At 35.8% G+C, this 72089-nt stretch overlaps 2 protein-coding genes across 2 annotated transcripts in view; one reads left to right on the top strand and one right to left on the bottom strand.

Moving 5' to 3' along the window:
• The window catches only part of IRAK4 (interleukin 1 receptor associated kinase 4), a 24652-nt gene extending 5137 nt beyond the window's left edge, over positions 1 to 19515 (bottom strand). The window contains exons 1-8 of the mRNA XM_021704823.1: positions 19470 to 19515; positions 11490 to 11659; positions 9039 to 9184; positions 8077 to 8259; positions 7218 to 7378; positions 6229 to 6293; positions 3221 to 3335; positions 2682 to 2791 (exon numbers count right to left, since the gene is read on the bottom strand). Coding sequence (XP_021560498.1) covers positions 2682 to 2791; positions 3221 to 3335; positions 6229 to 6293; positions 7218 to 7378; positions 8077 to 8259; positions 9039 to 9184; positions 11490 to 11650 — 941 coding nt within the window. The 5' untranslated portion in view covers positions 11651 to 11659; positions 19470 to 19515. The remainder of the gene's footprint in view (positions 1 to 2681; positions 2792 to 3220; positions 3336 to 6228; positions 6294 to 7217; positions 7379 to 8076; positions 8260 to 9038; positions 9185 to 11489; positions 11660 to 19469) is intronic.
• Positions 19516 to 22962: 3447 nt separating this feature from the next.
• PUS7L (pseudouridine synthase 7 like) lies at positions 22963 to 48968 on the top strand. Its single transcript, XM_021704861.1, is given in 9 exon segments — positions 22963 to 23863; positions 34216 to 34262; positions 34264 to 34376; positions 34844 to 35036; positions 38198 to 38296; positions 42070 to 42151; positions 43488 to 43768; positions 47526 to 47579; positions 48642 to 48968. Coding segments are annotated over 9 exon segments (2097 nt in total).
• Positions 48969 to 72089: the final 23121 nt, after the last annotated feature.

A 72089-nucleotide genomic window follows, 5' to 3' on the forward strand; every position in this document is an offset into this window, starting at 1 on the left:
AATTATCTCACTGCTCTATTTTATCATGTCCCTTTTCCCCTAGGCATAAAAACATGCTTTAGTCTCTGCCATCTTAAAAAAAGTTTCCTGAATGACACATCATTTCCAGCAATCACCCTTCACTATCTAAATGTCATAAAAGACTTATCTACACTCACATTTCAGTTCTCTAGCTCCCAATCTCTCCTCAACTACATCCTGAATTGTGCCCAATTACTACGGGGAAGTAGGGCTTTGTAAAGACACCAATGATCTTCAGGGCACTAATCAAATGGTGATTTTCAGTCCTCATCCTGACCTCTAAAAAGCAACTGGCATTTGTGACTAGTTCCTCTTGGGAAATACTCTCTTTCCTTGTTTTCACAGATATCATACTCTCTAGGTTCTCATCTGACCTTTCTGTGCCTACTTTCTTAGATTCCTTTTTGAGATCATTCTCTTCTATTTGGCCATTAAGTCTTAAAGTTCCTCAGGACTAAATCTTGGGATCTTTTCCTAATCTCTATCTCTCCTTAAGAGAATACAATCATATAATAGGTCTTCAATTATCATCTATATGTAAGTAATACACAAGTTTATATCTTCAGCTCAGACTTTTTTCAGCTCCATATCTGTATATCACACTGCCTGTTTAACATCTCCACTTCTATATCTTTTTTTTTTTTTTAAGATTTTATTTATTTGACACAGAGAGAGAAAGCGAGAGCAGGAACACAAACAGGGGGAGCGGGAGAGGGAGAAGCAGGCTTCTCGCCGAGCAGGGAGCCTGATGCGGGGCTTGATCCCAGGACCCCGGGATCATGACCTGAGCCGAAGGCAGACGCTTAACAACTGAGCCACCCAGGCGCCCCTCCACTTCTATATCTTAAAAGAATCTTAAACACAACATGTACAAAAGAGAATTCACATCTTCAACCCTCAACCTTGTCCTCTTCCAGTGCTTTCTATGTAAGTAAATTATGCCACAATCATCCCAGAATGCAATTCAGGAAGCTAGAAATCCAGGAGTCATTCCTGACATGTCCCTCTCCCTGACCCCTCTACAGCCAAGATATCAGCAAGTCCTCCCATCTTATTTTTTTTCAAGATTTTTAAAAATTTATTTGAGAGAAAGAGTGAGAGCGAGAGAGAACATGAGTGGGCGAGGGGCAGAGGGAGAGGGAGAAGCAGGCTCCCAGCGGAGCAGGGAGCCCAATTTGGGGCTCTATCTCAGGACCCTGGGATCATGACTTGAGCCGAAGGCAGGTGCTTAACCGACTGAGACACCCAGTCCTGCCATCTTAATCTCTCAAATCTGCTCACTTCTTTTTTTTTTTTTTTTAAAGATTTTATTTATTTATTTGAGACAGAGAGAATGAGAGAGAGAGAGCACATGAGAGGGGGGAGGGTCAGAGGCAGAAGCAGGCTCCCTGCCGAGCAGGGAGCCCGATGCGGGACTCGATCCAGGGACTCCAGGATGATGACCTGAGCCGAAGGCAGTCGCTTAACCAACTGAGCCACCCAGGCGCCCCTGCTCACTTCTTTTGATATGAACTGCTACCACCAAGACTTCTGTGATAGCCTCCTAACTATCCCTTCTTAGAAACTGTTCTCTACACTCAAGTCAAAGTGATCTTCTCCAAACTTAAACGTGATGCCACATCTCTACTTATAATTTTTCAATGGTATCTGATTACATTTATGATAAAACTAAAGTCCTTACCTTAGTCTACTAGATCCTACAGGGGTTAGCTCCAGGCTGACTTCTATAATTCTCTCTTATATCAATCATTCCTTCAATTTCTACATTTCAGTTATACTGTATTCATTTCACTTCCTGTAATTCATCATGCTCTCATGTTCCCTCTCAACACTCGTCTTACAAATGTAGTCCCTTCTTTCTAGAATGTTCTTCTCCCTACCTTCTTTAGCTACCCTCTAATTATGCCCACTTATTTCCTACTCATTCTTTGGATCTCTGCTAAAATATTACTTCCTCAGAGAACTCTTATTTATACTAATACTGTACATTAAATACTATATACTACTTACTAAAGTTCTATTATTAGTGATCATTTGACTGATGTCAAACACTACAAGTGCTAGTTTTGCTAAGTATTTTCTACTGTGCCTAGCATATAGTAGGTGCTCAATTAATACTTATTATTTATGCAAGAAGAAAGAGAATTGAAATGCACCCATGGAGGATGAGAGTGTTTCAGAAAATAGTGGTGATCCAGAAAACAATTTTTTTTTTTAAGATTTTATTTATTTATTTGACAGAGAGAGACACAGCGAGAGAGGGAACACAAGCAGGGGGAATGGGAGAGGGAGAAGCAGGCTTCCCGCCGAGCAGGGAGCCAGATGCGGGGCTCGATCCCAGGACCCTGGAATCCTGACCCGAGCCGAAGGCAGACGCTTAATGACTGAGCCACCCAGGCGCCCCAAGAAAATAATTTTGACAAGGCAAAAGTAGTCAAGAAAAACAAAATGCCATGCTATTCAAAAAAAGATCATGTAGGATGAGTACTAAAAATAGGTCAGTGGGTTTGGAATAAAGGAGATTATAGACATCTTAATGAGAAAAGCTTTCATGCAGTGCTGTAAGTTAAAACATGCATATGAATATTGAATAGAAAGAGTGAGAGCAAGTCATTCTCTAAAGATGGTTTTCCAAAAACTTTTTTAAGAGTAGCATTTACCTTTTAATGTCTCTATGAATATGATGGTTTTCATGTAAAAAACTGATGCCATTAGCTGCACCTTGAGCAATCTTGCATCTCATGTGCCAAGGAAGTGGTGGAGTATCATCCTTATGAAGTAAGAAACCAACCCATTAAAAAAAAAGAGGATGAGAAAATTTATAGAAAATATATAACAGAACATTTTTCTAAGCAACTACTGAAAACGATATTATATCACCAAGAATGTAGGACTGCAATTTTTAAAAATTGTTCAAAAATAATCTCTAAATAAGATCAAGTCAGAGTCAGCATTTCTTATTTGACAACAAAAATATATAAGAGCACCTTCAAAGACTGGTCTTGACTGGTAATTTTGTATTTAAGATTATCACCTAATAGAATAGCAATCCCAGTTGTATACCTATCAACTGTATAATTTTCAAAGAGCAGGAAAAATATTAAGATTAATATGGCTTAAATAATCTTGTCACAAAGTGAATATTAGTATTCCAACACATAAATAGAAACCCCAACAATCTGATGAACAAATATCTTACCAAGCAAGACAGCCTGTCTAGCAATGAGCCATTGGGCATATAAACATATACTAAGCAGAGGTCATCTCCATCACTTGAGAAACCAAGCAGTTCTACTAAGTTCTCATGTTGACACCTACGACAAATAATTTTCCACTCAAAATTATTATGACACATACATATATTCAGCTGTAGGTTGGAGGTTATTCAATTTAGAGCTTTAACAGAAAAAAAGAACAAGAAAATAATGATACGCTATATATCATTATGATACATATGTTTATAACATATTTATTTATGTTTATTGTAACCATTTACAATTTTCTGCAAACAGTTCTTTCAGTCAATATTGATCAACATTAGAAGCAAATCCTTTTTCTATTTTATTTATTTAAGTAATCTCTACACCCAGTATGGGGCTTGAACTCACAACCCTGAGATCAAGAATCAAATGCTCTTCTAACTGAGCTAGGCGCCTCCTGTTTCTATTTTATAGTAAAAACTTAATAACTTAGAACTTTGGAACTTGTGATAGTTTGGTTAAGGACTGGGCTGATAATTACCTTTGTGTAGCACAATTTTCAACGATAGTTTTACAGGCAAGATTTTAAGAAGTCTGTTGAAACTGGTATGCCAACCCTTTCAAGAATTTTCTAACACATCCAAAGCCCTGATTTATAGACATCTGATCTCTAACCACACCTAATTTACACATAGTTGATCTTTAATGATATCTTATTATTTATAACCTAATTTGAATTTCTTTATCTACTTGAAAGGAATAAAATTAAAGAGAGCTGAACTATAACAAAATCTTAGGTATCTATGGTACAGTAGAAAGAAAACTGGGCAAAGTCCTAAGTTTAAAATTCAGCTCTGCCACCCCCTGGATATTCAACCTATAGGCCAAATTAACACTTAACAAGTTAACAACCTCAACTGAGCCTCAGCAAATTCACCAAATGTGGTTAATAACCCCTACTATGTAACATGGATGCTGTGAGAATTGAATGAGCAAATACATGAGGGCCTAGAAATATACTTAGAACATGATATGTATTCCATCCAAGTGCTTACTCACTTTGTTGATTCAAAATCATCTAAAATTCTGGGATTTCATGATTTCAAATCAGACTTTAATTTGAAAACAGTCTATCCTCATAAATATTTTAAGAAGTGCAAATTAAAACAATAAGTACTCTATTTTCCATCAAACTGGCACATTTTAAAAACAGGTAGGTAACATTTGCTGAGTTTGTACGATGTAGAAGGCACTGCGGTAAATGATTTACCTGCTTTGTTTTATTTAATCCTCACAATAACTTAATGAAGTAAACACTATGATTATCCCATTTTATAGACGAGAAAACTAACAGACAGTTAAGAAACTTGGCCAGGGTCATTCTGCTAGTAAGGTCCAGAAATTGGTACTTATTAAGAAACAGTAATAATAGTCAATGGTGGTGAGGTAGTGAAATTTAAAATTATAATACATTGCTGATAGGAGTGTAAATTACCATAATTTATTTATAAAGCCATTTGGACATGTACTTGGAAAATTTTTAAGAAGTTCATGCAATCTGAACCAGTGATTCTTCTAGGATTCTACCTGATAAAATAAGCAGAGTTGCATTTAAAGATTTATATACAAAGAGATTTAAAGGAACTTTAATTTGTAATGTTGAAAATTAGAAACAAACCTAGTAGGGTACTGGTTAAATAAAATATAATCATCATGTATGCTAAATAATTGATATACAATACTTTAAAATTAAAACTAATATACAATAACAAAATGTTTTAAAATTATTTTTAATGACATGGGAAAAATGCTACACACACATCATGAAGCAAGTACATCGAAATATTAGCCATGGCTTGCTCTGAGTGATATATTTAAGAGATGGTTTTTATTATTTTAAATATATATTCCTGTATTTCCTAGAATATCTACTTTGAGCAAGTTACTTTTAGGATTGCAGAGTGGGTATAAGGGTGGGGGGGAACAAAATCCCGAAAGAAAGAGGTTTTTGTTTTGTTTTTGTTTTTGTTTTTTTATCAGCGTGCATTATTTTTACTATGACTGAATTAATTCTAGTCTATTATTTCTTTCTTGGGGTTAAGCAATTACAATTGGTAATTTATAGCAATGGGTGTAATTGAGGTAAATTGGTACATCTCATTAGGATTCATATCAATAATGTTCTAAGGTGACAGATGGGGACTATACTTATTGTGGTGAGCACTGAGTAATGTACAGAATTGTCGAATCGGCACATTGTATACCTGAAACTAATATCACATTGTATGTCAATTACATTTTGGTACTAAAAAATAAATAAATTTTAAAAAAGGAAAACGAAAAAAGCGTAAGCTCTGGAATCAGATAGGTCTGGATATGAAAAGCAGATCTGATTTTTACCAGCTATGTGGCCTAAGGCAAGTTACATAATGTTTCCCAAATCTCTTTGAAAAAAAAAAAAAGGTAGGGGAGGTTATAAGAACTGTTATGAGGGTTAAATGAGACCAGACACCTAAAATACACTGCACTATAATTATCAGAATAGATCCTGATTCGTTTCACTTATCCTTCTTGACAACGCCCAGCAATTGTCAAGCGTACTGGGTCAATGTCTTCTAAGGATTCTGGCATATAACTTTTTTCCTGATTTAGGGTTGTTAACATATCTAAGGGCCTATTATTCTGTAATTTTTTTTGTATCCCTATAACTTATCTCTCATGAATATGGGAGCAGTAAACATGATAACGGAAGATAGCTGAAATCCTTTGGAACTTTGCTATGATAATAGCACTTCTTAGAGTGCTGTTTAAGCTCCAGGCATGTGAGTATTTGTAGTCACAGACTTGTAGAGTCAAAATTCTTTCAATTCCTCTCATCTAAACCCTTTAGTTTAATTCTACATGTTTGGAAATATCACTAGTTCATGGCACACTCTGAGTGAGAAACCAGGTCCTCTACTCCTGGGTCTGCTCTTTTCCGCTCTACCACATTGCCAAATTAACTTACTTTGCCATAACTTTTATTTCTTGATCAAACTGCTGTTTCAGTTCTTCAGTACTAATGTCAACCATCTGAAAAAATAAAATAATATATAATATAATACAATACAATAACCTCAAAGATCCTAAAGCTAGAAGGAGGTGCAAAAGATGGCCTGGCTGATCTTGCTTTCTTTGAAACAGTAAAGGTATTATTCTCTCCATTTTATAGAATAACTGAGAACTAGAAATTTTAATCATTTGTTTAAAGTCCCCTGGCTAGTTAGTGGAAGGGAAAAAAACCTTATAAACCATATAACCATATAAACCTCACTGAGTTATTGTAGGAACAAAATGAAATAATATGAGAATTTACTGCATAAGCATTCTGAAGAAAAAATTTGCTGTAACAAAAAACATAAGCAAATTTGAAGGGAAAAAGACAAACAAAATCTACAAAAGTATTTGTAACATATATGACAACAGGCGACTATTTTTATCATATAAATATGTAATACATGGATGTTTCTAGAATATAATAACAGTTATAACAAATCGAGTAAATGGTGAACACTCTAGAAGAAATGGGAATGAAGGACTTAGACAAGAATTTTTTTCAATCTTTTTTCTTATTGTATATTTTTTAAGCTTTATTTTTAAATGAGAAAAGTAACATAAGAAAGTTATTTTTACAAAATTTTCTTAGTATCTTCCCATTTTCATCTTGATTATGCATGAAGCACTACGTAGAACAGGGCTTTTCAACTTCATTTTGTAAATCTTCTGAAATTATATGTATACTCATATGTGTATGTCCATAACTACATTTTTGTAGGGATAGGATCCATAGCTTTCAACAAATTTTTAAGTGTTAAAAGCTACCAGCTTAGAAGGATGTTTAAAGAAAACATACACTGAAATAATGTATTTCCTAAAGATTAATTTAAAACTTATGATATAGCACACGAGGAAGCAATTTTTCCTTTAATTCTTTTTACTCCTAAACATATAACTTACCGCTGCAAGTTTCTTCACTGCTACAGTTTTGTTGTTCACATAGCCTTTATATACAACTCCAAATCCGCCCTCTCCCATCTTGTTGCCGCCGAGAGAAATGGGTCTTTCATCAAAGTTATTGGTGACATTCTTCAATTCATAAAATGAAAAACTGTGAAAACCTATAATGTCAATAAAATAAGGAAAAAAGTACTTTGATAAAAAATATACTTGCTTTAATAACCTTAATATTTTCTCAACTTGACTATTTCATATATACACAAATGTTTACAACTTTGGATTAGGCATGATAGGAGAGAGTACAGCTATCTTTTAAAATGAAAATTTAAGCTTCATCTTGAGAATTCTGCCTGGTGATCCTCCACCCAAAACTCTAGTCACTTATTTTCTTTAAAAAATGACCTTTTCAAGTTATGTAAATAGTTACACATTATGTCATACTTCTGTGGTTGTTTGTACATCCTATTGCTTGTACTCACTGATAACACACTGACTAATACAATGGAGATGGTGCTTAATAAGTCAGGAGAGAAAAAAAGAAAACCCACAGAAGAGCTATGGCCAGGGTGCCTGGGTGGCTCAGTCGGTTAAGTGTCTGCCTTCAGCTCAAGTCATGATCCCAGGGTCCTGGGACTGAGTCCCACATCGGGCTCCCTGCTTAGGGAGCCTACTTCTCCCTCTCTTTCTGTCCCTCCCCGGCTTGTGCGCGTGCACGCTCTCTCTCTCAAATAAGTAACATCTTTAAAAAAAAAAAAAGAGCTATGACCAGTGTTCACAAGAAAAAGGGGAGATTTATTTCAAAGCAGCAATGGTCTTAATGACAAATCCACTAGCAGAAAGCACTGCAAATGTTACTTACGTGTATCGCTATCTTCTAAACTTGTATTTTCTGGACTTGAGGAGTCAGGTGGCATATAGTTTTGTTCAAGATTCTGCACAGGTAACACAAATGTCCTGTCTTTACCATATAGAGGCATCTGTTTCTGCTGAACCGTTACAGCTTCTTTAGAAGGTAGCGTATTAACCGTTTTGGGAACAGCATCTGCCAAATGAAGTAAGATATAAGTTGTCCTGCCATAAGAAAAAGTGTTTATGAAAAAGTTAAACTAGGAACTCAGTTCATTTGACATCATCCCCGTTTCCATAGGTTTAACCTCCTTTTCTCACAGCACACACAAGAAGCGACCTAGTAAGAATTTTTAAGTAAGATGAGTAGAGAGGGTAAGGCAGTGTTTTCAAAAAGTCTATGAGCCACCTACATCAGAAGCACTGAAGTGTTTGTTTAAAAACATCGGCCTTAACCCAAGTCAAGAATTCTGATAAGGAGGTCTGGAATAGAGCCAGGAATCTGCACACAGAATAGTGAGAACTGCTGGTGTAAGTGGCATCAAAGGGAAAAAATAAGGTTATGAGGAAGGCATCTAAACAGTGACCCAACAGAATACAATGTAAGGAAATCACGATCACAGATCCCATCGGGGTGGGAGTTGAATGTGAAAAAAAAGCAAGAGTTCAAAAAAAAACCCCAAACCCGCCAAAACTAACTTCCGTCCTTCTAAACTTCCTATTGGCACAAAACTACCTGACTTGAATGGTGGGCTCAGACCCGATCACGAAGCCTCCATGTCCTTAGCAGCAAGTCCGCAATGCCTTATGTCTGGGGTGCTTGTATGAGTCGGGGAGGGTGGAAAGAATGAAAAGCAGTCTCAAATGTAAGGCTCATCTACCAGGAGAAAAAAGTAAGAGTAAGGAGACATGTTCCTATTTCTGCCACTTGCCTATCCACCCTAATCGTTGATGCCCTAATCACACTCTGTTTACCTGGTAGCAAAAGACTTGCTGGGGCAAAAAACTCATTTTGAATCAAAAGATCCACAAGATCACCAACTGTGCAATTTGTGGTGCCCCAGTCAAACAGTAATTCACAAGTGGGACTTTTTCCAGTTTGAAGTAATGCTTCAAATCTCCTTAAAAGCAAGTGACAAAAAAACCAAAATTAGTAATGTAATAGACTTCACATGAAAATAGGAATTATTCCCCCCATGCCCCTGCCTCGCCCACAGCACCTCCTATAGTATTAAAGGAAAGGGGCAGCAGGAGAACCAGCAAGAATTACTGAGAACCAGGAAGATAGGCAGAAGGGAAAAAGATGCTGAAGGCGATGATACTGTCAGTTAACATAAACTGAATACTTACTGAGTATCTGCTCGGGGGCCACAGGATGCACCCACATGAATTCATTTAATTTTCAAAGATACTATGAATATAATACTGATTTATTAATGAGAAAACCAGGTGTGGAGAGGTAAAGTAACCAGCCCATAGCCACACAGCCAAAACACTGTATTTAAATTGAGATCCAAATTCAGATCTCACTTGACATAAAGGTGTGCTCTCAACCTACTAAGCTATATTACTTCCCTACCTGACTTAGTAACTCTGCTAGCCATATGATTTTTAATAAACCATTCTGCTTAATGAAACAGAATACCATATATAAACTTGGGGAATTATTCCTTTGATCTTAATTATATTTCAATTACATTAAAGGAAAAACAGATCAGTTTTTCATTTCTTTGAAAATTAGTTTGAAAAATAACATTTAAAAACTTAACAATTTTTTCTGGTTTGCCTCCAAATTTTTTATGTTGAAAAATTTCAAACTTACAGGAAAGTTGTAAGAATAATACCATGAACAACTGTTTCCCCTTCACCTAGATACACCAACTGGCCAGTGGATAACACTTTGCCACGCTTGTGTTCTTGCCCTCTCCCTCTACCTCTCCCTGTGTGTATGTGCGTGTGTGTGTGCACACATTTTAGAGTGTAAGCCAAACACTCTGTAGAATGTCTCACAGTCTAGATTTGTCTGGCTACCTTCTCATGATTAAATTCAGGTTAAAAATGTTTGTTAAGAACACTGCTTGGGTGACAACGTGTTCTTCCCATTGTATCACATCCAGAGCCACATAATGCAGTCTGTGCCATTATCGGTGACCCCAAGTTTGATTACTTGGTTATGGAGGTGTACTTCAGATTTTTTCCTTATAAAAGTACCTTTACCCTTCATAATTCATAAGTAACCTGTGGATAATACTTCGAAATCTTGTGCATATCTTGTTCATCGACAACCTTTTATCTTGTGGTTTTAGCAACATTGATGAGTCTTACATGCATCAATTACTCATTGGTGATTGTAAATTGGTAACTTTTTATAAATCTTTCAATAATTATTTGTTGCCATTATTCTGTAGAGAAGAGCTTTTTCTCCTCACCACTGCCTCAACTATCCTCCTAAAGTTTTTAATAGTAACATCAATAAACTATTTTTAAAAGTCATTTTTCAAGGTTTAAACTTAAGCTGCTTCTTTTATTTTTTTAAAAGATTTTATTTATTTATTTGTCAGAGAGAGAGAGAGAACAAGCAGGGGGAGCGGCAGGCAGAGGGAGAAGCAGGCTCCCTGTTAAGCGAGGAGCCCAGTGCAGGACTCGGATCATGACCCAAGCTGAAGGCTTAACTGACTGAGCCACTCAGGCATTCCTAAACTTTAGCTTCTTTCAAGTAATTTAAGATGTTTATCCTTCATATGAGGAAACATTTCCTGGAAGGACTAATATGGGAGTTAAGGCTTTGGGATCTTTATCAGGTTAATGCTGAAAATCACAAATTAATGTCTTTTCCTCTTGCTTCCGAAGACAGATTTTGGGCTGAAATCACTGACAAAAATAAAATTGTACTCACATTTTATAGTAAATCAAGCAGAGATAAATAGAGACAAAGAATGAGATTATCTGAAGATAGTGTTGTAAAATCCTGGCTAAGAACTAAGAATTCAGTTCATATATGCGTACATTTACAGGCAACTTTAAAATGTCATTTTGAAGAATTCTCAAAGTACACTGTTAAGGTGAAGTAGAGATTCACACACTTAGAATTTTACTAGAGATTCTTATAATACCCTTATGTTCAATCTGGATGTGACAAGTGTGAGGCAGAGGGAACTTTCTCAGCTTGCTAAACAGAAAACTAGAGTAAAAGTGGGAATCTTGATTCTAATCCAAAAACTTGTTTGCGAAATCACAACACTAGCCTAGCTGACATAATGGAGAATGAAGCAAAAACTGCAAAAACAGAAAAAAAGAGGTTACTTATTACCATTATTTCCCTTGGAGTTTTATTTTCTGAATTGCAACATTAGATGGTATTTATATCTATTTATCATTCTAATTGTGATGTAAGAATTTAAAGAGAAAAAGATTTTTATACATTACCTTATGTGAAATTGATTGTATCTATCATCACCAGATGGTTTTTTAATAGCTACCGCTAACTTCTTCCATCCTTCTTGAGGATCAATAAAATCTGACAGCTTCCTAATTAGTCCAACACTGAGGCAGCGCACATATGTTGAAGATGTTATGGGTTTGTTCATCTTCTATTCCTAAAATATGGAAAATTCTCACTAAAATTTCATGGTAGTTTTAGCGATGACATCTGTAAGCTTATAAATCACATTTTGCTACAATATATAAAATGTTGGCAACTGATTACACCATAATAAAGGAACACTCCAAAGTCAACTCATTGATATCCTAAGAAGAAATTAAAATTGTGGTTTATTTGCCTAATTGTCCTTTGGTCTTACTTTCTTTCTCCACCTATAATTATCAACAACAAATTGAATTATTTTTCTGACACTTCTTAAGTGTAATTTACACAAAGAAGCGAAAAATTCACTTTTTCAGAAAAATTCCTGAAAATTCAGAAAATATTCAGGAATCAATTCTATTCATAAAAGATTTGTTTTTCAATTTAAAATATTTTTCTCAATCAGTATTTATGTACTACTAAACATTTGCCAACACTCTTTGGTAGAAGTAAAAAAAAAAAGTTTGAGTGGCATTAAAAGATATGGTAAATAACCAACTTTTCCTATAACGTGCTTCATGTTATTTGAGTCCAACAGACCTGTCTGATCATAATTTATTCCCTACTAAGCCAAACTCTGTGGTTCACTACTTTAACTACACTCTAGAGAAAACCTTTATTTCCTCAGTCCCCTCTTTCTTTTGCCACTCCACCTTGGAGAGCAACAGCCAGGGATACATTTCAATTTTACTTGTACACCAGCACTGCTGAATATAGCTATAGAGAATTAGCTGAGAAGACTGGTATGAACAAAAATTTATGGGGATCCCCTTTCCATGGGGCCTTCAACACTGCTGTGAGTCCTGTTACTTGTCTTCACTCATTGTCCTCAGTGACTATTTCATGCCTCGACCTCTCTCCGTGTGGTTTTATTTGAACTCCATGCCTCTCATTTTCAGCAAGTGGCAACCTTTCCTTCTAATTAATCAAGACAAAGAGATTCAGATATTCTTATGTCAATTATTTTCCTTCTTCACTCTATATTTTTATCTTTAAAATGTAATATAATTAATTTTTGGAGTAAAGAATATATTCATGTGGTACAAAATTCAGAAGCTATAAAAGAGTAAAAAACAAAACATCTCCCTATATCGTAGGCCTCCATATTTGTATTCTCTTCTCTTTGGCCTTCTTTGACCACCACATCTAAGTAGGTTTATCTGCCCTCAACCTAATTATCTTTCATCACTGCACAATGTAATTGTAATCATGTATTTATTTTCTTGTTTACTATCTGCCTCCCCCCATTAGACTGTAAGCTCCATGAGTTCAATTCATTTGCTAATAGATAACTAGTGACTGGCAAGTTGTATATATTGCTGGTAAGAGTTAGGAATGAATGAATTTGTTGTCGAGTACCATGCTAGGTGAGTCATATATTTCACTTAGTCCTTAAAGTGATGAAGGCAATTTTAACATCTTTACTTCACAAAGGCAGTACATGAGAGAGTTGGACTTGAACTCATATCTGACTCCAAAATTCATTCCATATGTCCCTGCTTGTATAACTCAATGCATTGTTCAAGTCACTCTCTTTTCTATAAAAACAAGACATTTCTTTTCATTTATTCATATATTCAAAAAACATGTATGTCAGGCTTTGTACTAAGTGATGGGAGCTACAGAAAGGAGAAAAAAATCTTTGTTTTCAACCTCCTCAGTCCAGCAAGGGATACAAACAATTACAGTGAGTGATAAATGTTCCAAGAGGTGTGTGTAGGGTGTGGAGGCCCAGAGAAGCATGGAGCCAAGGCATTCTGAAGGAAATATATCAAGACAGATCTGGGTGGGGAGGGAGATTGGAAGGATGAGTGAAAAGGAATGAAGATCAACCTAAAAGGAAATTCCAGGCAGTAGGAATAGCAGGGAGAACATGGATGAGGCTCAGGCAAGGAGTTTGCTATGGCTGGAGCATAGGAGACATGTTCTTAAGTAGTAAGAGATGAGGCTGGAGAGGTAGACAGGGCCTAATCATCACGCGCTCATATGCTAAGACAAGGACTTTAAGCTTTATACTAAAAGTTGTAGGGAAGCCATTTCAGGACTTTAAAGATTTTATTTATTTATTTGAGAGAGAGAGAGCATGTACTTGAGCAAGGAGAGGGACAGAGGGAAAGAACCTCAAGCAGACTCCACGCTGAGCTTGAAGCCTAATGTGGGGCTCAATCTCATGATCCTGAGATTATGACCTGAGCTGAAATCAAGAGTCGGATGCTTAACTGACTGAGCCACCCAGGTGCCCCAATTTCAGGATTTTAAAGAAAGGTGTTATGTCATCTTATTTGCTTAAGTGGATTCCTCTGGATAAAAAATTGAAGGGATGTATATTGAGACAAGGAGATCCATTTGAAAACTTTCCAATAATCTATGTGAGCAGAAATGAAAGCCTGAAAAAAGTCGAGGAATAGAGAAAAATAAAGATTCAAGGATTTAGAGGTCAAATAAAAATCATTTAATGAAAAATCAGATATTAAAGGGAAAGGAGAGTGAGGAAAACCAAGAAGTTGATTCTTGGCTTTTTGGCTTAGGCAGTTAGATGATAGAGGAAATGAAGTGTTCGTGGTCATGTTAAATGGTAAATATCTACCTCTGGCACCATGTAGGGGAGTTGGCACTAAGTAGCTGGATATATGGTCTGAAGCATGGGAGAAAGGTTTAGGTAAAGAATACTTACTATGTGAGCATTCTTACATATTCATAAGTGAATCATTGGTTGAAGCAACAAGTAAATATGAGGTTGCCTATTAGGAACATATAGATTGTGAAGAAATGAAGGGAAAGAAGAACCTTTAAAAAGTATTGATAAGCCATGGAGGTAAGAAGAAAACTAGGACAACAGCATATCAGAGATTTCTAGAGCAGGGGATAGGTTAGTATAAAAGACCCAGAGAGGTCCAATAAATACTCATGGGTGTGTTAGATTTGGAAACTGGATGACTTAAGAAGAGTTTTAATGCAGCAGTGAGTGAATGGTAAAAATGTATTTTCCAAGAAATCTGGCTTTGAAGGGAAGGAGAGAGAGAGAGGGAGAGAGGGAGAAGGCATCAGTTCTCAAATTTGGTCTCAATACCCTTTACACTGTTAAAAATTTCTGTGGCGTCCAAAAAGCTTTTGTTTATGTTGGTTATGTCTACCAATAATTACCTTATTAGAAATTGACACCGAAAAATTTAAAAATTACTTATTAACTGATCAAAAATAACGAATGTACATGTTAGCATACATATTTTGATAAAAATAACTACATTTTCCAAAATAAAAAGAAGAGTGACGTTATTTTACAGTTTTGTTAATCACTTTAATATTCAACTTAATAGAAGACAGCTGGATTCTCATATCTGCTTTTGCATTTACTCTGCTGCAATATATTGATTTGGTTGACATATATGAAGAAAATACATAGAGTTGGAAACAGAATTTTAATAGCCTTTTCACAAAGTAGTAGATATTTCTCTTTGACACGATAGTGAAACTTGATAAAAGATAATTTCCTAACAGCTGCAATGTGGAATCTGAAACCGTATCAGTGAACTTTGTTTCATTAAAATCCATTGTACTCTGAATGAATCTTTTACCCATAAGTGATTTGGACTCTATGAACCTCTTGAAAGAGACTTGGGAACCCCAACCACACCGTGAAAACTGCTGGCTTAAGATTTAAGAGTTAAGGGCGCCTGGGTGGCTCAGTTGGTTAAGCGACTGCCTTCGGCTCAGGTCATGATCCTGGAGTCCCTGGATCAAGTCCCACATCGGGCTCCCTGCTTGGCAGGGAGCCTGCTTCTCCCTCTGACCCTTCTCCCTCTCATGCTCTCTCTCTCAAATAAATAAATAAAATCTTTAAAAAAAAAAAAAAGATTTAAGAGTTAAGCTTGGCTGAAGATACAAAAGGGATAGTGAACAGAGCATAGGTAAAGATGTCAGCCTTGAAAAGAAGGAAACTTTTTCTTCCAAATCTAGAAAGGGGTTTGGATACAGACATATTTGAAGGGAGAGGGAGAATTCCCACACAATGTTATTTTCTTGGTGAAGCAGGAGGTGAGGTCATCTAGGGCTAGGTAAAAGAATTGCCCAATCACTTTGAGGGTCAGGGCAAATGCCTATGATTTCTTCAAGGTCAGTGCAAAATGCACTATTGGCTCTCCTTGATAGTCATACCTTTTGCTCCAACCTGTGACCATTCTTCTAGTATAACAATTATCATATTTTATTGTTTGTGTGTCTGCCTTCTCTTCTAGATGGTGTGCTCTCCTAAGCAGAGACCCAACCAAACTGGGCTTTAGCAGCTACTCAAAATATTTCTGTTGAGTGTGAGAAAGACTGATTTTTTTTTTTAATTAAGAAATTATATCTGCCTGTAGATTTTGCAGTTGCTCCATTCACATTATTTTCCTTTATTTTTACTTAGATTTCCCTCCATTGTAAGAAGTACAATGTGATTGACAAAACTAGTAAAAGTAGGACTGCTTGGTAATCCTAAAGGCTAGAGCTAAAATACAGGAAATTGAGAATAAAAAGTCTATCTTAGGACCAGGGATAAATTCTGTAGCTCTCCTATATGCAGATTTCTAGGAGAGGTGATGGCATAGGGATACCAAAACTAGGAAAGCCTTCTGACAACTCCTCTCTCTATGAATGCCTATAAGTTCTAAATCTCAGAATTTAAAATTTTACTTTAAACATACGTTCATATCACACCACACACACATTTGGAAGAACATATACTAAAACATTAACTGTGAATACCTCTTGATGGTGATTTTTATGGTGGTTTTGTTTTCACTTGCTTTTCTGCATTTTCAACAAAAATAAATTATTGTACAGAAAAAATTAAAAAGTATCACTTCTTTCAAAGTGTTCAAGAATTCAGTGTGCTTAGGATTAAGAGAAGTGGAAGATATATTGCTTACAAGTAAATAAATACATATCTTCATAACTTTTCTCATGCCATTAATTCTCATGGTAACCATTCATATTTTCAAACAAGACAACTCGGACAAGAACACGAGGTAAGATGACAATTGAGAAATATACTAAAATGAATGTTTCCTTGTGGAATACTTCTCACTTATATGGATGTTCTCAAACAAAGTATTGTGCCCCAAATAGGAAATAAAAATCTTTTGTCAAATGAATTAATGAAGTTTTAAGACGGTGCTTCATCAGCACTCTTATCAGTGAAAGAGAGGATAGAGGGGAGGAAGAAGATGGACTTTGAGGTTGCATGGGCCTGGGTTCTAATGTACCTCTTCCACAAACCACTTGTGACCAGACTTAATAATTGAATTTCTATGGACCTTGGTTTCTTCATCTGAAAAACAGAGATGGTAATACCTAAGACTTGCTGTAAGATTTTAAACCAACAAATGCAAAGGGCCTATCAATAATTAGGTGATTTTTGGGCGCCTGGGTGGCTCAGTTGGTTAAGCGACTGCCTTCGGCTCAGGTCATGATCCTGGAGTCCCGGGATCGAGTCCCGCATCGGGCTCCCTGCTCAGCGGGGAGTCTGCTTCTCCCTCTGACCCTCCCCCCCTCTCATGCTCTCTCTCTCTATCTCATTCTCTCTCTCAGATAAATAAATAAAATCTTTAAAAAAAAAAAAAAAAAATAATTAGGTGATTTTTAAAAATGTTGCAATAATTATTTTATGGCAGACGTTATTTTTATATAACTTTTTTTTTTAAAGAAAAGAAATGTGCAGAGTTGTATTTAAGCTCAGTTTTCAGAACAGTGGTAAGGGGCTACTGACAAGAGTAGAAATAAGAGGTCTGAGAATATAGCTAAGCTTTTCAGGTAGTGGCAGTCTTATTTTATTACGCATAGTATATTTAATATATTTATAACCTCCCTAAAATACATTATTCATTCCCATGCTTTCTTAAGCAAAATATGCTAGATATCCATTAGTCTTTATTTTTGGACAACTCAACACCTGCATTAGGAGCAAAAGCTGGTGATACCCTCTGGACGTATTAAATTATATAGGGTTGCCCTTCCCAAACTGGGATATGTGCTGGTATGCCATATATTAAACATAATTCTCAAGCATGGATTTAATTCAATGGGAAGTAATTTAAAATGCTTTGGCTATATTAAAAATATATATAATATTTGGATGTATTAAAAACAAAAAACATTGTTTTTCAATATTCTAAAATATTGAATATTGAAACAAAGCAAATATTTACTAAGTGTATACTTTGTGCTGGATATTGATTCAAGTTCCTGGAGACAAAGCATTAGGAAAATAAGAAAAACATAACTGAACTCATAGACCTTATATTCTAATAGGGGAAGACAGGCAATAAGCAAATAAACTCTATACTAGGCTAGATGGTGCCAAGTGGAGTGGACAAAAATCAACAGAGAAGGAGTTTCACTTTAAAACAGGGTAGTCAGAGTAGGCCTCAATAAGAAAGTGCCATGTGATTAAAGGTCTCAAGAATTGGGAAAGTCAGACACTGGGATATCTGTGGGAGAAGTTTTGGGGTAAAAGGAATACTAAAAATATAAAGGTCTGAAGTGGGCTCACTGAGAACAGCAGGGAGATAGTAAGTCTGGAGAGGAAGGAGCAGGAAAGTAGCAGATTAGGAGAGCAGTAAGGCATCAGGTCTCCTAAAGCTTTATAGCTTTTGTATTGATTTTGTTTATCCTCTGAGTGAGAAGACGGTGGAGGCTTTGAGAATGGGAGAGATATGCTCTATATTCATGTCTTAAAAGGACACTGGGGCTGCTGCTGAGTGTAAAGGGTATCAGAATAAGAGCAGAGAAACAAGAGAGACCAATTGGCGGAGTACACCAACAATCCAGAGGGGAGGTGCTGGGGGCTTGGACCAGAGTGGTAGCAGGGAAGGCGCAGTTGTAGGATGCTGGATATTTTCCGAAGTAGAGCAAACAGAATCCCATGTGCTGATATGAAGGGTGAGGAGATTGCACCAAGGTTTTTGGCCTGAACGTTTCTCGACATTTACTTAGATGGAGAAGACTGCGGATGGAGCAGGTTTGGCCCGCAAGATCCGGAGCTTGGACTGGAGAGGTAGAAAGCAAACTTCAAATGAATGTTCAACACGACAGCATAAAAGAAATACGAACTTTCTGACAGATGTCTTCAAGGATTACCCCTAGACAGGGAAAAGGCAGACTTTAATATTCTCTACTCTTAGGCCTCCTTGGGCAGATAGGTTTTTCAGGCAGTAATAGAGCTCCTGGTTCCCATTCCAAATAGCTAAAATGTTTTCTCGCTTTCTCAGGGTCTGCTTTTTATCCCTCTGTTTTCTCTCTTGCTCCAGGCTGTCAGGTATACTTTTCCCATCTGATAAGGTACTTACCTGATCCTTCCACCCCTCTCCACTTTCTAATTTCCTGGAAGCTTGGAAGCCAGAGTGACAAGCTAATTAGAATCTTGCGGAGGCCCAGAATGCCTTCCACGCGACGAGCATCTCTGCCCAGAGCTGGCCTTACTTCCTGGTTCTCAGGAAAAGAGATTCATTTCGTAAACCGGTTCCCGCAACACATCGCCTGGGAGTTGAGAAACCTGACGCGAGGTCGGACTGAGCCACAGAAGGACTTGGTGACGCCGCTCCAAGCCCCAGCTTCCTCCTCAGGTCCTATTAACTTTTTGATCCTCGGGAACCCACCCAAGTCTTTACGCTGCAGCAAGCTATGCCCACACAACCTACTTCCTCTGTAACTTTTCTCACTTTGAAGATAGAAGGCGATTTTCCTTCCGAAACCGTCCTTCAACAACCCTGGGGCACAGGGATGGAGACCGGAGCGCAGACCTTGGACGACCTGTGAAGAAGACGCGCACCGCCGCAATTCCTTACCTGCGCAGTAGCTGGGCGCCAGGACTGCCCCGGCACCGCCCAGCTGAGCTGGCTGCGGAGGAACCCGGGTTCGGAAGAGCACCGAGGCAGGGTGGGCCCAACCTATTAGGCCCCGCCCCGCCCCGTCCCTCCTCTTTGAGCTTCCAGGCGGCTTTGCAGCGTGAGAAATCCCAGGTCTCGCCTAAGACTCTTCTTTAAGCGTGAGCCTGCCCCTTTAAGTACGCCGCTGTCGGAGGCTAAGTATTTTAGGACTTCCGGACATGCGCACAGCATTGTGCCCAGGAATTCCTTAACCTGGACATGAGGTAGACCGGGTCGAACTTCTTGCAAGATGCGGGGCTTCTGTGGGGGGCAGTGATGAGATTAGCTTTGGGACCCCGGCTTTTTGCCCGCAAGAGGAAGGGGACATGGGCTAGTATCGGCGTTGGGACAGGCGGGGGTAGTGGAGGGAGAAGAAGCAGGTGGAGCCCCTGGCTGTGCTAGGGGTACTTCGGATGCACCAGAAGGCAACCCCGCCAGAGACTTTAGTTCTGAGAATTGGTGACAGAAAGCAAATAGGAGTGACTGCAGCTGAGCGTTGGCGTTTGAAGGAAGAGCATGAGGGAAAAACGCTACCTGCTGCATTTCTAACATCTCCCCAGATCTGCCCTCAACCACCAATTCCCCAACCTTGGGTCAGCCAAACTACCCACTCCTCTCCGCCCCGTACCCTTGTCAAGAAATCTGCTGTGTAGGAATACTGCCTATTTGTGTTTAACTCCACGTGGGCTCCTTGGCTCCGTCCAGCTCAGTTCCACTCTTTTTCTAAGATGCTCGTTGTAATTCCCTGAACATTACGTTCTTCCCAAGGTGTTCTAGCTAACCCAGTAGTAGAATGTCTTCATATTTTCTTCCTTCTACTGGGGAAAGAGTACATCATTATTCTTTACAAGGACAATCCTAAAACTGCTCTTGATCACATTGCTTTCCAACTTTTGGAATTCTTCATCATATTCATCTACTCGGTGCCATCATTCATCTTACTAAAACATCTTTTTGGATTGTGTCATTTTTCTACTCAAACACCTCCAGTAGCTAGCTATATGTTGACCACTCAACGGATTCTAAGTTCTTGGTAGGGCATTCACTGTCTGGCAGTTTGGCTCTAATCCGAGCTGTATTTTCCAGAACTGTACTACAAAACTTTTTCTCCTACTGCTCTTGTATCTGGGCTGTTCAATTTCCCCTAACACATTGTATATTTTGTTTGTATGTACTTACGATATGTCTCTACCTTATTCTATGTCTTGAATCGTTTTGAGGACTTAAATGGCCACTTCTTGTATTACGCTTTCTCTGATTATCATAGGCAAAAGTGATCCTTTTTTCTTCCTTTTTACTCTTACAGCTCTTATTTTATAGTAGTTGTTTCATTTATTCATTTATTCAGTCAGTATTGATTGCATGCTTACTCTGTCCTTGACACTGTTTTAAATGTGAGATAATCAGTGAATTGGGCAGACAAGGCACTTGCTCCCATAGAGCTAAGATTCTAGTTGGGAGAGATATACCGTAAATAATAAAATTATTAGATAGAAATACTGTGCAGAAAGTTGAGTAGGGTTTGGGGGAAGAGAGTGTCTTGCTGGTTCCTTTACATTATTAGTCAGGGACGACCTCTATGAGAATGTGATTGAGGAATGACTAATTTAATCAGGAAGGGTTAACACAAAGGAATTGAAGAAGGCCAGTGTAGTTGGAGTGTAGTGGGTAATGGGGAAAGGGTACAAGATAAATTTAGAGAATAGATAGAGTCCAGAATCCTAGAAGTCTTTGGAAGCCAGGGTAAGTAATTTGGATTTCATTATCAATGTGATTAGAAGTTTTAAAGAGGATTGTGATATTTAATTTACCTTTCAAATCATCATTCTGGCCATGTGGAGAATGGACAATAGTGGACTAGTTAAGTAGAAGAGATTAGAGGCCTTCACAATGTATAAGAATTTCTAAGATGGGAGTACTAAATGATGGAAGGACAGCAAGAGTAATCAGAGAGCCAGATGCTTAAAGTTGATGTAATTTTTGGTGATGAGAAAGTCAAGGTTATGACCAAGATGGCGTGCAAGTGGGTTGAGGTTGAGATCAAGGAATCGAGGAACAAGTAGATGATGCATATAGATGGACATGGAAGTCATGTTGAGTAGGAAGACATTGAGGGAGGTGTTAAAATCATCAGTGAATGAAGAGGAGTCTTCTGGGGACCAAAGAGAGGATGCCAGCAGATGGTAAAGCCTGATTGCATGAACCTCAAAGGAGTTGGGATTTGGGGCAGGTAGGGGAGAGAGAAATGGTTTGGAGCAGTGGCAAATAAACATATTTACATCCTCCAGGTCCTAAGTTAGGTGGGTGTGAAAGGAAAAATAGCCTTCACTTGAGAGGACTAGAGAAGCAGCAGCGAAGGGAAATAACCAGGTTTCAGTTATGACAAGAAACTGAGGAGACTGTGCAGGAAATTAAGGAATGGAGGAAATAAACATATCCTTATGTAGTCTAGGAAATTAGGTTATAGAGACTTTGCTGTGATTTCTACGTGGCATGATCCGGGGGAAGTTTACTAGATTGGTTCAGATTAGTAGAATACATTGTAGAAATGGGATGAAGGTTCAGATGATGATGAATTACCTAGAGAGTGTGGTTATATGTGAGTAGTATGTGGTCCCTGGGCATTTTGTCTTTCATGTAGCTTTGTTTGGTATGGTAGCCATAGGCTGTGTGAAGAATGAATAAAGGCTTCTTCAGAGGATTATTCTCTTATCTACTGCTTCAAGAAGATCTGAAAAGTTTTTTTCTCTCTGATGCCAGTAGCATGGTTGGAATTTTCCTGTGGGTCAACATCAAAAGTTTGTATCTGTAAAAGTTTATAACTGGGTTGTCAAGAAGGTTTAAGGTTCAGGATTAATTTAAGTTAAATTAATTAATTAAGTTAATTAATTAATAAATTGCAGGTTGGTTTTTAGAACTTCATTTATCTATCAATTTGGACTATTTCTTCCTGTCTTCTGGTCCCTTCTCTCATCTCCAACCCCTAATATATAAAAATCTAGCCACAAATTCTCCGGAATTAGCTGGAAATTTTCAGGGATGGGATTTAGACAAATCATTAAGTCCTATGTTCTGGTCTTTTCTTTGTGGGCCTACAAGTGGTATTTTTAAAGTAAACTTGAAACTGATCCATTTTAATCCTGGATAATGGATGGAAGCTTGGAGTGGGTGAAGAGTGAAGTTGCAAATCATCAGTTACACCAGAAAAGATTGCCTGTTAATTCATCTTGGTATAGAAGGGTCAAAATACACATGATATATAGAAATAAATTGCTAATGTCTCTTAAGGGAACTCAGGATTGAAAGGGAGAAAGAAAAATAAGTCCTGCAAATACGTTTCTTTTTTGTTATCCATAACTATTCTTTCTGGTAACTGCCTCTTTCTTTCTTTTGTAGGCATTGTTATTTAAGAATGGAAGAGGATACAGATTTTAGAGTCAGGTTTAGTTCTTTGTGTTTCATTACTGATCATGTTGGATTTCATGGCACTATAAAAAGCTCACCAAGTGACTTTGTTGTTATAGAGATCGATGAACAGGGACAGTTAGTTAATAAGGCCACTAATGAATGGATTAGTAAAGTACTACCTGAGCCAAATAATTTTGCCAAAAAAACAAAACCTGATTTTCAGAATTTATCCTTTAAAGAGGGAAGCAACCAAGAAGTCAATATTGTCACTGGGTGCTCTGATGATGACCAAAATCATCAGTCTGCTTCAGAAAAGGAAGATACTATCAATGATGGAACTTCCAAAGGTGAAGAAAAAGTTGATGTTTTAAGCAACTTGTTAGATGAAAAAACTAACGAATTACTGAATCACTTTGCCTGTGATATAAAAGAGAAGTGGAATTCTAAAACTGAGCTAATTGGATCATCTCCTGAATTCTCATTAGGCAGAATCCTTGACAAAAACCAGAGGGCTATTTTGCATAGTGCTGTTAGGCAGAAATTCCCCTTTTTAATAACCGTTGGTAAAAACAGTGAGATTGTTGTAAAACCAAATCTTGAGTATAAGGAACTCTGTCACTTGGTATCTGAAGAAGAAGCATTTGACTTTTTTAAATATTTGGATGCAAAGAAAGAAAATTCAAAATTTACCTTTAAACCTGACACAAACAAAGACCACAGAAAAGCTGTCCACCATTTTGTCAACAAAAAGTTTGGAAACCTTGTGGAAACCAAATCTTTCCCTGAACTCAGTTACAATGCCGGTAATCCAAATGTAGCGATAACAGTAAGATTTCGGGAAAAAACACACAAACACAGGAAAAGGTCTCTTTTTGAATGCCGGGATCAAAAAGTTATATACACAGGTAATGTAATAAATCATTACCATTTTCGTTGATAAAGTTAGTTAAAATTGTGTGAAAGATGAATAATTTCAAATGAATTAAATAGACTTAACCAGAGGGATGTCGGAAAAAATATTTGGGTCTAGTTTTTAGTGGAAGCTAAGGCCTTTCAAATTACACTAATTTTACGAATTAACCTTATTAATCAAAGTATGGTTAACACAGTGCTTATAGTTAACATAGTCACAAATGTATAAAGTTGAAGGAGTTATTTTGTGTTTAATAAGTTTTATTGGAGATAAATCTTGATTTCATATTTTTGAAGTTATTTTAATTAAAATTAAGTACTCAGACAAGTATAATATGTCTGCTTTGCTTGGGAAAGTGAAGAGAACACCTTGTTTTCTGAACAATTGAACTTCAGTACCTGAGGTAAAGAGCCTCCTTACAAGGAGCTCCCTCTTTGTTCAGTTACTCTTTTAGAGAGGAGGTTCTCAAACTTTAACATGCATTAAAAGTCACCAAAAGGGCTTGTTAAACAGATTTCTGAGCCCTATTCTCAGAGTTTCTGATTTAGAAGGTTTGGGGCAGGGCTTTCAGAAATTCCCAGGTGGTGCTTTTTCTACTTGTTCTGGGGACCACATTTTGAAAATCACTGTTTTAGCAGATATATTCAATTCCTAGGCCTGGATGGAACTTATGAAATCTTATTCTACAAGTTTGGCTGACCAGGTTTAATTGGCCTATATCCTACATGAAGGACGGGAAGTATTTCCCATGGTCTTGTTTTATAGATACAGCAAAGTTTTTTTTTTTTCCTGGTTAAACACATTGTTTTATTTATTTTTAAGTTTTTATTTTAATCACCCAGTACTCATCATGACAAGTGCTCTCCTTAATCCCCATCATCTATTTCACCCATCCCCCACCAACCTCCCCTCTGGTAACCAGCAGTTTGTTCTCTATAGTTAAGAGTGTTTCTTCGTTTGTCTCTCTCTTCCCCACCGCCTTTGCTCATTTATTTCTTAAATTACACATATGAGTGAAATCATATGGTATGTGACTTTCTCTGACTGGCTTATTTCACTTAGCATTACTCTAACACCATCCATGTCACTGCAAATGGCAAGATTTCATTCTTTTTTGTGGCTGAGTAATATTCCATTGTCTGTCTATGCAACCTCTTCTTTATCCATTCATCAGTCCATCATTGGACACTTGTGTTGCTTCCATATCTTGGCTATTGTAAATAATGCAGCTATAAATGTGGGGGTGCATGTATCCCTTTGAATTATTTTTCTATTCTTTGGGTAAATACCCAGTAGTGAGATTGCTGGATCATAGGGTAGTTTTATTCTTAACTCTTTGAGGAAACTCCATACTGTTTTCCATAGTGGCTACTCCAACAGTGCAAGAGGGTTGCTTTTCTCCACATCCTTGCCAACACCTGTTGTTTCTTGTGTTGTTGACTTTAGCTAATCTGACAGGTATGAGGTGATATCTCATTGTAGTTTTGATTTGCATTTCCCTGATGATAAGTGATGGTGAACATTTTTCATCTTTTCATGTGTCTGTTGGCCAGCTGGCTGTTGTCGTCATCATCGTCGTCGTCATCTTCTTTTCTTTTTGTTTGATAGACTCCACAGAGCTTGAACTCATGACCCTGAGACCAAGACCAGGAGCTGAGATCAAGAGTTGGTTGCTTAACTGACTGAGCAACCCAGGCACACATCTGTTTGTCTTCTTTGGAGAAATGTCTGTTTGTGTGTCTTCTGCACATTGATAAATTGGATTATTTGTTTTTTAGGTGTTGAGTTGTATCAGTTCTTTATATATTTTGGATACTAAACCTTTATCAGATACGTCATTTGCAAATATCTTCTCCCATTCAATGGGTTGCCTTTTAGTTTTGTTGATTGTTTTCTTTGCTGTGCAGAAGCTTTTTATTCTAATGTGGTGCCAGTAGTTTATTTTTGCTTTTGTTTCCCTTACCTCAGGGGACCTCTCTAGAAAAAAAGTTGCTACAGTTGATGTCAGAGAAATTATCGCCTATGCTCTTTCCTAGGATTTTTATGGTTTCAGGTCTCACATTTAGGTTTTTCATCCATTTTGAATTTATTTTTGTATATGGTGTAAGAAAGTGGTCCAGTTTCATTCTTTTGCATGTAGCTCTCCAGTTTTCCCAACACTACTTGTTGAAGAGACTGTCTTTTCCCCATTGGATATTCTTTCCTGCCTTTTTGAAGATTAATTGACCATATAATTGTGGGTTCATTTCTGGGTTTTCTATTCCATTCCATTGACGTATGTTTCTATTTTTGTGTCAGTTCCATACTGTTTTGATTCCTACAGCTTTGTAATATATCTTGAAGTCTGGAATTGTGATGCCTCCAGTTTTTTGTTTTGTTTTGTTTTTTTTAAGATTGCTTTGGCTATTCAGGGTCTTTTGTGGTTCCATACAAATTTTGGGATTAGTTCTGTGAAAAATGCTGTTGATATTTTGATAGGGATTTCATTAAATGTGCAGATTGCTTTGGGTAGAATAGACATTTTAACAATGTTTGTTCTTATAATCCATGAGCACAGATTGTCTTTCCATTTCATGTCATCTTCAATTTCTTTCATCAGTGTTTTATAGTTTTCAGAATACAGGTCTTTCACCTCTTTGGTTAGGTTTATTCATAGGTATCTTATTATTTTTAGTGCAATTGTAAATGGGATTGTTTTCTTAATTTCTCTTTCTACTGCTTCGTTATTGGTGCATAGGGATGCCACAGATTTCTGTGCGTTGATTTTGTATCCTGTGACTTTAATGAATCTGTTTATGAGTTCTAGCAAGTTTTTGGTGGAGTCTTTCAGGTTTTCTATATATATTATCATGTCATCTGCAAAGAATGAAAGTTTTACTTCTTCCTTACCAGTTTGGATGCCTTTTTTTTCTTTTTGTTGTTTGATTGCTGTCGCTAGGACTTCCAGTACTATGTTGAGTAAAAGTGGTAAGAGTGGACATCCTTGTCTCATTCCTGACCTTAGGGGAAAGGCTGTCAGTTCTTTCCCATTAAGAATGATGTTAGCTGTGGGTTTTTCATATATGGACTTTTTTATGTTGAAGTATGTTCCCTCTAAACCTACTTTGTTGAGGATTTTTATCATGAATGGATGTTGTACTTTGTCAGATGCTTTTTCTGTGTCTCTTGAAATGATCATATGGTTCATATCCATTTTCTTATTGATGTGATGTATTACTTTGATTGGTTTGTGAATATTGAACCATGCTTGCAACTCACGAATAAATCCCACTTGATTGTGGTGAATGATTTTTTTTTAATGAATGTTTTTGGATTTAGTTTGCTAGGATATTGTTGAGGATTTTGGCACCTATGTTCATCAGAAATATTGGCCTTATATAGGAAAGCTTTTAGGATGAAAGCAGCAGCCCAAATTTGCACAGATTGCATGTGGCATAGAAACAGGATTGTACTGTGTAGGGACTCTGTGGTATAAATGAAGAGATTAGACCTTGAATCTATGTGGGTTTCATTTTATATTATGACTTCAGTTCATATAAAGATTTATGAACTTTTAAATCTCTTTAAGGCTTAGTTTCTGGGGCGCCTTGGTGGCTCAATCGGTTGAACGGCTGCCTTGGGCTCAGGTTGTGATCCTGGGATCCTGGGATCCCTGCTCAGCAGGGAGCCTGCTTCTCCGTCCCCCTCTGCCTGCTGCTCTGCCTACATGTGCTCTTTGTCTCTCTGTCAAATAAATAAATAAAATCTTTAAAAAAATAAAAGACTTAGTTTCCACAATTGTAAAGCTGGAAAAAAATAATACCATGGGCAAATTACTTAGCAATTTGTAACTTTTGGTTGTACTTTAAAAAATGGGGTAATAGTAAAGCCTAATTCACAATGATATTCTAATGATTAAATGAAATAATTAATAAAAATTTTAATATATAATAGTTATTCAAATGTTGGTGTCTTCTCTCCTGAAAATTTCTGTCTGGTATGTGACTTGCCTTATATGAAAGAGCTGCTAGTACAGCTCTTGACACATGAGGCATGCAGTAAATGGTAACAGATAAATCTATTGTGAAGGAAAAACAAAAGTAGCTTTAAATGTGGAAGGGAGAGTTGCTGGTAAGTTATTTAAGCAGTTACAGGTTTTATACTACTTGAAATTCTAACAGTATTAATATGAATTACTGAACTAAAAATTGTGGAAACTTTATGTATTAGTTTAAATTAGTTTTACAAAAACTATGAATAATTGGAGGGATTTATTAAGGGGAGGAATTGATGGTTCACCAGAGAATCGTATGGAGATATTGGGATATCTACAAGTCCAAGAACAAAGAAAAAGTCCAAGGTAAAGTATGCCTAGCCCAGATTTTGCACAGGCCAACCTTTTGTAAGAACAAAAATAACTCATATAAAAAAAAATTCTTAATAAATAGGCCTATCTAAAAAGTAGCCATTGCCCCAAGGTGTCAAGATTATTTTAATACAGCAAGAGATATGAAACAAAACATGTAATAATGATGATGAGAACAGACATGCAGACAATGAAAATTTTTTAAATTAAATTTGTTATACATTATCTTGGTAGTAAAAAAATAAAAATGAATATTCTAGTGTAAACAAAACTATTATACCTCTCAGTTTGTACCGTTTCAGTGTTTTAAATGTTAAATGCAAATAAAAACCCTTAAGTGGTCACATAGAAAATAAAATAAAATAAAAAATAAAAAAATAAAAAGAACACTTAAAAAAACTTTTTCTTTTTATTGTTATAAAATATACATAACAGAATTTACCATTTTAACCACTCTTAAATGTACAGCTCAGTGGCATTAAGTATGTTCCCATTGTTGTACATCCATTACCATCATCCATCTCCAGAACTGTATACCCATTAAATAATAACTCTCGCCTTTCCCCTCTCCCCCCCCAGCCATGGCAGCCACCATCCTGCTTTCTGTCTCTATAAATTTGACTACTCTAGTTATCTCATGTAAGTGGAATCATAAAATATTTGCCAATTTGTGATTGGCACCTATCACTTAACTGAAAATCTTTAAGATTCATCTATGTTATACATGTCTTAGAATTTCCTTCCTTTAAAGGCTGAATAATATTGTATGTATGTATACCTCTTTTTTTTATTCACTCATCTACCAATGGACATGGGTTGTTTCTAACTTTTGGCTGTTGTGAATAATGCTGCCATGAACGTGGCTGTAAAAATACCTGTTCAACTCCCTGTTTTCAGTTCTGTGGGTATATACCCAGAAGTGAAATTGCTGGGTCATATGGTAACATATATTTAATTTTTTGAGACAGCACCATAACCATTTTCCTAGAATACTTTTTTGCAGGAGAAATTATATGAAAGATTTAAGCATCCAATGAAATTTTTATTTTAAGAATTCCATTTTCTAGCTCTAGAAGTTTCATTAGGTTCTTTCTTTGGTCTTCAACTTATATTCATTTTTTCCTATAATCTTTGAGCCTGTTTTTAATAGATATTTAAGAAATGTTTGTCTGCTAATTCTATCACTCATTCCCGGATGTGTTTCTAGTGAATGACTTTTATTTGGGTTATTGGTCATATTTTCCTGCTTCTTTGCATGTTTAGTAATATTTTGGGGGGGTCAAACTTTGTGAATGTTACCTTGTTGAGATTTTGGATTATATTGTCTCCATTTAAAGAGTGTTGAACTTTGTTTTAACAGGAAGGAAGTAATTTGTAGATCTATTTGAGGCTTCATTTTGAATTTTATTAAGGGAGGGCCAGAGTAGGCTTTACTCTAGAGGTGTCATATAGTTCTACTATTATAGTATGATCCTTCTGTGGTTTCTCCTGCATGTCCTTGATATTTAATTAGATCTCTCCTCCAGTTTTCTCCCAGTTTAAATAAAGAGTGTATAGCACTTGTCCTATGTGTGTTTGAACATTTTAAGGTGTGTGAAAAGCAGATTTGTTTCTTCATGTTGCAATCCTTCTTAGCCTTCATATTAAGAGAAATTGTATTTGAGGATTCTAATTTGATATGTACTCAAGCAGCCTTGTCTATATCTAGACCTGATTTAGATTAAAAATGTTAGAATTTGAGCTGTTTTTATGGTGTGAATTTTGGGGGCCTCAGGAAGGAATGAGTGTATTTTGAATTTGGGGTGTATGTAGTGGGACTAATAGTCTTAGAGCCAGAAGATGGATACTTGTTCTCAACCCCAAGAAGATTCTCGGTGCTCTTCTCCTGGTGTTCACACAAATGCCTTTTGTGGCCAGTAGAATATGGCAGAAGTGATGGTGTATGAGTTCTAAGGCTAGATCATAAAAAGTGTTCTACTTTTTGCCAGTTTCTTGGATTGCTCACTGTGAGGGTATCCAGGCATGACACTGGAGAATTGAGGCCTCTAGCCAGTAACCAGCACCAATTTGTCAGCCATGGGAGGGAGTCCCCTTGGAAATAGATCCTCCAGCTCCTGTCAGGCTTTTTAATAACTATAGCCCCAGCCACATCTAACTGCAACCTCAAGGGAGAGCCTGAGCTCAAACCACCAAACCACAGTGCTCTTGAATTCCTGACCCACAGGCACTATGAGAGATAAGTGAACATTGTAAGCCACTAAGGTTTGGGGTGACTTGTTATGCAATATTATATAAGTAGTATATAGTAATTAATCCTAGGCATGTGCAGATCACTAATAAGCAAATACCTCAAGAGATCACCTATGTAGATTTCTGGAACTCTCTGTGCATACACAGCTTCCTCCTATCTAGAACTCTGCCTTGTGAGTTCCAGCCTATTCAGCCTTCCTGAACTCTAACCTCTAACCTTTTTAATTCAGCATAACCGCTTTGTTCTACCTCGATTCCTCTAGAAAGTATCTATCTCTAGGCAAAAAAAACCACAGTATTTTAGGCTCACTTCTTTTGTTTTCCTTTTCTTTTTGAATCACAGTTCTGTGCTGCCTGTTTCTCTAGTGTCTGAAAACAGGTATTTCCTATGTTTTGTCTAGCTTTCTATCTGTTTATCATGGAAGATCATATCTAGTACCAATTATTCTAACATGGCTAGAAGTGGAAATTGAATTTTAAAATTTAGCATAGTTGATTTTCTTTTTAAGCACTTCACTTTTTCCAAGTAATCAAGAAAATGTTATAAATCTTATAAATTAAAAGTATAAATTTGGTGGCCTTTAAGTTTTCCTGTGTGTTCCCATATTATTTACTAACTTAGTGAGATTTCAATGTAAAAAGACAAATATAAATCAGTTAGACATTTATAATTAGAATTAGGTACATCTCATTCTCTTAAACATTCCAAGTATGTAAGATAGAGATTCATTAACACAAATACTGAAATCATGGATTTGATTCTCCTAAATACTCGTATTTAAGTTCTAAATCATCACAAATGAAAAAAAAATGCTTATGCACTAAGGCTGACCAGCAACAAATGATATAATTTCAGACAGTCTGGAGGTTCCTTCCTACATGGCTGAGCTTGCTTAACAACTAGTGAGTGACATGCCCAGATTGTCAGCGACAGATTTGACATATCAAATTCCACTTATCAAACACATGAACTTTACAACTTTTATGGATTGGTTTCTTGGCCGCCTTCTATGTAGAACAGTTTCCTGGTCTACTTTGAAAAGTTTGTAACACCTAGCCAGCCCACTGCAACAGTTGACCAAATTTTGCATTTCTTTTACTCTTAAGATATCTTAGTGACTTCTGTCTAGTTCCACAGATTTGATATATTTGAGGGACTACCTATATTTTTTCACGTTATTCTTAATTGACTCTCAAAAGTTTTGGTTCTAGGACACCTGAAGAGTATAGCTCTTATAAGTTATTGTAGACCCCAAACAACTTTTATTTGTGTGGTTATTACCTATTGATATCTAACCTATTAAAACAGAGAAATTGTTGAACCACCATGTTGTATATGTGAAACTAAGGTAATATTGTGTGTCAGCTATACTTCAATTACAAAAACCCCAGAAAACCCCAAAATATGAATTTGTTTAAAGTAACCTATTACTATTAACATGAAAACAATTTTTAATGAAAAATAACCATATTTTTCAACTAAAAATTAGTAACAAGAGGCATTGTTTTATAGTTCTGCAAATCTTTCTAATATCTGACTTAATAAAAGTCAGCTTGATTCTCATATCTGTTCTTGCATTCAGTCTTTTGGAATTTCTTGTTTTGATCGAATCAAAAGAACAAAACTCAGCTTCACACAGGTATATAGTTGGAAAAGGGAGAACATTATAGGCCCCATAAAATAATAGAGTCCCACAAATCCTACAAATATTGAAATATTTGATATTTTGATCTTATTGCTTTGGCTGTTTGCCATACTTCTTTTCATTCTTTAAACCCCCAGAACAGCAACATTTCCTCAGATTCTTTTCAGCCTCCTAAGACTGAATGCTTCCAAGGCAGGGATCATTTTTGTTCTATTGACCATTATATCCTTAGCCTAGCACATCTTCTGAAATCATTTTATTTAAACTTTGTAATTAAATCCTATCATGACAAAAGCTGATATTTTGAGGTTGTAATTTCTCTACATTTTAAATATGGGCTTTTAATTTCATTTTATTTGAAACAAGTGATATAAACAGCTGTCCTGGAATCAGAGTTTTATATTAGAATCTATTTGGTTAAGATACCCTGAAAGTGTAAAGAACAAATTGTGATTTAGCACACAGAATTAGCTTGTATGATTCTCTCCTTTCTTGTACCTCTTTTATCAGTTCTTTAAGAATAACAGAGGTCATAATACATTTAACTTATCACTGCTGCAATAGAAAATTTCGAGAAATCTGGGGAGCTGTATGGATAGTACAAAAATAACAGCCTTAGTGGTAAAAATAAATCTAGAAAGTAATGGATAGTGCTTGAATGTTCTTCAGAAATTATAGCTGTTTGTTTATACTTTAACAATTCTTAAACATAGTAAAAAATATTTTTCTTGTAAAAATTCAAACATTGAAAATATACAACATTGCATTATAGATTTTAACACTTTTCACATAAATTATATGCACTGTGTATATTTTTGAAACCTGCTGTTATCATGTTTCTAGAGGTTATTCATATGAAGATATAAATATATAGATCTTCCCCAATCTTTTAAACAACTGTATGATATTCTAAAATGTGGTTATTATAAGCACTTGTTTAGCTATTTTATATATTCATAGATGGATAGATAGATACATATATACATTTCACATCCTTCTACTTCCTGAATCAACGTTTATGTTTAACGTTCATTTTTCTTAGAGTATTCACTATTCGGGGAGACCCTTGTAGCTGCGGATGACAATTATAGCAGTTGAACAAAATATAAATTATTCTGCAAAAAACCCTGAATTTCCTTTTCATGATTAGAGGGAAAAGGGCAGTAGTTTGATGTATCTTATATGTGAACATTGTGAACTGTGGGTTGCGGTATTTTGTTATTATCAGTGCTGGCTGGTTTATAGGCCAGCATACTGGGGAACTTCTTTGGTGGTAGTTGTTACTGGGCTTGTTCCTTCTCCCTACCTTCCCAATCTCACTCCCACCCTGTCATCTAGTAGACATTTTAAGCATCTACCACAAAACAAGTGCCGTTTTATCTGTTGGTTTGCTGGCTTGGAACTCCCAGTTTATGGGGTGGGCAAACATGAAGAAAGAAATTATAATGCATAGTGGCAAGTGTCATGATATTGATAATGACAACTTGTGGAGACCTGCAATTTTGTGTAATCAGCACCTTGTGGAGTTTATGTATTCATTCAACAATTATTTGAATAGTTAGTGTGTGTTAGACTGTGGGTATAACAGTTGAGAAAACAAACATGATCCCTGCTTTAGGAGCATTCAGTCTTGGGAACCTGGGAAGAACTTAAGGGAGAACTGCTGCTACTGTTGGATCATGAAGAATAAATACAAGTGTGGCAAGTAAAATGGAAGGAACACATTTTAAACAGAGGATTCAAATGTGAGAAACTACAAAGCTGTGGAAGGCTCTAGTCCATCCACGGATTCTGAGGCATTCTCTGTGTCATACAGGATATACGTGTGGAGACTGAAAAGGGCGACTGGGGTCAGATATAAATGCCAAAGTAAGAGATTTAGATGTTTTTTTTATAAGCCTTTCCTGAGCCAATTAGCATTTTTCAAATGACTGCTGAAATCTAAGACACTGATTTTATATCTTGTTAAAAAATACTTATATTAAAAATTTGATTCATTATATTAATCTATTAGTCTACTAAGAATGTAGTTGATGTATCATAGCTCTGTGTGTGTGCGTGTGTGTGTGTGTGTAATCTGGGATTTTTGTTTGTTTGTTTCAGCTTTTACCCTACGAAAAGAAAATCTGGAAATGTTTGAAGCACTTGGTTTTTTTAGCTATCAAACTTGGTGTGATTCCTTCAGATTTTAGTTATGCAGGCCTAAAAGACAAGAAAGCCATCACCTATCAAGCAATGGTTGTTAGAAAAGTGACTCCAGAGAGGTAATAAAACATTACTTTATAAGATAGAACTTTACTTTCTTATTGCATCAAATAATAAATGTGAGATTAAAAACTTAGAACACTAGGAGCATATTAACCTCCCTATCAATAGTAATTAATTGATTAAAAGCTTATTGAGCAGCACATCCTGCCTTAATAATCTGATTATCTTCTAAATAGTGTTATGTCTTAAAGTTACACTGAAAATGTAGGTAGTTTTAAGACAAACTTTGAGAAGTGGCAGATTTTAAATGATTGAATTATTTCAGGTCATAAAGTAACTCTGTTAATATAATCCTATAGTAATGGGTTTTTTAGTGCACATTTGTTGAAATAGCATTACCTTTTGAATTCCAAAAAAATTTTTAGTGTTCTGATATAAGTGGTTGTCTGGCAACTGTCATTTAAACCTTATATTAATTTTTAAATGTAAGATTTAATGAGTCTATATGATTTATCATTTATAGGTTGAAAAATATTGAAAAAGAAATCGAAAAGAAAAGAATGAATGTGTTTAATATTCGATCTGTAGATGATTCCCTTAGACTCGGTCAGCTCAAGGGAAATCACTTTGATATTACCATCAGAAATTTAAGAAACCAAATAAATGATTCTTCAAACCTGAGAGAGAGAATTTTGGAGGCAATAGAAAATGTTAAGGTAAGAAAACTTAATTTTAAAATAGTGTTACAGGAAAATCTTTATAGGCCTTCTCTTTACGCTGAGGCAAGAAGGGAAACTTCTTTTTCTTTTGTACCTTTTCTTTTTATGTGCATATGTCATTATTTAAAAAAATGATAATTAGGACAATTTGTTTTATTTTTAATTTTCTTAGTACATTTTTTTGTATTAAAAAAAAACTTTAATGTAATTTTAAAAATATATAGAGTTACCCGGAGTGGGGGGGGGCTATCTGCATCAGAAGAGAGGTGTTTTTTGTTGTTGTTTGTATGTTTGTTTTTAGCACATGCCACATAGAATAGTATTTTAGGCAAAGGGATTAATTTTGGAAATTTTGTTCAGTAATTTTTTCAGGAAATCTTTGGTAAATAGTTACATTACTTATCAGAATTATGCATAATCTTTTTTTTCTTTTCAATCTAATTGTGAATTTTTTTCAATGTATACAAATGGTAAATAATACACATTTTATTCTGTCTTACAATAAATACTATTTAACATAAATATATAAGTGATATTTTCCAGGCATCTAAATATGCCATAGCCTTCAGTCTGATCATCTAGACTGTGGGTTAGCAAGCTTTTTCTGTAAAGAGCCAGATAATAAATATTTTTGGCTTTGTAGGCATATGGTTTCTGTTGAAGCCACTCTACTGCCCTTGTGTGGAAGCAGCCATAGACCATACGTAAATGAATGAGCATGATTGTATTCCAGTAAAACTTTATTTACAAAAATAAGTGTTGGCCACATTTGACTTGTGGGCCATTAGTAATTTGACAACCCCTGATCTAGACCAGTAATCCTCAACCTGGGATGCTTCTAGGCAATCTCAGTAGTCAATCCCTACCCCCGAACCAATTAAATAAGAACATTTGGGAATGCAGCTTTTGTTATTAGTATTTTTTTAAAAACTCCCTAAGTGATTTTACTCTACAGCTAACACTGAGAAACAGTGATCTAAGATTCTGACCACAAAGACCTTTTTACACAATTTTATTCCTCTCCAAAGGAAAATAAACAAGCAAAACTGGTTTTTAATCACTATTATGCCTTAGAGTCAGGAAAATGACTTCCAACTAAAGATTTTCTAAATTCACATTTGTCTGTGTATAGACACTCTTTGATTGTATATTCTTTTTTTTTTTTTTTAAGATTTTATTTATTTGACAGAGAGAGACACAGCAAGAGAGGGAACACAAGCAGGGGGAGTGAGAGAAGGAGAAGCAGGCCCCCTGCTGAGCAGGAAGCCCGATGTGGGGCTCGATCCCAGGACCCTGGGATCGCAACCTGAGCTAAAGGCAGATGCTTAACGACTGAGCTGCCCAGGCACCCCTGATTGTATATTCTTTATATGGTGGTTTTTTCCCTTTTTTCCTAGACCTATCTAAAATTCTTTTTTCCCCCCTCAAAAAACTGTTATTAAAATGATATCCTTTTAAAAAGGGAGAGAGTTTCTCTGAACTCTCAAAGCATTTATTGCCTATCTTTCATTCGGAATTTATGAATATACAACTGCCCATTATAAAATCCCCATTAGGAATGATTCTAACTTTAGCCAACTTTCCTTTAATTCTGAAAATAAGAAGTCTTTGAAGTTTTATTTTAGAGGGTTCTAACTTTGACTTCTAGAAACCTTTTGTTATAGCCAACTCTAAGTAATTTGAAGGGGTACTTAAAGTTCTTCTGGTTATTCTAGGATATTATTTGATATTATTTTTCCAAATTTGAAATAATAATTGTTATGAGAAATACTCATAAAGTGAGCATGAAAGACTCTTATCTTTCAAGAAACCATCTGGACCTGGTGTTTTCTTTGTGAGAGCATGTTTATCCACTGACCGATGTCTTTAAGGTTGCAGAGTAATTTACAATTTTCTATTCCTGGGGAAGTGGTGCCATGTCATTGTCTTGGCCCAGGCCCTCAGAAACTAAGGTAACTAAAAAATGAATTGTTATACATAAAGGAACCAAGACTTGCTGGGTTTGAAGTAAATTTATTTCTTACTCTCAGCATCTCCAGACAGCGGAAGCATCTCAAAGTCAGAAAGAGCTTCAGGGCAAAGATCAGATCCAGTCCTCGGTGAACAGTTCATCCCAGCACTGGTTTAGCACTGCAAGTCCTGCATCCCACCATACCCTTGAGAAATGTGAATGGAAAGCTGACATAATCTTAAAGCTTTTTCGTTGGTCTTATTTTCTTTTAATTGTTTGGTTTTCTCCTTTCTGTTCTTTAACTGTATAGAATTTCCCAGACCATTTGGCCCTTATGTGTGTATTGCGGATTACAGTATTCTTTTCTTAAAATAAATACAAAGAGAAAGACTTGATTACATATTCTGACACAGTAATTATATTTATTTATTGTAGTCACTGTGGGCCTATGACAAAAAACCATAGGCTCGGTGACTTTTAAATAACAGAAATTTATTTCTTAGAGTGCTGGAGGCTGGAAGCCTGAGATCAGGGTGCCAGCCTTATCTTCTTGTTGTATTCTCACATGGTGGAAAGAGAGTGAGCTAGCTCCATGATCTTTTCTTTTCTTTTCTTTTTTTTAGATTTTATTTATTTATTTGCCAGAGAGATAGAGAGCACAAGTAGGCAGAGAGGCAGGCAGAGGGAGAGGGAGAAGCAGGCTCCCCGCTGAGCAGGGAGTCTGACGCAGCACTCGATCCCAGGACCCTGGGATCATGACCTGAGCCAAAGGCGGCTGCTCAACCGACTGAGCCACCCAGGCGCCCCTCCATGCTCTTCTCTTATAAGGAAACTAATTCCATCCTTGAGAGCTCTACCCTCATAACCTAATTACCTCCCAATGTCCTCACCTCCAAATACCATCACATTGGAGGTTAAGATTTCAACATATGAATTTTGGTGGGAACACAGGCATGCAGTCCATAACAATATACTTTTTTAAGAAAGATTTTATTTATTTATTTGAGATAGAAAGCATGAGAGAGAGCACAAGCAGGGGGTGGGGGAGAGGGAAAAGCAGACTCCCTGCTGAGCAGGGAGCCAGATGCGGGACTCGATCCCAGGACCCTGGGATCATGACCTGAGCCAAAGGCAGACGCTTAACTGACTGAGCCACCCAGGTGCCTCACAATATACTTCTAATTAATTGATTTTCTTGTATTCATAGAATAAAGGGTTTGTAAATTACTACGGACCGCAGAGATTTGGGATGGGAAGGAAAGTTCACACCGACCAGATTGGATTGGCTTTGCTGAAGAGTGAAATGGTATGGATTTAAAAAAACTATGATCTGATTTGTCTTGTCAGTTGTACTTACTACATAAGCCAGCCCTTTGCTTTCTTAACCGAGCATATAAATGCATATATATATACACACACACATACATATACCATATACTACATTATTTTTTTATTTTTTTATTTTTTTTTATTTTTTAAGATTTTATTTATTTATTTGAGAGAGAAAGACTGAGAGACAGAGAGCGTGAGAGGGAAGAGGATCAGAGGGAGAAGCAGACTCCCCGCTGAGCAGGGAGCCTGATGCAGGACTCGATCCTGGGACTCCAGGATCATGACCTGAGCTGAAGGCAGTCACTTAACCAACTGAGCCACCCAGGCGCCCCCATATACTACATTATTGAACACTTATTGAGCAGATACTATATTTTTAGTATCATATTATAGTAAAGCAAACTGTATGCGATGTCCCTGCGTTTAATACTTGTTTGAGACCTAACAGAGAATTGGCCAGCCTCACCAAATTCTTAATGAACTGAATAGAGGATTTAGAAGAAACTTAACACCCTATAATTCCAGAAATAGGACATCAAATTATATAAAATTCCTGTTTCTCATAGCATTTAAACAAAAGCTCTCCCCTCTTTTAAACTTCATATTCCATGGTTCTCATTTTTTTTAAAGTTTGCTAGAACATTAATTATCAGTTGTTGCTGTGTAACAGACTACTCCAAAACTGAGTGGACTAGAACAACAAGCATTTCTTGTCTCATTGCTCCCGAGGGTCAGACATCTGGGAACAGCCTTGCTGGGTGTTAGTGCATCAGGGTCTCACACGGTATGCAGTCACACTATCAGCCAAGACTGCAGTCTTTGGAGACTTGAATGGGCACAGAGGACCTGCTTGCAAGCACACTCCATGGTTGTTGGCAGGAAGGTTTAGTTTCTCACCATAGGGCTACTCATGGTGTGACTTCCCCAAGAAAGAAGAGTCCAGGAGCACAGAAGACTGAGAGAGAGACCGTAACAGAAATCTCAGTGTCTTTTATAATGTAATCTGGGAAGTGACATCTTTACTTCTGTTCTATTCTACTTACTGGGCGCACAGACTCACCCTGATTAGTGTCGGGGAGGACTGTAGTAGGCGTGAGTACCAGCCAGTAGAGATCATTGGGGGCCAACTTAGAGGCTGGACCCACAGCTAGAAAGCCATATTTTCTTTCCTTTGAAACATCCCTTCCCCAACTTTTACATTCTCTGCATCTCAATTTAAATTCTCATCCCACTCCCAAGAAAAATTGAATTCTTCTTATCTTTTTACTCAAAGCCTCTTGGACTTCCCATCTTAGGTTTTACTATATTTTATTGTTATTGTTTATTTGATCTTTACCAGTAAACAAACATCATGTCTCTCTTGCTCAACACTCTATCCCTAGTACTGTGCACAGTGCCTAGCACATAGCAGATACTTAGTAATATTTATTTGAATGAATTAGCTTCTGAACATATATTTGTTTGAATGAATGAATACTATAAAAATAAGATTGAGTGTGATTTTAGGTTGAATGATCTATCTTAAGATCCTTTCCTACTCTAAAACATATACTTAGAAATCACAGTGCTGGAGACAGTATAATAATAATAATAATAATAATAATAATAATAATAATAATAATAATAAAAATACAGGACCTCATAGTACCATTAAAAAAAGGAATATCTTTTTTTTTTTTTAATTTTATTTATTTATTTGACAGAGAGAGACACAGCGAGAGAGGGAACACAAGCAGGGGGAGCGGGAGAGGGAGAAGCAGGCTTCCTGCCAAGCAGGGAGCCCGATGTGGGACTCAATCCCAGGACCCTGGGATCATGACCTGAGCCGAAGGCAGACGCTTAACGACTGAGCCACCCAGGCGCCCAAAAGGAATATCTTTTAATCTATTTAGTTTTTAAAAGAAAATATTACAAGTTGGCAACTTTTTTTTTTATTTGAGAGAGAGAGAGAGCATGAGCAGGGCAGAGGGGCAGAGGGAGAGAGAGAAGCAGACTCCCTGCTGAGCAGAGAGCCTGATGTGGAGCTTGATCCCAGGACCCCAAGATTATGACCTAAGCCGAAGGCAGACACTTAACCGACTGAGCCACCCAGGTGCCAAATAAAAATTCCAACAACCATGACTCTTTTTTTTTTTTTTAAGATTTTATTTATTTACTTGAGAGAGAGAGAGGAAGAGAGGGAGAGCACAGAGAGAGAAACAGACTCCCCACTGAGCAGAGAGCCCAACATGGGGCTCCATCCCATAACCCTGAGATCATGACCTGAGCTGAAGGTAGATGCTTAACTGACTGAGCCACCTAGGTGCCCCAATTGGCAATTAAAAAAAAAAAAGATTTTGGCAATTTGATCTTGACAATTCCAAGACTTGAGAACAAGAATGAAATTAGTGGTTCGTGATTCCCCTATGCTTGCTTTTGTTATATATGTTGGTCAAGTCTGAGTTTTATGTCATTACTTCACACTTGCATTCTAAGCTGGATGATAGAGGTAAAGAATGACAGAAGTAGAACTATGGAAATGATGGGCACTTTTTCCAGTCCATAATATTTTAAACCTATGTATGAGGTTGCTTTGTACAGATCTATTTCCAAATATAACACTGTTTAATTTTTGAAAGCTTGAAGATAAAATTGCAGTGTCAGATATCATTTGTTAAGTGCCTATTCTTTCATGATGCCAGAGAATTTGTATCTTTTTTTTTTTTTTCCAATTTTATTCCAGGAATTTATTTTTAGGAAATACTTATGCATGTACACAAAGATTTTATACATCAAGATACTCACTTCAGCATTGTATCTAATAGCAAAATTTTGGTAACTATCAGTAGGTAATGGTTTCAATAATTGATGGGTGTCTCTTTATTGGGATTGTACAGCAGCCATTAAAAACAATGTTGTAGAAGAATGGTTAGTCTTATTGGAAAATGTTCAGATCATATTAATAACACAAGCAGACCCCAAACAATATAAACAAAAAAGAGTATTTTAATAATGTATACATGTGTGGATTTATAGAAAAAATACCTTGAAACTAAATACAGTAAAATATAACTGGTTATTACTGGTTGCTTCTTTTTTTTTTGGACATCTTTTTTTTTTTATTATGTTATGTTAATCACCATACATTACATCATTAGTTTTTGATGTAGTGTTCCATGATTCATTGTTTGCGTATAACACCCAGTGCTCCATTCAGCACGTGCCCTCTTTAATACCCATCACCAGGCTAACCCATCCCTCCACCCCATCCCCTCTAGAACCCTCAGTTTGTTTCTCAGAGTCCATAGTTTCTCATGATTCGACTCCCCCTCCGATCTCCCCCCCTTCATTTTTCCCTTCCTGCTATCTTCTTCTTCTTCTTTTTTTTTTAACATATAATGTATTATTTGTTTCAGAGGTACAGGTCTGTGGTTCAACAGTCTTACACAATTCACAGAGCTCACCATAGCACATACCCTCCCCAATGTCTATCACCCAGCCACCCCATCCCTCCCACCCCCACCACTCCAGCAACCCTCAGTTTGTTTCCTGAGATTAAGAATTCCTCACATCAGTGAGGTCATATGATACATATCTTTCTCTGATTGACTTATTTCGCTCAGCATAATACCCTCCAGTTCCATCCACGTCATTGCAAATGGCAAGATTTCATTCCTTTTGATGGCTGCATAATATTCCATTGTATATAAAAAAGTAAGTAATTTGTCATTTTCATTTAACATGTGTTTGCTTGCTTGATTTTTAAAGGTGGAGGCTGTAAAATTATTTCTTACACCAGAAGATTTGGATGATCCTGTAAATAGAGCAAAGAAATATTTTCTTCAAACTGGTATTTAAAAATTTCTTTACCCTATACATAGTCATACAAATACATAATACAGATGTTATGTCAGCAGGAGGGCATTTATTGCTACATAATTGTATAATATATTATACATTTAATAATTTTATTATCTGTCTAAGACACTCCAGTTTTGGCCAGATATCCAGGACTTGTCTGTTTTAACTCTTCTTGGGGGTAGGAGTGAGGGGAGAAATAGCTTCTTAGTTTTTCTTGGTCTAAATCCTCAGAGTAGATAAGAATTTCAAATTCTACCCTGGTCCAGTGGAAGTATACACTACAACTAGGGGAGACTTAAAAACAAATTACATAAAAGTTTATTTGCTGTATCCAATACTTTGTGCATTATTTTTGGTTTAGTTGCCCATTCAGCCCAGTCGGTTTTGACACTTTAGCTCAATATCATGGTTTATATGCAGAATGCGTCCTGGGAAGCACCAAAGAAAAGTGGTTATGAGTGTGGGTTCTAGAGTCAATCCACATGGGTTTGACTCTCAAAATGACTTATGTGTTTGTATCTAGAGTTCTGAGAATATAATTTCCTTATGGCATTGATTCCTAAACTTGAGGATGCATAAGAAACACGTGGTACATTTATTAAAATGAGGATTCCTACCTGAATAAGCATCTTTGCAGTAGAGTTCGTTAATTTAATTTTAAAAAGCATCCCATTAGCAAGGCCTGTTAGCGCTTGATGGATCCAACCCTTTCTTACTCAGAAGAGTCTGTGTAAATGTTTGTAATAGCTCTTCAAAAATATGTAGGCTCAGAGGTTTATATAGTGGTTTTTTTTTTTTTAAGAAATCCTCTGAATAATTGCAAATTAGTTTAGCTCCATTCTGAAGTAGGTATTACTAATGTGCTTTTTGCTATTTTTTTTTAAGCAGGGAAAGTGAGGGGTGCCTGGGTGGCTCAGCTGGTTAAGCGTCTACCTTTGGCTCAGGTCATGATCCCAGGGTCCTGGGATTGAGTCCTGCATCGGGCTCCTTGCTCAGCGGGGAGCCTGCTTCTCCCTTTCCTTCTACTGCTCCCCCTGCTTGTGCTCTCTTTCTCTGTCTGTCAAATAAGTAAACAAAATCTTAAAAAAAATAAAAATAAATAAAGCAGGGAAAGTGAATGGAGAATGGATCATATGATTAATGATCTTTACTAAACAAACAAACCCTTCAGGTGTAGCTAAGTTTATAGTTGGTGCTCAGCGTCATCTTCATATTCAAGTTCAAAAGAGCACAGTTCATTGCCTCTCATTTGAAGGCATAATGAAGGTCTTTATGACTGGCCTGTAAATAAAGTGGTTGACTCACTGATTTCCTCTTTATTTCAGAGGATGCTAAAGGCACACTTTCACTGATGCCTGAATTCAAAGTTCGCGAGAGAGCTCTGCTGGAGTCGTTGCGCCGCTTTGGCATGACAGAGGAGGGATGTATCCAGGCATGGTTTTCTTTTCCCCATTCAATGCGCATATTCTATGTTCATGCGTATAGCAGCAAAATTTGGAATGAGGCAGTATCTTACAGACTTGCAACCTATGGATCAAGAGTAGTAGAGGGTGATCTGGTCTGTTTGGATGAAGATGTTGATGATGAACATTTCACAAATAGTAAAGTAAGTATCATGTCATCAGCGTTGTCAAAGAGTAGTAACCACACTGGGAACATTAATTTTCAGAAGCCTTTATTTGAGAAACGATTTAGAACTAAACATACGTTTTATTTTTTTATTTGTATTTGCTTATCTTCTGCTTCTATGCTGCTAGCTAAGACTTAACACAAGTCTATAAATGGTAAAATAAAAATAGTCAGTGGCATTAAGCGAAAGGTACAAAGACAGTAAACTTTCCTTTAAATAATATGTTTTAAAGAATTACAGAACTAATGCACAAAGTAGTATCATTAAAAGTGAAAAATCAAAAGTTTACATATGAAGCTGTCATCTTGTCACCACTCTTACTGTCTTTCCCTCCCCTGTGCCCAGGAAATGAACCTCTGTTTTTGGCCTGTATCCTTCTAGACCTTTTTCTATGCTTTCACAAAAATATCCGTAGGAGAGTGTATTTTTATTCTATTAGCGAAAACTGAGAAAAGAAAAGGAAGGGCTTATAGGCTCAGAACTTAAAATATGAAAAAGAATACAATTTTTATAGTAATTGTATATGAGGTGTGTAATGTTGTGTGTATTTCTTTTATATAAATGTGATTTTATGATTGCGATTTCACAGCTTGCTTTTTTCCTCTTAACAATTTATATTATAAAAGTTGATTCTTCCATTTCCTCTCTATCCAACTAGTATTTTTATCTTTATGGGTTTGAACAGTATAATTAATGAAACTGAATACCAGAAGTCAAGTAAAGAAATTTATTTTGTAATATAATGCAAAAAGAACAAATTATAATGCAAAAAGAACAAATTATAACAATGCAAAAAGAACATTATCTCAAGTTAGTCTTACAAAGATGTTATAAAAGTGGAGGGATTTGAGTAGTGCTTTCATATATAACATCATAACATCATTGAACTTTAGATGAGAAAAGGATTTTAGAGACCCTCTTTTTTAACTCCCATTTTATAGAAATGAAAATCAAGACCCAGATTAAGTGACACAGGTAGCAGAATTAAAAGGCCCTAGCCCAAATTGATCTCTACCAGAGAAATCATGGAATACAGAAAAGGTGTCAGCATCTAGAGAGAGAACATGGCCCAGTTTTTCAAAAATGAAGAAACATAGATTCTGAACTCTACATAAAGGGAACTTTATCTAAATTAATAGCAGAAGTCTGGATGTATAAATTAAGGTTTTTGTTTGTTTGTTTGGTTGGTTTTGGTTTTAAGTAATGGAGATCTACCTCAAACCAACTTAAGGAAAAGCGGACAGGAATTCATTGGCTCTGATAACCGAGACTCTGACTGATTTGGGCACAGCTATATCCAGTCTCCTAAATAGTCTGTCTCTTATTTTCTTCATCTTTCAACTATGTTTTCCTCTGTTAGAGCCATTCTCAGTCTGGCTTGTTCTTTCGGTGGCAAGATGGTTATGAGCATTATTTCTTAAAACTTGTAGAGAAGAGAACTTTTCTTCCCAATGGAATAAAGGCCATGGAATTAAGTCTCTTTGGCTAGGAGTGGCCTGGCTTTTGGGCCCGTGTATGGGCCCAAAGCAATTATTGTGGACTGGAGTATGTGATTGGCTAAGCCTATGTTCCAAAGGATCCTTCCTGGAACCATCTCACCCAAATTATATTTGAGAACCGGGAGGTTTCAGGGAGCTCCCTGAAAATGAGGGTGCGCCTATTAGAAAAGAGATTAAAGGCCGAGCAAGTCAGAGCAACAGGTTTCTGCTTTGCTGTTTCATTGAATGGGTGCCTTATGAATATTTAGATAAGAAAGTGATCACAAGGAGCATAAATCACTAAGAACGGTCATTTAACTGAGATAAAATCTGAAACTGTAAAAAGAAATCTAGCAGCATTATAGGTCTTTTTTTTTTTTTTAGCATTATAGGTCTTATTTTACTTCATGAATGGAAGAGATGTTGGTGATTCCCTTTTGATAAATAGTGAAAAATCATGTTTTTTTTTTCACACATTCCAGAAATATGTTCATTTAAATATTACCTGGGCTGTACATTATTTAGTAAGTTAGCCATTCCTAATTCAGATTTTCAGAAGTTAAAGGTTACTTTGACAAGACATGGTAATAATCTCTGAAATACATGTTTTACAAGACTTCTTTGTTCAAAGTAACATTTGCAAGGACAGTTTTGTGATCAGAACTGTATCTGTTTTTCTTTTGGAGCTGTAGGAGAAAGGAGAACATTTTCTCCTTCATATCCTGCTAAGTTTTCTTCTATTAGGAAAAAAAAGTCTTTATATATTTTAAGACCAATCATTTATACTTTACTAGTAAGCACTAAGTATAGAAAAGGCAGGACTTACAGGCCCACGATGTTAAGATATGAAAATGAAAAAGACAGTAAAGTTTCTATTAAATGGTATATGGGGCATGTAATGTTGTGCATCTACAGTTAAAAATTGTAGGAAACTAATCGATTCTTGATAGGATTACTAGACTAACAGATATACTTTTATTTGAAGTCGCTTGGGGTAGATTTTCTTATAATTTCTTTGTGAACAAGATAGAGAAATGTGGCAGACAATTAAAAGGTTAGGTGAATTCATAGTTGAGGAATAGCCATATGCCAAAAGCATGTTTGTTAATTAAAAAGATCAATTGATAACAACCTGGAGGGAGCTATCTAACCACAAAACATGGTCTAATGTACTTGACCATGTTTTTCCGTATTTTTTTTTTTTTTAAGATTTTATTTATTTATTTGACAGAGAGAGACACAGCGAGAGAGGGAACACAAGCAGGGGGAGTGAGAGAGGGAGAAGCAGGCTCCCCGCAGAGCAGGGAGCCCGATGCAGGACTTGATCCCAGGACCCTGGGATCATGACCTGAGCTGAAGGCAGTCGCTTAACCAACTGAGCCACCCAGGCGCCCTGTTTTTCCGTATTTTCATAAATTATTTAAATTGCATCATTGTAAGTAGGCTTAAGAGTTTGTGAAAGAAAGCTAGAAATGATGATGCAGGAGAGATCCTCATCCCATGGCTTTTGGTCAGATCACATGTAGAGTTTTATATCCATTTCTGAGTCCAGCAACTAAAAGGCTTACTTACCAATAAACAAACATACAAACCCAAAATGAAAAACAAAAAAGGAGGGGCAATAATTAATGATTAGACTGTGCATCCTTGAGGGCAAAGCCAGCAGAGTTAGAGGGGATCTGGACACTGCATTATATGGTGAAAGCCTTAGGAAGGTGGGGATGCTGTTCATCTTTGTTTAATGATAACAGCTGCCTTCATACCTGAACTTTCATGTGCTGGAGAAATTAGACTTATTTATTCTATAGTGTCCTGTAGCAACATTTCTCACACTTAACATACATCTGTTTTCCCCCCTGTCTCCTGTTACTGTTCTATGAAACACGTTTTGAGAAACACCACTTCTCAGAGAGTATTATGATACTTGTTGGCGATGGGTGGGGGTGGGGGTGGGGTTTCCCAGAGGCAGATTTTTGATTAAGCATAAGAACTTTGTAAGTTAGGAAAAGCTGCTGTGATGAGGTGGAAGCATTGCTTCGGGGTATTAAGCTACCACCGTTCTCTTTGTGTTTCAATTTCAGTTATCAGTGGTTAAAGCAGGAAGTATCATTTAAATTTTTACGTAGTCTAGAAGCAAATTGTGAAAATAGTCTTGTTTGGGTATATGTATATTCAGCACAGGAGTCAAATTATACATAACAGGGAAAATTGAGGAAATGAATCATCCATATTTTCGTCATGTTTTTAAAATGTAGGTTCATCTAGTAACGGAAGAAGAGGAATCAGCTAACACATATGCAATACATCAGGTAAATTTGTTTAAAAATTGGTATCACTTAGATCTAAATGTAGATATTGTGTCCAAAAGACAAAATGTTGATCAGTTCTCTTCCCCACCTTTTTCTCTTAACCACTTTTTTTTTTTCACTTTTTAATTCAGGTATAATTTATATGCAATAAATATCTCTCTTCTTAGTTTGCAGTTCTAAGAGTTTTGATAAACATAGTCTTGTGACCACCACAAAAATCAAGATAAAGAACATTTTCATCTCTCCCTAAAATCTCCCTGTGCCCCTTTTTATTCAACCCCCACCCCCAGCCCCAGCTCCTGAGGAGCTCATCCATTTTCTGCCCCGTTTTGCCTTTGAAAGAATGTCAAATAAATGGAATCATATAGTTTGTGGTCTTTTATGTTTGGCTTCTTTCAGTTAGCAAAATGAATTTGAAATCCGTTCATGTTGTATGTATTTGAATTTTTTACCTTGTTCCTTTTTCTGACTACCTTTTGGTAGTGTTTAAGAAAAATGACTAGAAATCATCAGCAAAGGAGGAAAGCCCTACAAACTGTAGTGTCTTCTCATAAGCAGCTGAGCAAAACACTGTATTTGCTGCTACTGGTTTGTGCTCATGTTTTTATATAAGTAAGAAGAATGTGAAGTTATCAACCAAAATACCAGTTATATCATTGAGCAATAGGGGTTGTTCTGTTGTAGAAACAATATGCTTTTAGGATTGTATGACTACATTGAGATTAAGTCTTTGTTGGCTAATTAAATGTACCCAAACCTCTTGTTTCCTCTCCTCTACTTTAACAATAGTTTGTCTTATAATATCTGACTTGAGTTTGTTACCTTGGTTATTGTGAGTCCTTCTTGATTGTAGTTAGTTCTTTTCTTTGCCTGGCAGCATTTAAAATAATCTAAGTAGTATAGCGTTCAATAGCATGTTTTAGGCTGATTGTAATGTTTATATCCTGAGACATAATGATTATATCTCAGTGATTTTCTTATATACCAAATCTTAGTGATATAATGATCATATATTTTTCTGAAGGCTGTTTCATGTAATTTTGTCCCCCTTCTTCTGCACAGGTGGTTCTTCCAGTGCTTGGATACAATATTCAGTACCCAAAGAATAAAGTTGGGCAGTGGTACCAGGAAATACTTAGCAGAGATGGACTACAGACATGTAGGTTTAAAGTACCAACTCTGAAACTCAATGTTCCAGGATGCTATAGACAGATATTGAAACATCCCCATAATGTCTCATACCAACTAATGGAAGAACATGAAATTGATGTCAAAACTGAAGGTTCCCACATTGATGAAGCAACCTTATCTCTTTTGATCTCTTTCGATCTTGATGCTTCGTGTTATGCGACAGTCTGTCTGAGGGAGATGATGAAGCATGATTTTTAGAACCACTACCCTTGATATAATCATATATATGTATGTCACTCTTTAAAAGGAGGGTAGCTAAAATTTCTTGAGCACCTGCCATGTGCTAGGAGCCTTATAATTGTTATCTCCTGTAATTACTAAACATCCTGGTGAAGTAGGAGTTTGATGCTGATGTTCTAAAGGACATATAGCTAAGTAAGCGCAGCATCTGAATTTAAGACCCCAAAGCCTATGTTCTTTCTATTATCTAATGTTTCAGTGATCTTTATTCTGTGTTATAAAATTTATAATCTTTCTTGACTATTCAAAACAAATAATACTGCAAGATAACATGTAAGAAAAAAACATGTTTGGAGTAATGTTTACATCCTCTAGCTCCTTGCTTAGAATGTAGATGAAACTAGATTGTAAGATGGTTGGAGAGAAACAGAAATGAAGCATTTTGTTAATTATTGTCATTCTTTTCTGTTTTTGCAATTACTGATCAGAATAATACATTAGGGAAATACAATCCCTATATTTATGATAGCTACCCCAGGGTTGCTTACCCCTTAATGAGATAAATTATCTTCAGTGAAGATTGAAAGAAAATTTTTCATATAGTTTCTTTATCTCAACATACATTGAGCCTCTTGACTTTTTGTGATATTTTTTCCTATTATCTAAAACATAGATTTTAGAGTCAGACAGACCTGGGTTCAGACTCCAGCTCTGACACTTACTAGTGACTTTGGGTATGTTATTGATTCTTTTTGAGGCTTAAAGAATTAAGACAGCACCAACCTCATAAACAACAAGTAATAGGATTGTCTCCACCTTTTATGTTGCTGGAGGAAGAAAACATTTTGCCCATTTGAAAATTGAGATATTTGTTTAACTGTCCCACATCATAAATCATCCTTAACCACTTTATATCAGTTAAATTTGGGAGGGATGGTATATATTGATCAGGAAGATCTAACATTCTTTCATTGCTGGTAGTATAACATGATGATGAAATTTAAAAAGTGGTATGGAGAATTACATGTCAGTAATGTGGCACTTTTATATACTCAAGTCAGTGAAACTATTTTGGGTATAGTAGCATAAGGAAATAAAATTCAAAAGAAGGAAAAGAATTATATGCAATGCAAAATTTGCTCATGTAACATTTTTATATAAAATGAAAGAAATTATAATTGTTTGAAAGTCCAGCATTAGACAACTAAAGTAAGTAAAGTGAGATATATCAACTTGATGGCAAAATATGTAGTTATTAAAAATGATGATAAAAGTTTAGGTATGTGAGAAAATGTTGCCCTTCAAACCAGAACATAGATATTACAAATGCAGTATACACACTGAATGCAGCTTTTACAAAGAGAGGCACTTTAGCATAGTAATTAAAAGCATAGTTACTGTGGAAAAACTTCCCAAGTTTGAACCTTGGCTGTGCCACATAGCATGTGGCCTTAGACAAGTTATTTAAGCTTCGTGTGCTTTGGTTTCAACATCTATGAAATAAGAATGGCAATGTACCTACCTCATAGGATTATTGTGAGGATTTACCAAGTTCACAGATGTACAGCAGCTTAGAAAAGTACCTGCGACTTAGTTATTGTTAAATAAGTATCCGCAGATGCAAGTTTGGAAGGAAGAGAAAAAACATGAAAATAACTTTCTTTTTTGTCATATATTTTAATAATAAATAAATCTCAGAACACAAAAATTGGACTTTGTAGTACCATTGTATTTTTAAAATTACCTTTATCATCTTAATATTTATTGAAAATAAAATGCTATATTAAGTAAAAAATTTAGAAAAAGTGCCATTTCATATAATAAATTATATCCTGCAAATATAATCAGAAAGTGAATTATGTAAATTATTCAATTCTAGATGTCTCTTAAATGTTGAGTAGCAATTAGAAAATATGAAAGTGTTAAAATGTGCTGTCATTGATATTTTCTTTGCCTGTAGATGGCACTATTATTTTAGATACCGTATTTATTTACTTGATACTTCGGCCATATGTAAGGAAAGAATCACTAACCTTGTTTCAAGTCACCATAAGATGTATTCAGATACTGTTGATGTGGAAAATTATTTTATATGCCAATAATATTTGACATGTTAATTTTTTTCAGTGTAAGGTCTTGAATATACTTTGGACCAAATGATGACCAGTCACCTAGGTTTTTGCAGGTTTCCTGGCCATTCCAGGCCTTCAGAAGGATAATCTTTGGATTAGTTTTAATTTTCAAGGTTGTTTTTGAAACTGAGCCTCAGGATTACTAAGGTAAAAAAAATTGAGGTCTTTTTATTAAGCTAAAAACACTTTGATGTTTGTGACTTAGGCTAAACTGAAAGTCATATGCGAGTTTCAATTCAAGTAACATTTATTATTTGTTGTGCCAGCACTTCTGCTTCTCTCATTTTAATCCATATACCCAACCTATAGGTAGGTAATATTTTCCCTGATTTTGCAGATGGGAAAATATCTGGGTGGTTTACTGACCTATCCAAGGTCAATTAAGGTAGTATGTGGCTGAACTTGATTATGCTTCGTAGATCAGTACTGTTTTCATCTACCTAATATTTGCCTTCTGAAAACAAGTTTTTTTTTTAATGACTTTCATTTCCACTTACTCAGTATTACTTGCCACTGATTAATAGGTGTATTGGAGCATGTCTTGAGAGAAACAAGGTTCCCTTTTGAGATTCTGAGACCAAAATAAAAGTAAAGGAAATCCTTCAGGAAATTCCCAAATCATTTTGGAATATTTTCCAGAATACTTTGGGGCTTGTATCACATTGTTGGGCAAAAATATTGCAAATCACAGGAGGTTATTTTAGATGGTACCTGGCACAATATTAATATTGAAAAAGAAGGGTGCGAGAGTTGCTCCTTTTTTAGAAAATCTCATGAAATACTAACAACAGTGTCCAGCACCTAAATTCTCAGTGTCAGCTACTATGCTATATGATGAAAGTTTTACAATGGACTGGTTAATGACTTCCCCTTGAGATCTGATCCGACTCTGTCTTAGCGTAATTATAATTCAGGACACTTTTAGATTTATTTATTTCTTTTGTAAGTGGAAATAACTATTTCTAAATCTGGAAGTTGAGCAATTCATTCAAATTAAGATCTTTAAGAACTATCTGGGTCAGTGTTTTCAATATTTTCCACCTGGGAACTACCTTTAGGAGACCAAAAAGAAAATGAAGCCCCAGGTTAACAGTGAACTTTTCTTGCATTAATGTAAGGGTAGAAAAAAAGGTTGGAGGAAGATATGGAAGTGAGGAAAATAGGACTTCTCATTTTTTTTTCACTTTACCTCTGAAGTGTTTGGGGTTTTTAAGTAAGAATATATTTGTGTATTAATTTTGCACTTGAAAACCTTGAAGAAGGAGCATCTGCGTGGCTCAGTTGGTTAAGCATCCACCTTTGGCTCAGGTCATGATCCCTGACTGCAAAATCGAGCCTCGCATTGGACTCCCTGCTCCTCGGAGAGTCTGCTTCTCTCTCTCTGCCCCTCACCCCACTCGTGTTCTCTCTCTCTCTGACTCTCTCTCTCTCAAATAAATAAATAAAATCTTAATAAATAAATAAATAAAATAAAAAACACCCTGGAGAATACTTAAGGCTCAGAGAAGGTAAGGTAAGGGAATTGGTGGATTATGATGGCATTATTTTCAGAATATTCTGGTGGCTCATGCCAGTATATCGTCAGAAGGAAATTTATGTATTATATGCTTTAATGGCACTAATGGCAGTTAATACAGATAGTTTAAGGTTTTAGTGCCTGTGCTATGGATTTTGCTTTCAGATTTGAGGTTCTTTCTTAGAGATAGCTTAAAGTCTTATGGTATTGTTTTAGTCTATTTTTCTTGAGCCCTTCTGCTTTACCTATTTTTGATAGGCCACAAAGCAATGCCAGATGTCTGACATAATAATCAACAAATATTTCAGTACCCCTCAATTAAAGGCACTCTAGAAGATACTATGGGGAAAGAAAAAAGTGAATCAGATAATATCACTGCCTTTGAGGGATTAACAGTGTTATATCCTTTCAGATAACATTTGATTTGAAATGTTTGTTATCTGCAAAAAGGATATGCAGGCTAAATGGCTCGGAGAAGAACAAGCAGCATCTTTCCATTTTGCGTATGGCTCACTGTATGGCCGGTAATATGTTACTTGACCTCTCAGCACCTCATCCTGAATCCTTCAGTGATACTTATATTAGCATTTCTAAGCATTTTGAGATCTCCTCTTAAAATATGCTTTGAACTATTCAGTCTAAATGCTGCTTTCTGGAAAGCTACTACTTTAAAGAATGGGAAATGGTGTTAATGGAGTTAATCTTGTGTAATTTCAGTGTGGGTTGTCAGGAATATCTTTAAGTAAAGAAAATGACTCTAATCTTCTTAGGTAATTCATTTTCTCAGCTGCTGTGAGACAGGAGCTAATTTACTCTGCTTGTGTACATAGACCCTGTCTTACTAAAGAGAAATTTTACTAATGGAAAGAAGTCAGGACATCCATGAAATTATTTAAATTTAGGTATCTTGGAAAATATTATAAAATATAAGATATGTGAAATTGTCTTTTTCATGATCAGTTTTCTTAATAAATACCCAACTCAGTTACCAATGTAGAAATGAAATCCCTGTTACAAGGAAGAAATTTAATTATGGAGTCAAAACAAGTGCAATTTAGTTGTTTTTAAAGGGAAGAGATCAAAGAACTGGTCACTCCTTAACTGAGGGTGTTCGAGCAGCAGGATTGGGGTGGGGAGTGGAGAGGGTTAGGGATTCAATTCTTTATGCTTTTATTCCAAGTCACCCTTTTCTGATGAGCCCTACTGGCATTCTTTTAGACTAGTTAGGTCAGGGTTCTGAACTTTTCACTACAATAGGGTTTTAATCTTAGCTGATTATTGTTCCCCCCCCCACCCCTAGTCATGAAGGACTAGTGTTCTTTTCTAAAAAGAGAAGATGAAGACTATTTCTATTAAAAAAATAGGTTATAGTACAATGGATTTTTTCACATCTGATTTTCAAAAGGAAACTAATTTAGGTTCATTTTTTCAATAAATTAATCTTAAGGTAAATCTAATAAATTTTTATGGTATGTGAGTAATAACAAAGCACTTTTTCTATTTAGAAATGATTTTAGAAAATTTGAGAAGCAGTTATTCTGAATTCAAAGAGCATTCTCCCAAGGCATTGAAAGAGAAAATTTTAATATCATAGTGAAGCATTTGATGATTGTGTTTTTTATGTACATATTCTCTCTAGTTTTGATTATTGTGATAACTTTCTAACTGACTGCCTCTATTCTTCATTCTAACCAGTCCATCCTGTGTACTAATGTCATTTAACCTTGTAAAAGTAGAAATCTGATCCTGTCATTGTGTTTTGGCCATTAAGCATTTCAGTGGCTTCCCAGGATCTAAGGAATAAAAGTCCAAATCCCTAAACATAGCACATATATATCTGCACAGTATGAATTCAGATTATCTTTCAAGTGTCATCTTCCACTTACTCCATAAAACGTACTTTTTGTTTTAACTCCGTCTGCTTTTTCCCAAATATATTAAGTGTTCCTGTGTTACACATCTCAACCTCCCATTCCTGTTGGCAGAATGTCTTTTCTGCTTAGGTTAAATATCTTGTCTGTGAAATCTGTGTTCTTATAACACTTGTCTACGTCTGTACTATCTCCTTAGTCACATTGCATTATACTTATTTGACTAAATATCTGGCTCATCTACTAGTAACTATTCAAAGGCATTAATCTTTATACCTCAGGGACCCATCAGTGTCTAACATGTAATAGGTTAAAAATGTTGAATGAATACCACAAACATACCTTAGTAAATTTATTTGGTGAATATATATATTACATATAATCTCAGGAAAGTTCTAAAATAGTTCTTTACCCTCACAGAAAGTTTAGGAGAATTGGGTCTCATTAGATTGCTTTTCCACTTTTACAGAATTGCCAAAATAATTTGAATAGTTTCATCTTTGTCATTACTACCTAGAAAATGTCTACCTTTTATTTAAATACTAAATGCACTGTAGAATTTCATTGCTCAGAACAAGCTCTCAAGCAGTATAACTATTCTCATTTTACAAATGAAGTTTCTAGGGCTTAAAGAGGTTAAGTAGCTTAACTCTAAGTTGCAAAGAGAGTTTAACCTAACTCCTTAGTTTCAAGGCCCATGAGGTTAACTACTTGGCTCTGCTGATTCCTAATGTAAAATGTCTCAGTTCTCTGCTTAACTAATAGATATTTAATTCCTGCCTATCTCTGAATTGACCTGTATATTTCTAATTCTTTTTGACATTAAGGCAAATTGGGGGAAGACTCACTTTAAATGACATAATGATGTTAAATCTTTTTCATGATAATGTAAATTATCATGAGCACTATGTGCTAAGCATTTTACAACTTATTAGTACATACCTATAGAATAAGTATTGTTATTATTTTTGTTTTATGGATGAAGACATGGAGATTGCGTGCAATTAAGAAACTTGAGAAAGGTAAAACATGGAGCCAGAGCTGGAAACCAGATCTTTTTTCTTACAGAATCCAGAGACCCTTAAGCCATGAACTTGGTTTGAAATTAAATGACGGTGACTCCAGTCATGTCATAGAAGCCAAAACAAGTGTTCTTTTGAAGTCACCTTATCCCAGGTTTTGAGTAAATGTTCAAAGACAGTGAACATCACAGAAGAAAGCAAGGCATCGTGAATGAGGGCATAGAAGACATGTAAGCCTTTGTTAAATATGTTTGTAAATATTTCATGTTTTTATGCTATTTTGTTACAGAAACAAAAGACAGTATAAATAGACATGCAGGACTTCAGAATTCTAGACATGGATCTCATGTTTATCCTTTTTGAAGAAGTAAGAGACAAGCTTGAAAATGTGCAGGGAACTAGAAGCAAAACACAATTTAGCATATTTGAAAAAGAACCAACAGACTTTCTAGAAGTGAAAACTATAATAATCAAAACTTAAAACACATTGTATGAGTTCAGTAACATTACACAAAATTGAAAAGCAAACTGGTAAACTAAAAAGTAGTTCAGAAGAAACGCAGAATGGAGCAAAAATGAGATTTAAAAAAATACAGAGATATGGAGGACAGAGAGAAACTTTAAAATACATTTAATTGGAATCTGAAAGAAAGGAGAAAGAATAAGGTAGAGGCAACATTTGAATAGGTAATGGCTGAGAATTTTCTGAAACTGGTAGGATACCAAAATATGGGTTTAAGAAGTCCAGTGAATCACAAGCAGTCTAAGTAAAGAGAAAGCCATCAATAATAAAAAGAATCTTAAAAGCAGCCAGGGAAAGATTATTCTCAAGGAATGAATAAAGTGATTGCTGACTTTCCAGAGCAATGATGAAATATATTAAAATAATGAGAAAGTTTGCAACTGAGTACTGACTCACTAGAAGAGATTCCAACCCCAAAAACCAGCAAAAAACACTTCAGAGAGAGGGTAAAGGATCCAAAATCAAAAGCCTAAAATGGAGGAATGAATGATGAACAGAAAAGTGGTAAATATGTGGTTAAAATATAAACAAATGATTGACTTTGTAAATTGATAATGTCTCTAATATCTTCTGGGTTACAAAAGAATAATAAAACAGAGCCTGGGAGGGAACTGAAAGGAGTTAATGATCTAAGGTGGTTGTGTTATCTGTAAAAAAGGGTAAATATATTGATGAACTTTAGTCTTCTGTAAATTAGAATTGTGTGGTATAGTATCTATAATAGTCACTAAAATAATAAAAACAGCTGTAACATCCAAACTAAGTACAGGATGATTGCTCTAGTGTGTGTCCTACAAATTAGAGCTTCATGATTAGTTTGATATACTTGATAAGAGAAATTTGATGAAAATACAAGAATCATTTACATTATCATGAAAAAGATTTAACATTGATTATTTATTTATTTATTTTTTAAATATATTTTTAAAGATTTTATTTATTTATTTGACAGAGAGAGACAGTGAGAGAGGGAACACAAGCAGGGGGAGTGGGAGAGGGAGAAGCAGGCTTCCCGCGGAGCAGGGAGCCCGATGCGGGGCTCGATGCGGGGCTCGATCCCAGGACCCTGGGATCATGACCTGAGCCGAAGGCAGACGCTTAACGACTGAGCCACCCAGGCGCCCCAGATTTAACATTGATTTTTTAAAGAAAGGAAGAGCTTCAAGATAATTTCAAGTGTTGTAAACTTTGAATAATTGTAAAAAAATTCAAAATGTACTATTTTTTAGACACTGTCACAAGCACTATTTTTTTAATCATAAATTTTGACCAGGAAGTGTGTATAGCCATTTCACACACAAAATCCATTACTGAAACACTACAGTCAGAGAAACAAGCTCAAATTTCTCATTAAAATTTTGAAAATACTTTATTTTGAAACTGTATATTAACTCAATAGTTAGTATCTTCTCTAGTAGTTGTATTTCTTTCATTTTCTGATCGTATTTATATTTATATAAAGAAAGGTAATTTTTTTTTCACTAACTCATACTCCTAAATTCTCTCAGTCTACTTTAGTGTGATACAGATATCATTTTCTACATATGAGGGGAAAAGTTTGGGGAACACTACATTATATAGAGCCAGATGGAGTTGGGGAAGAGGACGAAGAGAAAATTCCTCATTATCTTTAATCATCCTGCATTTTAAGGCTACATTAAAAAAAGAAAAAATATTAGAAAATATTAATATCTGTAAATATGAATACTCTTATTTATTTCCTTTTCCTTTACCTTTCCTTTTCTCTCCTTTTGGTTCATGCCCCTGTGCTCTCAGTCTGTATTTGACAACTGATTTGATCAGTTCCATAGCCACAAAAAGTTGTAAGTCGTTGGTTTCATAAGATACTTCTGTGACCTTTGTACTGATGATTGCTTGTGTTCCTAAAAGAAAACTCAGAAGGAGCCAGCCTTCAACTTCAGTGCCTACTCTAATTTCACAGTGAAATATATCTTTGTACTTACAACCCCCTCACAGCTTATCCAACTCTACTAGGTATTCTTCTTCATGTCCTAATGCTCTAAGAAAAGCTGGGGGCTATCCTACAATTTTCTGTTTCTGGAGTGTTAGAATGCTTGTTTTGTCATGCATTCACTTTCTAGATGAGAAATCAAAGTATTATCATTAGCTGAATTGCTCTAGTAATTGCAGTTGAATAAAATTTCTCTTTACAGGAGCTAGTGGGAAATATTCTATATGTATTTAATTAGACAAATTAGAGAACTTAACATTTTATGTCATTAGTTACTGGTTTTACAGTTGGGGTTAATGTCATCCAAAAGAGTAGACAGAACAATAAGTCTTTATAAGATAGGAGCTAAACTTAGGTCTCTGCCAAAATACCTTCAGGTCACTTATAATATGAATGCAGTTGTGCAAGTGGGCTTTTTCCTCCTTGTCCTGGAAATCATATAAAAGCAATAGGGAAATTAACATTTAAAAAAAAAATCCTGCAAAGACTATAATAAGCAAACTTAAAGTATGTAAGAGCTACCAAGGGCAGCTGAGATCTGGACAAAAGTTGCATGGCAAGAAGTGAAAAAAAGTAGCAGATGGGTCCAATAATAGCAGATCTCAAAAGCACATGCATTAAAGAAAATAATCTCTCTCTGAGGATAAAGGTCCTGCCCTAAAGAGAAAAAGCTATATCTCTTGTTTGGAAGGGTCTGAGAAATTGAGTAAGCAAAGTGGTAGCAAAAAACCTGCCGAACCTAGTTTGGGGCTAAACAAAGCATTGCAAACAATGATGTATTTATAGAAAGCAGAAGGGAGAATCTCCATCAAACTGGTCCAAGAAAATTCTGCTCTTTCAATAGTGAGTAATAAAGAAACTGGGCACAACCTCAATACAAAGATACTGTAAGATAAACGTGGAAGAGAGGCACAAAATTTAGCAACAGATCACCAAAAGGTGGCCATATAGAAGATAAAAATTATGGGACGCCTGGATGGCTGAGTTTATTAAGCGTCCAACCCCTGATTTCAGCCTAGGTTTTGATCTCAGGGTCATGAGTTCAAGCCCTGCATTGGGCTCTGTGCTGGGCATGGAGCCTACTTAAAAAAAAAAAAAGAAAAAAATTGTGACACACACTTTTCTTTGGAGAAGCAATCATTTCTATGAAGGAAGTCTACAAAAAAAGAAATGGAAGGAGAAAGAAAACAGTACACAAAAAGAGGAGAGGAAATCTGAGATAGCAGATTTCAAGAAAGATGCAGAAGACAAAAGCAATACTGTCAGAGAAATAAAGATGAAATTGAAACAAGCACCAAAAAAAAAGTAGATGGTGAGAAAAATACAATAAGGGACAGGAAAGATAAGAATAAAATTGAACTCTTCCAAATATATGAAGATTTAAGCACCTACATGCACACATGGCTGCATGTAAGGAAAATAATAAAACACAATGTTAATGGTTAAGATGTAAAAAGATAACAAAAGACCTTCATGTTTGTGGTACAAGAAAATCTGAGACAAAATAAAAATTATACTTTTCTGTGGAATTACAAAAGAGTCTTGGATGCCTGGGAGGCTTGACGGACTGAGTACTAGGATGAATGAATTCTTCCTAGCTAAGCAGAGAGCCATATGAGCTTCCATAGTGGAGGGTGGATAAACTCAACCTAACTAAAGCTGTAGGCCAGCTTCAGATCAACTCAGAATCTAGGAAGAATCCAAATAAACAGTCTTTTTTTTTTTTCCCCAATAGCCAAAAAAGGAAAGAACTTACACTGTTTGGGAAATAAATAAAACAACACTGGTCCTTTATACTTAATGTTGGAAATGGAATTTTTAAAATAAGACATTCGATGAAGCAAGGAAGTGTGATCCATACTGAAGAGAAAATGGTGAAATATTAAACAGTTGCTCTGAGGATCAGAAAAAAGGAAATGATATCTGCACTCACCACTTTTTTTATGTACTAGAGGTCCTCACCAGGTCCAGCAATAAAGCAAAGAAAAGAAATTAAAGGCATCAAGTTTGGAAAGGAAAAAAATTATTTTTTACCTTTGGAAGACAATCTGATAGTGTAAGTAGAAAATACAAAGTGATCTACCAAGAGACCAAAACAAAGAGCTAGAACTTATTAGTGGTTTTATCTGGTTCGCAGACTACATGGTCAATGTATAAAAATTAAATTTGTTTCTATGCAATAGCAATGAATAATTGAACAATGAAAATTCTTAAACAATACTATTTACAATAGCATAAAAACATGAAATATTTACAAACATATTTAACAAAGCCTTACATGTCTTCTATGCCATTAACAATCAAACATTTCTGAAAGAAAAGAAAAGAAGATGGAGAGAGACATGATGTTCATTGGCTGGAAGACAATATTGTTAAGATACCAGCTCACCTCAAATTATTATGTAGATTAAGTTAAATGCCAATCAAAACACAGCCAGCTGTTTGTGTGAAAAATAGTACAAATACTTTGGAAAACTGACAGTTTCTCATAAATTTAAACATACCCTACTGTATGACTCAGCAATCCCACTTCTAAGTATATATCAAAGATTGATGAAAATATGTCAACAAAAATTACAAAATGTTACACACAAACATTCACAGTGACTTTGTTTATAATAGCCGACAATTGGAAACAGCCCAAATGTCTATAAAAGAAAAGTGGATAAAGAAATGGTGGTATATTCATACAATAGAATAAAAGTTTTAAGATACATGCAACAACATGTGTACATATCAAAAACATTGTATTGCGTGAGAGAAGCCAGAAACAAAAGAGAATGTGCTGTGATTCCATTTATATGAAGTTCAAAGCAGGCAAAATAAACTATAGTAATAAACATCAGGACAGCGGTTGCCTCAGTGTGTGTGGGGAAAGTGGGTAGCAGGGGTCAGAAGTAAGGGGAGTTGGATCCAAGGGCTTGAGGGAAATTTTCTATGTGAAGGAAATATTCTGTATCTTGTTTGGGATGGGGTAAATGGATTTGTAAATTTGTCAAAACTTGTTAGACTGTGTACACTTAAGGTCTATACATTTCACTGCATATGGATTACACTTGAATAAAATATTATAGAATCTTTGTGGCAGCCATGGAGCTCTTTCACTCAGATACTCATTCAGGAGTGACCCTGCCTTGAGGTATGCAGTTAACCTATAGCCTCACCTTTAGGATGTGCTACAGCTTTGGGACTAAGGACATGTTCTCTTCTGCAACTCCAGCCAGTGACTTAGCATGGCATGAGTATTAGAGCCTGTCTAGTGAGATACTCTCTTAATGGGCAGTTTTGTCTAGAGCCCCCCCTTAGGACTAGCCACAATGTTTTCAGAGCTGCATTATAGTCTGAGGCTCTTCCTATCCAACTGTCCTTGCTTTCCCCTCTTTCTCAAGTTTCAGACTTGTTTCACGGTCTGAAGGTTTTTTTTGACCTCCTTCTGTTCCCTCTCACCTTTTTCTTTCACAGGCATTATGCTTAGTAAATCTCTTCCATGTCTAACTCCATCTTGGCTTTTGACACAGTCAATTTAAAAAAAATCTGTGATAGATATGAGACTAAGTATATGTCATATCATAATTGTATTGACATAATCCCAGAAAAGTTTTTTTTTTTCACAAAGTAAATCACATTTATGCCTTTATGCTGGATGCAACAGGCTCACCTAAAACACATATATTTAATGGTTGAATATAGAATTGTCAACAAAGGCAAATGTAAACAGAAAGCAGAAGTCATGATCAGATTAGGTGGAATTCAAGCCAAAACACATTGAAGAAAGGAAATTTTGTATTCTTAATACCAAAACCAGGCAAGGATTGCCACAAGGAAAAAACATTATAGGTCAGTATACGTGATGAACATAGATATAAAAATCATCAACAAAATATTAGCAAACCAAATTCAACAGTACATGAAAAAGATTATATACCATGACCAAGTGGGATGTATTCCAGGGATGCAAGGATAGTTCAACATCCACAAGTCAGTTAATGTGATATACCACATTAATTAATGGTACCTAACACATATACCACTCTCAAAAAAGTGGGTATAGAGATAATGTGCCTAAAAGTAATAAAGGCCATATATTACAAACCCACAGCTAACCATACTCAATGGTGAAAAGCTGAAAGCTTCTCTAAGATCAGGAATAAGACAACAATGTCTACTCTCACCACTTTTTTTCAACATAGTACTGAAAGTCCTAGCTATGAAGACAACAGAAAGAAAGAAAAGCCATCCAAATTGGTGAGGAAAAAGTAAAATTTTCACTATTTGCAGATGACATGATATTATACATAGAAAACCCTACAGAGTCTGTCAAAAAACCGTTAGAACTAATAAATGAACTCAGTAAAATTACAGGATACAAAATTAATATGCAAAAATATGTGTTTCTATACACTAATAAACTATCACAAAGAGAATAAACAATCTCATTTACAGTTGCATCAAAAAGAATGAATACTGGGCACCTGGGTGGCTCCAGTCGGTTAGGTGTCTGCCTTCAGTCCCAGGATAGAGCCCTACATCGGGCTCCCTGCTCAGTGAGGAGTCTGCGTCTCCCTCTGCCCCTCCCCCTTTTCATGCTCTTTCTTTCTCTCCATCTCTCTAATAAATAAAAATCTTAAAAAAAAAAGAATGAAATACCTAGGAATAAATTTAACTAAGGATGGGAAAGACCTGTATATTGAGACTACAAAATGTTAGTGAAAGAAATGGAAGAAAACACAGATAAATGGAAAGATGTATCATGCTCATGGATTGGAAGAATCAACACTGTTATGTCCATACAAACCAAAGCAATCTACAGATTCCATGCAATCACTATCAAAATTCTAATGTCATTTTTCAAAGAAATTGAACAAATAATCCTAAAATTTGAATGGAACCACAAAAAACTGAACAGCCAAAGAGATCTTGAGAAAGAAGAAAGCTGGAAGCATCATACTTCCTGATTTCAAACTATATTACAAAGCTATAGTAATTAAGACAGTATGGTATTGACATAAAAACAGACATACAGATTGATGGAACAGAATAGAGAGCCCAGAAATAAACCCATGCATACATACTCAGTTTATGACAAAATAGCCAAGAATATACAATGGAGAAAAGAAAGTTCCAACATCACATGATGTTGGGAAAGCTTGACTGCCACATGCAAAAGAATGAAATTCAACCACTATCTTACACTATACACAAAAGTTAACTCAAAGTGGATTAAAAACCTGAAACCATAAAACCAAAAGAAGACAGGTGGTAAGCTCCTTGACAACTGTCTTGGTGATGATATTTTGAATCTGACACCAAAAAGCAAAAATAAATAAGTGGAACTACGTCATACTCAGAAGTTTCTGAACAGCAATAAAAACCATCAACAAAATGAAAAGGCAACCTACTAAATGGGAGAAAATATTTGCAAATAATGTATCTGATAAGAGGCTAATATCTAAAATATATAAAGAATTCATAAACTCAATAGCAAAAAAAAAATCTGATTTTAGAAGTGAGCAGAAGATTTGAATAGACACTTTTTCCAAAGAAGACATACAGATTATGAAGAGGTACATGCAAAGATACTCAACATTATTCATTCAGGGAAATGCAAATCAAAACCACAATGAAATACCACTTTTCATTTGTTAGAATGGCTATTATAAAAAAGACGAGAAATAACAAATGTTGCCTAAGATATGGAGAAAAGGGAACCCTTGTACATTCTTTGTGGGAATGTACATTGGTGCAGACACTCTACCATATGATCTCACAATCCAATTTCTGGGTATTTTTCTGAGGAAAATTAAGACACTAATTTGAAAAGATATATGCATCCTGGTGTTTATTGCAACATTATTTACACTAACCAAGAAGTGGAAACAATCTAAGTGTCCACCAATAGATGAGTAGATAAAGACACGGTGCTATATACATACAATAGAATATTCAGCAATAAAATATAATGAAATCTTGCCACTTGCAACAACATAGATGGACCTTGAGGGCATTATGCTAAGTGGAATTAAGTCAGAGAAAGAAACTACATGATCTCTTTTATATGTGGAATAAAAAAAAATCACTCTTATAGATACAGAAAACAAATTGGTGGTTGCCAGAGGCAGGGGGTGGTGAGGTGAAAAGAAATGGGTGAAACATGAAGGATGAAGAGAGTTAGAGGAAATTTCCCCTGAAAACAAATAATTGAACATGTGAATCATTCTGTAGTTAATTTAATTTAATAAGCCTGTGTGGATGAGCCAAAAATATGAATTTATTCAGTATATTCTTGGATCCAGCTCTCTCTTCAAAAAGTTATTTCTTTAATAACCAAAATCTATGTTCTGTCTGAGAAACTTCATAACATCTGGTTTAAATAACTATGCATAATAATTTTATAAGTAATTCAAATGCATTCCTTTGTATTTATCTTAGTTGTAACTATATAAATTTATTTCTCTGATCATTTGACTAATACCTCTCTCACCATACTTTGAGATCCATGAGGGCAAGGACATTATTTGTTGGTTGGTTGGTTTGCTTGTTTTTATCATTGTATCCTCAGCCTCTGGCATAGCGTCTGGCACGTAGTAGACACTCAGTAATTCTTCTGAATGAGTAAGTGAAGAATAAAACACAATAATATTGATGTAATTCTTTACTAAGGACTACAACTAAATTTATTCTTTGTAGTTGGAAGTCTTTCTGGAGGAAAAGAGTTGCTATGCTCATTTATTGCTTCATCCATTCATTCAACAAATACTCATTTACACGGCAGACAACACTGCTAAGCATGGACTATATGGTGATAAGAGGAATAGATATAGTTCCTGCCCTGGAGGAGCTCACAGCCTAGCAGGTAACTGCTTAAAGATTTATCAATTCTCTATTTCTAATATATTATGTACAGCTATAATTATACATTTGTAATAGTACCATATCAGAGGGCTTTCATAAGCTCTTATTTGATCCTTACAGCACAGATGTTATCTCCATCTTTACAGATAAAGAGACAGATCTAAAAAAAAAAGCTATGCTTTGTATAGATTAGTTCATTTTATTTAAGAAATACTTATTGATTACCTACTAGTTTCAGGAACTTAAGGAGTTGCAAACAGCAATGAACAAGAAGAAGAAGGACACTTCTAGTGGAAGGTGGCAAACAATAAACAATAAAAAAGATAAATCATAAGAAGGGCAAATATTACAGAAGAAATAAATTGAGTGATTCAATTAGACTCTAGTGAAGGAATTCAGGGGAAGACTCTGAGGTGCTAACACTGAAACTGAGAAGTAAAGTTAGACCAACCATTTGAAGAGTCCTGGAAAGCCTTCAAAGAGAGTGCCAAGTCCAAGGCAATGAGCAGGACTGAGTGTGGCATATTCAAGGAAGAAAGTGAAGGCTAGTGTCACTGGGGAAATGGATTGCATGGTATGAGATAAGCTTCAGAACAGTGTGAGCCAGATCATGTGGGGCCTTACAAGCCATGGACTTTCTTCTGTACACATTGAGAAGTGAATAGAGAATTCATACATATAACTTAGCATGTTGTACTCCCAGAAGAGGATTCCTTGGCATTGTAGTTGGAAAAAGCAAATTGTGCTTTAACTTGATTTCAAAGAATAGAGAAGTCAAAAGTGATTATCTAACAACCAGCTGGGGAATTTCCCATAGCCCAATGAATCATGTTGGAGAGACACTAAAAGTAGACTCCTCCAGAAGTGTGTGTGGGGAAAAGGGGTGGTCATGCTTAGGAGACACTGAGGGTTTCATTCCTTAGGACAATTTTTGAGAAGGCTTCTTGTCAGGGGGAGAAGGATGTAATCTGTGCTTTTGAGTTTGTAGGATTTAAAAGCTAAACACTCCCAGATCCTGAGGAAAAATGGAGCGTAATTCTGGGTCTTTAGTCTTTAATGTGGTAAAGAATGGAAACAGCCCTGTGTAATCTTGGGAACCAAGTGTGGCGCAATCTCTGTGGGGTTTATTCCTGGATGAGTGAGCTCATCCTCTCTTCATGCCCTGAGGCTGCCTGAACAGGGATGTATATCACCAGTGGACACGCTCAGTCTGACAGTCTCTTGAACTAGCTTTCAGCAGGAATACTCTGACCCCGAAAGAAGCAATGGCAGAAACAGTTCTCTCTCTGCTTCAGTGTAGAAGACAGAGTGAACCTCTTTTCCACTGAGTAGGGAGGGATTTTGGAAAGGGGAAGGGAGGAGCCCAAAGGGAGATCCTGAACTTCCTACTAAAAAGACAGTATGGGATTAAGCAATTAATTAGAAAAATAAAAGAGGACTGACCTCATGTGTACCTCAAGTTTATGCAGTAACTTGTAAATGTTACATATGCCACTGTCAAGAATTCTGGCTTGTCTGTGGGATGAAAACAGTATTTGTCGTACATATAGTTACATGAATTATTTGAGACTGAGTAGCTCATTCAGGGTCACTCCAGGACCTGTGCTCTTATCCAGTTGTATTTTTTAGTCTATCCATTAAATTTCTTTTTAATGCTCTTATTTTTATTTGACATAACATTCTTATTGGGTTTTGGTGTCTGGTTATTATGTTCTATATTCAGTCATTTTTGCTATTGCTCAAACAGTAACTGATGAGTTGTTTTAATAACTTAGGTTTTATATGTTGAATAAATGCATTTAAAGCTGTTATTTCTTTCTGGGACACCGCCTTTTGGTGTCCAGAGCTGCTTCACTTGGGAAATGTTCAGAAAGACTGTAGTGTAGCCATTTGTTATTTGATTTTTTTGGCTGCCCAGATTCTAATCCCTTTCCTAATGGTTCTCTGATTTGTTCTTTTCAAATTAACTCTTTTGCGTTGCGCAGTACTGACATGATGGAAATCCAAGTGTTTGGTTTTCTCCTAGAGAAACCAAAGAAATTCTTCCTGCCAAATGCTTCCTCTGACTTTCTCCAGTGTTGTCAAGAGTAAGGTAAGCTACTTAAATATGGCAAATCAATTGATTTTGTTGGAATTGATTCTTGAGTGAAATACTGACAATTGTTTATATCTGAGCACTTGTGGACACATGGGGTTGGGAAGACCTTCTGGGATTGTCTGGTTCCACTTTTTCCAACCTTGTTCTTCAGCTCTCCTTTAGGCCATGTAAGCTGCTTATGTCTTTATGTTTTCTTTTGACTTATGCCAGCTAGGTTTGGTTTCTGTTGCTTGTTGCTGAAGAATCCTAAATAATATATAAACCATGCCAAAGTCTTCCCTAACTTCCCATTCCCTCAAATGAATCCTCCAGTGAGATAAATCCTACTAGGAAAATAGTTAGCTAAGCTGATAATGAAATGTTGATCATGGTTTTAATAGTGGAATGCATTATTCTTGCCAGATACTATTTGCATTTTCATAAGAAATGCTTTAATGGAAGAAATGTTTTGGTAATAATGTGGTAGGGTCTTATCCAAAAGTTGCCCAAGTACCACCTGAACAATATTCTCACACTTCTAGCACAACAGACTTAGCATTCACATTCGGACACTTCTGGCAGGAGCCAAAAGACCAAAGAAGAGGAATACAGAGAGATGAGGAGAACAAGAATTTGTTCCAGATCTGCATTCCCTAAAAGCACCTTTTGTCAGCTTAATTTTAATTTAAGCACAGATTCCTCTTCTCTTACATATTTATATTTGTGTCTCCACTTTGAGTTTCCATTCAGTGCTTTCAAAGTTCCCACAAAATAAGTAGAGATGATACAATGCAGCTTTCATATTTCATGAGACCAGGTTGTGATAAGGTCTAACAGTTTTCAAATAGCATTAAATATTCTTCAGATTAAAATTTTCTTTTCCTAACTTCTTTCAAGACCAATGAAAACAATTATATTTTTGAAACAATATAATTTTATTAAACCTTAAATCTGAAATAAGCGTAAAAGTCAGGGAGTAATATTTTTAAAGTAGGTTATTTCCTGATAGTATTATTTTGTCTCAATAGAAAATACTTCCTTTAACAAAATTGTTATTGTGTTTATTTTGGCTTCTATTTTCTTTCATTGATTTTTGGTCTCTGGTAAGTATATCACATAGTTATTTATTTTAGCCATCCCTCAAATAATAAATAATTGTTTTCAGAGTTATAGCCTCTGTGTTGGAACAGCATTATCATTTGTAGCCAATTTCTTTCATTTCAATGAAATATAAGCAGCATTTAAAATTTCTATTATTTTTTTGTTATTTCTTTAATATAAATGGACACAGTACTCTGAATATCTGTGCTTTAAACTTTTAGCCTCATTATTTTGCTGTTTTCTTCTATTCATATTCCTCATTCTGATTATCCAATTCAAATAATCCTCATAAGCTTAACTCAAGTCTTTTCTCTTCTAGGAGGTGTTCTAAGAACATTCCAGCACAAACCTCCCTGTCTCTAAAACTCATCTAATATGGGGTCACGGGTTCCTTTATGATAATGTCTTTTTGTTGTCTTATTATTCAACATTCCACATGTATTTCCCTAAACTAGATTGCAAATTCCCTGAAATCAGGGACTAAGGCAATATAGCCAAGTATTTTAGAATCATGGACTCTCTAGCTGGATTGCCTTGGGTGACTCCCTGCTCCCTCACTATCTTCCTTGGGGCATAAGACCACTGCTCTAAGTAGTTTCCTCTTCTGATTAAAAATACTCCAAAATAAATGTCTGCTCCTATTTTTTCAATAGTGATGAATATCATTCGCATAGCAATTTACCACAATCTATTAGATTTAATCCTGCTAATATTCTGTTAAATATATGTTATTAACCTCAATTTATAGATAAAGATCCTTTTGCTCGAAGAAGCCAAGAGCTTGCATGAGATGATATTGCAAGAGGTGGAACTAAGGCCATTCTTCCAAGCACAGTACTTTGCATACTGACTACTACTAAGTTAAGTGATTGATGAGTTGTCTCCTGCTTGAAATCTTTTCCTACTGGGGCTTTCTTATGTGTAGACAGCTGTTAATTTCTTTGAGTTTCTCCCTGTTCATTTCCCTGCAAACTTTCCCTCTTTCCACCTCAAGAATTTTAAGAGGAGAGGGTTAATTACGTATCAGCTACCATTTCAAAATGTCTAAGTGAACCCTGAAATTAATTTGAAATTTTCTGCTTGACTTGCAAAGTCAGTCTCCACTCATTTTGTACTTTTCAACCTCATCTTCTCTTGATCACCTTTCTGTAACTGCATAGCTGAGTCACTCTCTCATGTTCCCTGCTCCATTGCTTACTTCCTTTCTTCCCCTCAAGTCATTACATCTGTCCTTCCTTACAAAATATGTTTCTTGTTGGTTGAATCTGTTTTTAATTCAAGTCTTCAATCATCCTTCGTTGCCTGGAGTACTTACAGCTTGTCTGAAAGCCCATTTGTAATTTTACCCCTTTACTTTAGATTTCTTCTTTCTTTTTTTTTCTTTTAGAAATCTCGTTCTTTGATTTTCTCATAGTATTATCTCTTTATCTATTGTTTGTTCAAATTTTACTATTCTTCCGTGCTCACGATCGCAGAACGAGTTGAAATTTATCTGTTGATAATCACACATATATCATTAATGAAAGTTCACTTATTTAACTATATTGAAAAACAACCCTACCTCTACCTCTCTTTATCAATCTAAATAAAAAACTAGGGTTCTGTTTTGTTTTAAAGATGATGGAACTTCAGAAGGTAACATTTGGGTAAGATAGAAATTTCTATGAAAACTCAGGTAGACTTCAATCATATATCAAGATAAATACACAGATTTTGGCATAAATATGTGCGTTGGTGTCCATAAAAGACCTGAGCCTCTCTCTCTCTCTGTGTTGATGTAGGAAGCTCAAGACACTGCCTATTTCTGTATCCCAATTTTTTCTCATAGCAGCATTCACAGCGGCTGTTTTGATTCAAGGTGACTCAACCTCTTGGGCTTTCCCTCTAAGGGTTTGGCTATCAGACCTAGGATCTAAAGGGCAAACCTCCATATTCTCACATTTGAAACCAAATGTCTTATTTCAGGTTCCCAATAATAATGAAAATTCTGCATTTTCCTTGAGAAGATGCAAGACTAGTCAGTAATACTTAATTCTACCAAAGTAAGAATGTCGTATCAGGGTCTCCACTAGATTGTCCCACCTCTTGATTTTAAGGGATTCCAATTTGACAACTTTTATGGTCTTGTATTGATAAAACACTATCATGCTCATAAATTAGTTCAAGGAAGTCTAACATATCGGGAGTTTGGATCCCTATATCAAGAAGTACCTTTTTATTCTTTATTCTTTCAAGGTATCATTCAGCCAAGTGTTTCTGAAGTTTCACACCAGACTCTTGCTATGAGACAAATTCTCGCCCTGAGCTGAACATCTAGGGAGCTCTAGGCTCACAGATTCCTCAATGCAATAATAAACCTCATTTTTACTGTTGATTATTTATGCCTATTGCTCTAACTAAGCCTTCTAGTGGGAACCTGAGCCCTTGCTGCTAAGCTCTTTGGCTGGAGTTTCTGCTACTGCGTTGCTCAGAATCTTTTATCTTTTATCTTTGGTCTCAATCTTCTAGCAAAGTTTCAAGTCCTCCTAGATGCCTGATCTACCCGACTTTTAATCAGGGTCCAACGTACTTGCCAACTCCAGCCTGACTTTGTTAATTTTCTTAAATTGGATCTTTGCCTACTTAGATCTTCTTTAGTCACAGCCTTAACATTTACTCTCTTATAGTTGAATTCTTCATTCTGTCCCTGCAGCCGCCCTCCTTTTTTGTTTCAATCTAAGTTCTGGTGAAATACCCTGGTCAGTCATTCTACAACTTGCACATCATGTGTGAGGGAAGCAATATTGTCTTACTCAATTGCACAACATTTGTAATTTAATAAAATATAACACTGAGTAATCAATCATAAGTATGTGCCCACATGTCAACATACTTGCTAAATGAATTAATACATTAAATTATCTACAATTATGAAATGGTATTGCAACTATTAAAATTTTCATTCGATAAATGAATCAGAATGGTGTAAATAGTCTCACTATACTATTACCTTAGGCTTAACAGCTCTTGGTAAAGCTGATTTATTTCTAGTTATCAATTAGAAAGTGCAAGTTATAATAATTTCCACTATAATGATGAAGCAAGTGCTTCTCTTTACATTTAAAAATGCAATGTTCTGGCAGAGAGTTATTTATGTGTATTAAGAAATCAATATGGGAAATAATACAAAGAAGAAGTTTAATAAATGTTCATTGAATAAATGAATGAATGGTTCAACTAACCATACTATTTATTTTTCGTGACATATTTGGGACCTAATTACTTCATTTATTCATACTGATAAAACTCTATCATGGTCATAAATTAGCTCAAGGAAGTCTAACATATCCAGAGTTTGGATCCATATATGAAAAATTGCCCTATTATTCTTTATTTTCTCAAGGTATCATTCAGCCAAGGGTATCTGAAGTTTCACACCAGGCTCCTGTCTGGTTCCTTCCTGAATAGTTATGATGGAGATAAATTATTGGCCAATTGATAACAAAGAGATTTTAAAAACTTACACTTGATTAGAATGTCATGTGAAGAGTTTATCTTCCCAGAAGAGGTCGAAGGAATTTTCCCATTAAGTATGTTTTCCGCTTTTTCTGTAGCTAGCTGTAGTAAATTCAGGTATGCGTTATTTTATATCAGACATAAATAGCAATTCATTGCCATTATAAAGCTTGTAAATGGTGTACCAAAATGTTTTTCTATACTGTGACTTTTTAATAGGACATATGTGCTAGAGAAGTATCTTAGTATTTAACACTAAAGTCCAGGGAAGTTAGCTGGTACAATATCATGTATTAGACGTGGTAATATTCAGTTGCTGGTAACAGAAACCCAAAACAACAATGGTTCCAATAAGAGAACAATTTATTTACATCTCAAGTAAAATTCCAAAATGGACAGTGCAATGCTGCAGGGAAGATTTGTTCCACAAAGCCCTCAGGAACCATATTCCTTCTATCTTGTTCTGTAACACATAGATTTCTATTCCCAGGGTCTACTCATGGTACAAATTGGCTGCTCCATCCACATTCTAAAAGTCAGGAAGGGAAAAATGGACCTAGAAAGGACTAAATGGTGTG

This window comes from Neomonachus schauinslandi, chromosome 5 (assembly GCF_002201575.2).
Source record: "Neomonachus schauinslandi chromosome 5, ASM220157v2, whole genome shotgun sequence".
Taxonomy (NCBI): domain Eukaryota; kingdom Metazoa; phylum Chordata; class Mammalia; order Carnivora; family Phocidae; genus Neomonachus; species Neomonachus schauinslandi.